The following is a 72089-nucleotide window of genomic DNA, read 5'->3' as shown; positions in this document are numbered from 1 at the left end:
TTTCTTTGACATCCTCTAAATCACCTCAAATTTTGCACACATGATCTCCTATACAAACATAAATAGTTACCCTAGATAGTTTGCCAAGGTTTTTTTTGCAGCATGTCTAATCAGTGAAGCAACACTGAAACAACATGTGTGATCATTGCAACACCTAAACTCTTAGCTCACAACATCTAAACAGAAGTAACCATACACCACAAGCAAATTTAAGGACACACCATCTATGGTCATTTTCATGAGAAAACCTTCACGCATATGAGCTATCACCTACAAGATTTCATAGAGTTCAAGGAGATGAGGTAGGGTTACCTTCTGTTTTTGAATTTTTTTAAAAATAAAAAAAATCACCAAAGCTTTATTTCAAAGTGAATAAGAAGGATCTGAACTTAGTTTTACATTTTCATATTTTAAACGTGTTTTTTAATAGTTTTATCTTAAAGCATATTTTTTAGAACAAAATGTAAAAATATGAAGATTAATTCAAAAAATATCTAAACAGAAGTAACCATACACCACAGGCAAATTTAAGAACAGGCAAATATAGATAGCATAATACATGGGTTCCCATAATGCATTGGGTACCCTAATACATTACTACCATAGATTCAGTTCATCACATCATAAACAGCCACATTCAGTTTATCAAAAGTAACGTAAAAGATAAAGATAATGTTGGAATTATGCCCTAGAGGCAATGATAAATATGGTTATTATTATAATTCCTGTATCAAGATAATAGTTTATTATCCATGCTATAATTGTATTGAATGAAGACTCATTTACATGTGTGGATACATAGACAAAACACCGTCCCTAGCATGCCTCTAGTTGGCTAGCCAGTTAGTCAATGATAGTCAGTGTCTTCTGATTATGAACAAGGTGTTGTTGCTTGATAACTGGATCACGTCATTGGGAGAATCACGTGATGGACTAGACCCAAACTAATAGACGTAGCATGTTGATCGTGTCATTTTGTTGCTACTGTTTTCTGCGTGTCAAGTATTTATTCCTATGACCATGAGATCATATAACTCACTGACACCGGAGGAATGCTTTGTGTGTATCAAATGTCGCAACGTAACTGGGTGACTATAAAGATGCTCTACAGGTATCTCCGAAGGTGTTAGTTGAGTTAGTATGGATCAAGACTGGGATTTGTCACTCCGTGTGACGGAGAGGTATCTCGGGGCCCACTCGGTAATACAATATCACACACAAGCCTTGCAAGCAATGTAACTTAGTGTAAGTTGCGGGATCTTGTATTACGGAACGAGTAAAGAGACTTGCCGGTAAACAAGATTGAAATAGGTATGCGGATACTGACGATCGAATCTCGGGCAAGTAACATACCGAAGGACAAAGGGAATGACATACAGGATTATACGAATCCTTGGCACTGAGGTTCAAACGATAAGATCTTCGTAGAATATGTAGGATCCAATATGGGCATCCAGGTCCCGCTATTGGATATTGACCGAGGAGTCTCTCGGGTCATGTCTACATAGTTCTCGAACCCGCAGGGTCTGCACACTTAAGGTTCGACGTTGTTTTATGTGTATATGAGTTATATGGTTGGTTACCGAATGTTGTTCGGAGTCCCGGATGAGATCACGGACGTCACGAGGGTTTCCAGAATGGTCCGGAAACGAAGATTGATATATAGGATGACCTCATTTGATTACCGGAAGGTTTTCGGAGTTACCGGGAATGACGAATGGGTTCCGGGAGTTCACGGGGGGGGGGGGGGGGGGGGGCAACCCACCCCGGGGAAGCCCATAGGCCTTGGGGGAGACACACCAGCCCTTAGTGGGCTGGTGGGACAGCCCACAAGTTCCCTATGCGCCAAGGAGAAGAAAATCAAGAGAGAAAGAAAAAAAAGGAGGAGGTGGGAAGGAAGGGGGACTCCCTCCCACCAAACCTAGTCCAACTCGGTTTGGGGGGGGGGGGGAGAGTCCTCCCCCTTGGACTCGGCCGACCCCCTTGGGTCTCCTTGAGCCCCAAGGCAAGGCCCCCTCCCTCCCACGTATATATACAGAGGTTTTAGGGCTGATTTGAGACGACTTTTCCACGGCAGCCCGACCACATACCTCCACGGTTTTTCCTCTAGATCGCGTTTCTGCGGAGCTCGGGCGGAGCCCTGCTGAGACAAGGTCATCACCAACCTCCGGAGCGCCGTCATGCTGCCGAAGAACTCTTCTACCTCTCCGTCTCTCTTGCTGGATCAAGAAGGCCGAGATCATCGTCGAGCTGTACGTGTGCTGAACGCGAAGGTGCCGTCCGTTCGGTACTAGATCGTGGGACTGATCGCGGGATTGTTCGCGGGGCGGATCGAGGGACGTGAGGACGTTCCACTACATCAACCACGTTCTCTAACGCTTCTGCTGTACGATCTACAAGGGTACGTAGATCTTTCATCCCCTCTCGTAGATGGACATCACCATGATAGGTCTTCGTGCGCGTAGGAAATTTTTTGTTTCCCATGCGACGTTCCCCAACAGATAAAACATGCTGCGACATTCAGTTCATCACATCATCACATCACACCAGAGTCAGTGCCTTCGTGAGGGCAGCATGCTGCCCCCTGATTATGTACTCCTCCCCACGATTCGCTACATCCTCTGCATGAGAACAAGATGATCGAAGCGGCCATCCTTTGGCTTTGGCTTGGTGGTGCAGTAGAGGCAGCGCCACTTCTTGATCTTGCGGTTGAAGAAGGAAGCAACTCTCTTGGCCTTGATCTTCTCCACCTCCTTCGCTTTGAAGGACTTGAAGTTGCCCTTGTACACATATTCTCCAGAATCATACTGCACACATGAATGAATTGCATTAATACATTATAGATTCATATACACCATGTCGAAGGAACTAAATGAACAATCTAATTTCAAGTAGGCTTACCTCATATTGTTCATCGTCACTGTACTTTGGATCGTACGGGTCAAACCCAGTAAAGGCCAGCTTCCTCTTCCCCCCATCCATCATCCTCCTGAATATACAATTACATCCATCACTAGTAAATACAGAAGCCAATTAAAAATTTAGAGATGCACACATGACACATTGATCATAGGGCTAATATACTAGGGTTATTTGCATTTTCCATTGTCATGCACACACATTGAACAACAGAGCTAATATAACTACATATTGTGGAAAAATTTATATACTAATGAATCAAATAACTTCTTAATCAATGGATTCCATTTGGTCATATGACATTCAAAACCCCAATATGCGTAGCATTCAAAAACAAATCTAATAGGGACCCAATCTAATAAGCATACATGTCTGTAGCATTAAAAAACCCAATTTGTGTAGCATTAAAAACAAATCTAATAAGCATACATATGTGTAGCATTTAAGCATAGAGATCCTTATCTCTCATACATATCTATCTAGCATTTTTGCAACGAAAAAAACCCCATCCCCCCATATAGAAAACCCCGGCCCATCCATCAAACCAACTACTCTAACCATCTGTACTACCGTATGAATCACAATCTAACCAATGCAACTAACTGTACAAGCTAATATCCTAAATATTGCAACCAACAAGCAAGTGCAAATACCTCCTGCTCCTCGCCAGGTTGCGCATCGCGGCTATTGGGATGGACTGCACCGCTCGACACCGTCACCTTCTGCTCCGGCAGCACTAAGGCGGAGACCGCCACCTCCTTCTCCACATCCGCAGCGGTTGCGAGTTTCCCCGCACCGCCATGGACGCCACCAACATCCTTCACTTCATCCGCGGTCACCGCGCCCTGCAACTCCACTACATCTCTGGCCGCTGCGCCGGCGTCGCCATGAGCTTCCGCCATCAGATAGATGGAGGCGATGAAGGTGAGATAGAGGATGCGGTGGGATACAATGAGACGACAGTTGGAGGAGAGCGAGATGATGTCAGTTGGGGGGAGTAAGACGATGCGGCACGGAGGGGATTTGGGGAAATGGTAGGGGCGATGCAGTGGGAGGTGGTTCCCCCTCTTTATACGATGGGACGTTTCAGGCATGTCCCATCGACACGTGCTACCACACGACCGCGGTGAGTTGCATGCGCCCTACGCGGCCCCACTCGTCAGAGTTAACGGTCAAAGCACTGACCCGACGACAACGTCCGTTGTAACCTGTTCCGAGGGTTTCGAGCAAGGGAGTGGGGAAAAGTGAGCAAAAGTTAAGAGTGTGGGGATGAATGAGTAGAACTAACGAACGAGGGGCACCAAAATAAAAATCCCATATCTTTTATGGTCATGCACCCAATGTGAGTGGTTTGTTCATATTGAATCTTGACTGTGATGACACACATATCCATAACATTGAGACCAAAAGATGTAGAGTTAACAATGATAGCGCCACCTTTTTGTTGCACTGTCGCTTAGGTCATATTGGTGTAAAGCGCATGAAGAAACTCCACGCTGATGGGCTTTAGGAGTCACTTGATTTTGAATCACTTGACACGTGCGAACCATGCCTCATGGGCAAGATGACTAAGACTCTGTTCTCTGGAACAATGGAGCGTGCAAGTGACTTGTTGGAGATCATACATACTGATGTGTGCGAACCAATGAGTGTGGAGGCGTGTGGCGGATATCGTTATTTTCTCACCTTCACTGATGATTTAAGTAGGTATATTTATATCTACTTGATGAAGCACAAGTCTGAAACATTTGAAAAGTTCAAACAATTTCAGAGTGAAGTTGAAAATCATCGTAGCAAGAAGATCAAGTTCCTACGATCTGATCGAGGGGGTGAATATCTGAGTTACGAGTTTGGTGCTCACTTAAGACAATGTGGAATCGTTTGATAGTTGACACCGCGTGGAACACCACAACGTAATGGTGTGTCCGAACGTCGTAATCGTACTTTGTTAGATATGGTGCGATCTATGATGTCTCTTACCGATTTGCAATTATCGTTTTGGGGCTATGCATTAGAGACAGCTGCATTCACTTTAAATAGGGCACCATGAAAATCCATTGAGACGACACCATATGAGCTATGGCATGGCAAGAATCCAAAGTTGTCGTTTCTTAAAGTTTGGGGATGCGATGCTTATGTCAATAAGCTGGAACCCAAAGCGGAAAAGTGCGTCTTCATAGGTTACCCAAAAGAAACAGCTGGGTACACCTTCTATCTCAGATCCGAGGGTAAAGTGTTTGTTGCTAAGAACGGAGCTTTTCTTGAGGAAGAGTTTCTCTCGAAAGAATTGAGTGGGAGGAAGATAGAACTTGATGAGGTTGCGGAACCTCTGCTTCAACAGGCTGGTGGCGCAGGGCAGAGGGAAATCTCTGTCGAGGCAACACCAGTTGAGGAGCAAGCTAATGATGATGATCATGAAGCTTCGGATCAAGTTACTATAGGACCTCACAGGTCGACAAGATCACATACTGCTCCTGAGTGGTACGGGAATCCTGCCTTATCTATCATGTTGTTAGACAACAATGAGCCTGCAAATTATGGAGAAGCAATGGTGGGCCCAGATTCCAACAAATGGTTAGAGGCCATGAAATCCGAGATAGGATCCATGTATGAAAACAAAGTGTGGACTTTGGAAGTATTACCTGAAGGTCGCAAGGCTATTCAGAAGAAATGGATCTTTAAGAAGAAGACGAACACGCACGGTAATGTGACCGTTTATAAAGCTCGACTTGTGGAAAAGGGTTTTTAACAAGTTCAAGTAGTTGACTACGATGAGACATTCTCACGTGTAGCGATGGTTAAATCCGTCCGAATCATGTTAGCAATAGCTGCATTTTTTGATTATGAAATCTGGCAGATGGATGTCAAAACGACGTTCCTTAATGGGTTTCTTAAGGAAGAGTTGTATATGATGCAACCCAAAGGTTTTGTCGATCCAAAGAATGCTGACAAAGTATGCAAGCTCCAACGATCCATTTATGGACTGGTGCAAGCATCTCGGAGTTGGAATAAGCGCTTTGATGAGGTGATCAAGGCGTTTGGGTTTATACAAGTTGTTGGAGAATCTTGTATATACAAGAAAGTGAGTGGGAGCTCTGTAGCATTTCTAATATTATATGTGGATGACATATTGCTAATTGGAAACAATGTGGAGTTTTTGGAGAGTGTAAAGGATTACTTGAACAAAAGTTTTTCAATGAAAGACCTAGGAGAAGGTGCTTACATATTAGGTATTAAGATCTATAGAGATAGATCAAGACGCGTGATAGGACTTTCACAAAGCACATACCTTGAGAAAGTTTTGAAGAAGTTCAAAATGGAACAATCCAAGAAAGGGTTCTTGCTTGTGTTACAAGGTATAAAGTTGAGTAAGACTCAATGTCCAGTAACTGCTGAAGATAGAGAAAAGATGAGTACCGTCCCCTATGTTTCAGCCGTAGGGTCTATCATGTATGCAATGCTGTGCACAAGACCGGACGTCAGCCTGGCCATAAGTATGGCAGGCAGGTTTCAAAGTGATTCAGGAGTGGAACACTGGGCGGCGTTCAAGAATATTCTGAAGTACCTGAAAAGGACTAAGGAAATGTTTCTCATTTATGAAGGTGACGAAGATCTCGTCGTAAAGGGTTACGTCGATGCAAGCTTTGACACTGATCCGGATGACTCTAAGTCTCAAACCGGATACGTATTTATTCTCAATGGGGGTGCGGTAAGCTGGTGCAGTTACAAGCAAAGCGTCGTAGCAGATTCTACATGTGAAGCAAAGTACATGGCTGCCTCGGAGGCGGCTAAAGAGGGTGTCTGGATGAAGCAGTTCATGACGGATCTTGGAGTTGTGCCGAGCACACTAAATCCAATAACTGTGTTCTGTGACAACACTGGTGCCATTGCTCTAGCCAAGGAACCAAGGTTTCACAAGAAGACCAGACACATCAAACGACGCTTCAACCTCATCCGCGACTATGTCGAAGGACAGGACGTAAATATTTGCAAAGTGCACACAGATCTGAATGTTGTAGATCTGCTGACTAAACCTCTTCCACGAGCGAAGCATGATCAACACCAGAACTGTATGGGTGTTAGATTCATTCCAATGTAAATCACATATCGATGTGAGACTAGATTATTGACTCTAGTGCAAGTGGGAGACTGTTTGAAATATGACCTAGAGGTAATAATAAAATAATAATTATTATATTTCCTGTTTGAAGATAATCGTTTATTATCCATGCTATAATTGTATTGAATGAAAACATAAATGCATGTGTGTATATATAGACAAAACTATCTCCCTAGTAAGCCTCTAGTTGACTATCTAGTTGATCAAGGATGGTTAAGGTTTTCTAACCATATACAAGTGTTGTCACTTGATGACTGGATCACATCATTGGGAGAATGTTGTGATGGACAAGACCCAAACTATAAACATAGCATGTGATCGTATCATTTTGTTGCTATTGTTTTCTGTGTGTCAAGTATTCATTCCTATGACCATGAGATCATGTAACTCACTGACACTAGAGGAATACCTTGTGTGTATCAAACGTCGCAACGTTACTGGGTGACTATAAAGGTGCTCTACACGTATCTCCGAAGGTGTGTGTTGAGATACCATGGATCAAGACTGGGATTTGTCACTCCGTGTGACGGAGAGGTATCTCAGGGCCCACTCGGTAATACAACATCACATATAAGCCTTGCAAGCAATGTGACCAAAGTGTTAGTCACGGGATCTTGTATTACGGAACGAGTAAAGAGAATTGCCGGTAACGAGATTGAAATAGGTATAGGGATACCGACGGTCAAATCTCAGACAAGTAACATACCGAAGTACAAAGGGAATGGTATACGGGATTATATGAATCCTTGGCACAACGGTTCAGCCGATAAGATCTTCATAGAATATGTAGGATCTGATATGTAAATCCATATCCCGCTAGTTTTTATTGACCGGGGAGTGTCTGAGGTAATGTCTGCATAGTTCTCGAACCCGCAGCGTCTGCACACTTAAGGTTCGGTGACTTTTCGGTATAGTTGAGTTATAGGTGCTGGTGACAGAAGTTTTGTTCGGAGTCCTGGATGAGATCACGGACGTTACGAGGGTTTCCGTAATGGTGCAGAAAGGAAGATTGATATATATGATTGTTTCATTTGCCTTCCGGAAAGATTTCGGGCATTACCGGCAGTGTACCGGGAGTGAGGAATGGGTTCCGGGTTTTTACAGGGAGGGGCCACCCACCCGGGAGAGAACCTAGTAGGCCCATGGGTGGCACACCAGCCCTTAGTGGGCTGGTGAGGCCAGCCCAATAGGACTATTTCCGACAAGAGGAAAAATCAAAGGAGAAAAAAGGAGGTGGGAAGGAAGGAAGGGACTCCTCCTTCCAAACCGAATTGGAGTAGGTGTCCCTCCTCCCACTTCGGCCGATGCCTTGGAGGCTCCCTTGAGCCTCAAGGCTAGCCCCTCCCCTCCTCCTATATATACTAGAGGTTTTAGGGTTTTTGAGACACAACTTTGCCACGTGCAACCCAAAACCTCTACTTCGTAGCTCTTCCTCTAGATCGGATTACTGCGGAGCTCGGGCGGAGCCCTGCAGGAATAAGATCATCACCATCATGAGCGCGCCGTCATGTTGCCCGAGAACTAATCTACTTCCCCCTCTCTCTTGCTGGATCAAGAAGGCGGAGATCATCATCGAGCTGTACGTGTGCTGAACACAGAGGTGCCCTCCGTTCGATGCTAGATCGGGACAGATCGTGGGACGACGGTGATTTGAATCACGAAGCAGTTACACTACATCAACCGTGTTTCTTAACGCTTCCCGCTTAGTGGTCTACAAGGGTATGTGGATCCGATCTCCGTCTCGTAGATGAACATCACCATGATAAGTCTTCGTCTGCGTAGGAATTTTTTTGTTTCCCATGCAACATTTCCCAACAGTTTTAGTTATGTCGACCGCAGGTATGATCAAGGTTACTCCACGATCTCCTACCTTCGAAGGAAAGGACTTCCTCTACTAGAAGACCAAGATGCAAATGCATCTTCAACCAATTGACAAAGATCTCTGGTATATTGTGGAAAATGGTATTTGATACGTCCATTTTGCATCATGCTTTCATGTTGATATTTATTGCTTTTTGGGCTGTTATTTCACTTCACGGTACAATACTTATGCCTTTTCTCTCTTATTTTGCAAGGTTTACATGAAGAGGGAGAATGCCGGCAGCTGGAATTCTGGCCTGAAAATGGAGCAAGTTTGAGATACCTATTCTACGCAACTCCAAACGCCGTAAAAATTAACGATGATTTTTTTCGGGATTTATCAAAAATACTGGGCCGAAGAAGTGCCAGAGGGGCGCCAGCAGGTGGCCACAAGCCTGCTAGGCGCGGCCACCCCCCTGGCCACGCCTAGGAGTCTTGTGGGCACCCAGCTGGCCCTCTGGCTCCCCTCTTTTGCTACAAGAAGGGTTTCGTCCGGAAAATATAAATCAGGAGGAGGCTTTTTCGAGAATTCGCCGCCGCCATGAGGCGGAACTTGAGCAGAACCAATCTAGGGCTCCGGTAGGACGATCCTGCCGGGGAAACTTTCCTCCCGAAGGGGGAAATTGTCGCCATCGTCATCACCAACACTCCTCTCATCGGAGGGGACTCACCACCATCAACATCTTCATCAGCACCATCTCATCTCCAAACCCTAGTTCATCACTTGTAACCAATCTCCGTCTCGCGACTCCGATTGGTACTTGTAAGGTTGCTAGTAGTGTTAATTACTCTTTGTAGTTGATGCTAGTTGGATTACTTGGTGGAAGAGTTTATGTTCAGATCCTTGATGCTACTCATTACCTCTCTAGTCATGAATATGATTATGCTTTGTGAGTAGTTACTTTTGTACCTGAGGACATGGGATAAGTCATGCTAATAGTAGTCATGTGAATTTGGTATTCGTTGATATTTTGATGTGATGTATGTTGTTTTTTCCTCTAGTGGTGTTATGTGAACGTCGACTACATAACACTTCACCATTATTTGGGCCTAGAGGAAGGCATTGGGAAGTAGTAAGTAGATGATGGGTTGCTAGAGTGACACAAGCTTAAACCCTAGTTTATGCGTTGCTTCGTAAGGGCCTGATTTGGATCCACTAGTTTAATGCTATGGTTAGACTTTGTCTTAATTCTTCTTTCATAGTTGCGGATGCTTGCGAGAGAGGTTAATCATAAGTGGGATTCTTGTCCAAGTAAGGGCACTACCCAAGTGTAGGTCCACCCACATATCAAACTATCAAAGTAACGAATGCGAATCATATGAACATGATGAAAACTAGCATGACAGAAATTCCTGTGTGTCCTCGGGAGCAGTTTTCCTCCTATAAGACTTTGTCCAGGCTTGTCCCTTGCTACAAAAGGGATTGGGCCACTTTGCTGCACCGTTGCTACTTTTGTTACTTGTTGCTTGCTACGAATCATCTCACCACACAATCACTTGTTACCGATAATTTCAGTGCTTGCAGATTTTACCTTGCTGAAAACCACTTGTCAGATCCTTCTGCTCCTCGTTGGGTTTGACACTCTTACTTATCGAAAGGACTACTATAGATCCCCTATACTTGTGGGTCATCAAGACTCCTTTCTGGCGCCGTTGTCGGGGAGTGAAGCGCCTTTGGTAAGTGGAACTTGGTAAGGAAACATTCATATAGTGTGCTGAAATTTATTGTCACTTTTCACTATGGATAGTAATCCTTTGAGGGGCTTGTTCGGGGTATGTTCACCTCGAACAGAAGCACAAATAGTTGCTGCTCAACCTGCTGCACCTACTGAAAATATTTGCTTTGAATTTCCTTCGGGTATGCTTGAGAAACTGCTGGCTAATCCTTTTACAGGAGATGGAACATCACATCCAGACTTGCATCTAATCTATGTAGATGAAGTTTGTGGTTTATTTAAGCTTACAGGTTTGGCCGAGGATGATGTCAAGAAGAAGGTCTTTCCTTTATCTTTGAAGGATAAGGCATTGACATGGTATAGGCTATGTGATGATACTGGATCATGGGACTACAATCGGTTGAAATTGGAATTTCATCAAAAGTTTTATCCTATGCATTTAGTACATCGTGATCGGAATTATATTTATAATTTTTGGCCTCGTGACAGAGAAAGCATCTCTCAAGCTTGGGGGAGGCTTAAATCAATGTTATATTCATGCCCCAATCATGAGCTCTCGAGAGAAATTATCATTCAGAACTTCTATGCTCGGCTTTCTCATGATGATCGCACCATGCTTGACACTTCTTGTACCGGTTCTTTTATGAAGAGAGATATTGACTTCAGATGGAATTTATTAGAGAGAATTAAACGCAACTCTGAAGATTGGGAGCTTGAATAAGGTAAGGAGTCATGTATGAATTTCAAGTTTGATTGCGTTAAATCCTTTGTTGAAACAAATACTTTTGGTGATTTTAGCGCTAAGTATGGACTTGACTCTGAGATAGTAGGTTCATTGTGTGAATCTTTTGCTGCTCATATTGATCTCCCCAAAGAGAAGTGGTTTAAATATCCTCCTCCTTTAGAAGTCAATGTAGTTAAACCCAGTCCAGTTGAGGGGAAAGTCATTGCCTATAATGATCCTATTGTTCCCAGTGGTTACATTGAGAAACCACCTTTCCGTGTTAGGATAAAGGATCATTCTAAAGCTTCAACTGTGATATGTAGAGGCTACATTAGAACACCTACACCCCATGAGCAAATTAGAGTTGAACCTAGCATTGCTATTATCAAAGATCTTCTGTCCGACGATGTTGAGGGACATAATATTCACTTCTGTGAAGATGCTGCTAGAATTGCTAAACCCCACGCTAGAGACAAACATAGGCCTGTTGTTGGCACGCCTGTTGTTTATGTTAAGATAGGAGATCATTGTTATCATGGTTTATGTGACGTGGGTGCTAGTGTTAGTGCAATACCTCAATCCTTATATGATGAAATTAAAGACGAGATTGCACCTATTGAGATAGAACCTATTGATGTCACTATTCAGCTTGCCAATAGAGATACTATCTGCCGTGTGGGAATTGTTAGGGATGTTGAAGTCTTTTGCGGTAAAACGAAGATCCTGCTGATTTCCTCGTTCTTGCTACCACCCAAGATAGCTTTTGTCCCATCATATTTGGTAGACCTTTTCTTGATACTATCAATACTCATATTGATTGTGAGAAGCAAACTATCACTGTTGGCTTTGAAGGTGTGTCACATGAGTTCAATTTCTCCAAGATTGGTAGACAACCTCATGAAAAAGAGTTGCCTAGTAAGGATGAAACTATTGCCTTAGCTTCTATTGCCGTGCCTCCTACTGATCCTTTAGAGCAATACTTGCTTGAGCATGAAAATGATATGCATATGGATGAAAGGGATGAGATAGATAGAGTTGTCTTAGAACATTATCCTATCCTTAAGAATAATCTGCCTGTTGAACTGCTTGGGGATCCACCCCTACCAAAGGGTGATCCTGTGTTCGAGCTTAAACAGTTGCCTGATACTCTTAAGTATGCTTATCTTGATGAAAAAAAGATATATCCTGTTATTATTAGTGCTAGCCTCTTAGAGCATGAAGAAAATAAGTTACTAAAAACTCTAAGAAAGCACCGTGCTGCTATTGGATATACTCTTGATGATCTTAAGGGCATTAGTCCCACTCTATGCCAGCACAAGAGTAAAATTGATCCTGATTCCAAACCAGTTGCTGATCATCAAAGGAGATTAAATCCTAAGATGAAAGAAGTAGTAAGAAAAGAAATACTAAAGCTCCTGGAAGCAGGTATTATCTATCCTGTTGCTCATAGCGATTGGGTGAGTCCGGTGCATTGCGTCCCTAAGAAGGTGAGGCATTACCGTTGTCCCTAATGATAAGGATGAATTGATCCCACAGAGGATTATTACTGGCTATAGGATGGTGATCAATTTTAGGAAATAGAATAAAGCCACTAGGAAAGATCATTACCCTTTACCTTTTATCAACCACATGCTAGAAGCACTGTCTAAACACAGACACCTCTGCTTTCTAGACGGTTATTCTGGTTTCTCTCAGATACCAGTTGCACAAGCTGATCAGGAGAAAACCACTTTCACCTGTCCTTTCGGTACCTTTGCTTATAGACGTATGCCTTTTGGCTTATGTAATGCACCTGCCACCTTTCAAAGATGTATGATGGCTATATTCTCTGACTTTTGTGAAAAGATTGTTGAGGTTTTCATGGATGACTTCTCCATTTACGGGTCTTCCTTTGATGATTGCGTTAGCAACCTTGACCGAGTCTTGCACAGATGTAAAGACACCAATCTTGTCTTGAATTGGGAGAAGTGCCACTTTATGGTTAATGAAGGCATCGTCTTAGGACATAAAATTTCTGAAAGAGGTATTTAAGTCAATAAGGCTAAGGTTGATGCAATCGAGAAAATACCATACCCAGAGATATCAAAGGTATAAGAAGTTTCCTTGGTCATGCTGGTTTCTATAGAAGGTTCATTAAAGACTTCTCTAAGATTTCTAGGCCTCTTACCAGTATCTTGCAAAAGGATATTCCTTTTGTTTTTGACGATGATTGTGAGGAAGCCTTCAAAATACTTAAGAAGGCCTTGATAACTGCACCTATTGTTCAACCTAGGGGTGGGCATAAAAACCGACGAACCGAACACCGAACCGAAACCGTAACCAAAAAAACCGAATTTTCGGTTTTGAGCAATAGTGCATAAAAATTCGGTTTTTACACTCACTAACCGAAATAAGTTCGGTAGGTTCAGTTTTGTTTTCGGTTAACCGGACTAGAAACCGAAAAGTGTGTACGTATATCTTCCAGCCAGTTTACATGGCTTAGGTGCATGCAATCTCGCTTGTGTGTCGCGTTAAAAAAAGCTCACGTATGGCTGCGCAACCACATGCGTGCAAACCTACACCAATATGCATGCAAGGCCAAGGGAAGCTCAGCCACGTGAGTGCATGAGTCTGTGGGCTTCTTTTTATATATTGTTGAGTTGACTTAGTGGGCCTCCTGCTATAATGCGGAGCGACTGGCCGGCAACACAGTCATCAGTCATGTTTAGTCCCACCTCGTTTGTTCACAGAGAAGTAGGCAACAAATCATCTATATAAGATGCCATGCGTGAGTGGTGCCAAGCACAAACGCAAAGTGCACTATTCCTATCTCGGTGCATCGGTTTATACCGAAACCGAACCGAAATTTTCGGTCAACCGAAATATCGGTTACCTATTTTGCACTCGCATTTTCGGTTTTTAGTTTAACAAACCGAATTTAATAAAAAACCGAATGGTAAAAACCGAATTTTCGGTTTCTACCGAACGCCCAGGCCTGGTTCAACCACCTGATTGGAACTTACCTTTTGAAATCATGTGTGATGCTAGTGATTATGCTGTTTGTGCTGACCTAGGGCAAAGAGTTGATAAGAAGTTGAATGTTATTCACTATGCTAGTAAAACTCTAGACAGTCCCCAAAGAAACTATGCCACTACGGAAAATGAATTTTTAGCAGTCGTGTTTGCATGTGAAAAGTTCAGGTCTTACATAGTTGATTCCAAAGTCACTATTCACACTGATCACGCTGCTATTAAGTACCTCATGGAGAAGAAGGACGCTAAACCTAGACTTATCATATCGGTTTTCTTGCTACAAGAATTTGATTTGCACGTTGTCGACAGGAAGGGTGCTGATAACCCCATAGCAGATAACTTGTCTAGGTTAGAGGACGTTCTTGATGACCCACAACCTATTGATGATAGCTTTCCTGATGAGCAATTGAATGTCATCAATGCTTCACGTAGTGCACCGTGGTATGCTGATTATGCAAACTATATAGTTGCCAAATATATACCACCTAGTTTCACATACCAGCAAAAGAAGAAATTCTTCTTTGACTCGAGACACTACTTTTGGGATGATCCTCACCTTTATAAGGAAGGAGTAGATGGTGTTATTAGACGTTGTGTACCTGAACATGAACAGAGACAGATCCTACAGAAGTGTCACTCCAAGGCCTACGGAGGACACCATGCGGGAGACAGAACTGCACACAAGGTATTGCAATCAGGTTTCTATTGGACCACTCTCTTCAAGGATGCCCGTAAGTTTGTCTTGTCTTGTGACGAATGTCAAAGAATAGGTAATATCGGCAAACATCAGGAAATGCCTATGAACTATTCACTTGTCATTGAACCATTTGATGTCTGGGGCTTTGATTATATGGGACCTTTTTCCAAAATCCAATGGGTATACTCATATCCTAGTTGCTGTTGATTATGTCACTAAGTGGGTAGAAGCTATCCCCACTAGTAGTGCTGATCACAACACTTCTATCAGGATGCTTAAAGAAGTTATCTTCCCTAGATTTGGAGGCCCTAGATATCTAATGACCGACGGTGGTTCACATTTCATTCATGGTGCTTTCCGTAAAATGCTTGCTAAGCATGATGCCAACCATAGAATTGCGTCTCCCTATCACCCTCAGTCAAGTGGTCAAGTAGAGCTAAGCAATAGAGAGATTAAACTGATTATGCAAAAGACTGTCAACAGGTCTAGAAAGAACTGGTCTAAGAAGCTCTATGATGCACTCTGGGCTTATAGAACTGCCTATAAGAATCCCATGGGCATGTCCCCGTACAAAATGGTGTACGGTAAAGCATGTCATTTACCTCTTGAGCTAGAGCATAAATCTTATTGGGCAATCAAAGAGCTCAACTTTGATTTCAAACTTGCTGGTGAGAAAAGGTTATTTGACATTAGCTCGCTTGATGAATGGAGAACTCCGGCATATGAGAATGCCAAGTTGTTCAAAGAAAAAGTTAAGAGGTGGCATGATAAAAGGATACAAAAGCGTGAGTTCAATGTAGGTGATTATGTCTTGCTATATAATTCTCGTTTAAGATTCTTTGCACGCAAGCTTCTCTCTAAATGGGAAGGTCCTTATATTGTTGAGGAAGTATATCGTTCCGGTGCTATCAAGATCAACAACACGAAAGGTAATTGTCTGAGAGTTGTAAATGGGCAGAGAATCAAGCATTATATCTCAGGTACTCCCATAAATGTTGAAAGCAATATTATCAATATCATAACTCCGTAAGAATACCTAAGGGATATTTATCAGCCTATTTCAGACTCCGAAACGAAGAGGTATGTGATTCGGTAAGAAAACAGACTCCAAAACTTTTCCAGTAGGAATTTTTCTCCGTTTTGGAATATTTGAAAAAATAGAAAAATTGGAAGTAGCCCGAAAAGCGCGCGAGGAGGCGACAAGCCTGCCAGGCGCGGGCCCACCCCCTGGCCGCGCCTGGGGTGCTTGTGGCCACCTCGTGTGCCTCCCGTACTCCATTTTCGTGCGGAGTACTCCTTTTGGTCTGAAAAAAATCATTATATATTCTCCCATAAGGTCTGACCCTTGTATCACGCAGATTCTCTCTGTTTTCATTTCGAGCGTGTTTTCTGTCGCAGATTTAGAGCAAGATGTCGTCGTAGGAATCTGTGGGGTAGAAAAATCTGCCTCAAGTTTATGGACAAGTAAGTGCTGATCTGAAAAGGATGGAGGTCATGGAGGCTAAGGAAAGGCTACCTAAAGAAACCGAGGGCAAAACTAAGGAGAAGAATCAGGCATGGGACGAAGTGCAATCTGTGCTCAACAAGGAAGAAGTTGAAGAAGTGGATTTCCTCCAACCCTACCTCCACCTACTGTCTCCATCCTTGATTGAACTCTTGAGGTTTTGTGAAACAACTCATGCTCGCAATACTTATCTCACTCGTGAAGTTGTTTTGCTGGAGAAACATATCACATATCTCCAAGGTATAAATCAAAGATTGATGGCCCTCTTGGAATCAAAGATTTCAACAACTCCACCACCATCACCTCCAAAGGAAGACAACTGAGCATGGGTATGGGCAATCCCCTTGGCTTGTGCCAAGCTTGGGGGAGTTTCCCCGGTATCGTATCACCATCACATCTTTTGCCTTTACCTTTGTTTTAGTTTGTTCCTTTTTAGTTTTCTCTTTCTCTAGTAGAATAAAAGTCTTAGTGTTTTAGTCTTGAGTTTTGCTTTGTGTCACCCCAATGTATTCGAGCTCGTGAGCCATATAATAAGGAGTGTCTTAGTTGAAGGACTTTGCCTCTTGCCATGATCAAAAGAGTGAGAAAAGAACAAAAGCATGAAAGATCATGTAATGATCTTATGGGAAGTGATGGCTTCACATATAAAAAGAATGATGATTGAAACTTGTTGAGGGTAGACAAACGTAGACCTTGGTCATTGTTGCAATTAAGAGGAAGTGATAAATAAGGAGAGGTTCACATATAAATATATCATCTTTGACACCATCTATGCTTGTGAACACTCACTAAACTATTGCATGCCTAGAAGTAGATGTTGGACAAGGAAGACAACATAATGAATTGTGTTTGCTTGGTTCTGAACAATGTTATATGATTAGAGATCCCTTAGCATGTGACGATTTCTTCCACCTCATATTAGCCAAAACTCCCGCACCAAGTAGAGATACTAGTTGTGCATCCATAAACCTTCAACCCAGTTTTGCCATGATTGTCCACCATACCTACCTATGGATTGAATAATATCCCTCAAGTAAGTTGTCATCGGTGCAAGAAAACAAAATTGCTCCCTAAATATGTATGATCTATTAGTGTGTGGGAAATAAGCTTTGTACGAACCTGTGATGAGGAAGACATAAAAGCGACATACTGCATAATAAAGTTCTTTATCACACGAGGCAATATAAAGTGACGTTCCTCCGCAATAAGAGGACACACATCCAAACCTCAAAGCGCATGACAACCTCTGCTTCCCTCTGCGAAGGGCCTATCTTGTACCTTTACCTTTTGCCCTTGAAAGAGTCATGGTGATCTTCACCAATTCCTTGTTTCGCCTTTATCTTGGCTAACGTCATATGCTAGGGAAATATCTATATTCATATGTCAACTTGGAGGTAAGCATTCATGAATTATTGTTGTTGACATTACCCTTGAGGTAAGCAGTTGGGAGGCAAAACTATAAGCCCCTATCTTTCTCTGTGTCCAACTGAAACTTTGATCTCATGAGTACCACATGAGTTGTATCAATTGTAGAGAATAAAAAGATGATTGAGTATGTGGATTTGCTTTAGAAGCTCTTATTTGACTCTTTCCGATGTTGTGATAAATTGCAATTGCTTCAACGACTACAGGCTATCGGTTGTTACTTCTCGGTAAGGTTGTCGATCCATGCTTTACTTTGTGAACGAATTGTCACTTTAGCATGAGAGATTATATGTTGGTATTGCTGTTCTGATCATGATCATGATGCATGCATGTTCGTATTTTGTTTTGTGGACACCTCTCTCCCTAAACATGTGGACATATTTATTGAGCTCGGCTTTCGCTTGAGGACAAGCGAGGTCTAAGCTTGGGGGAGTTGATACGTCCATTTTGCATCATGCTTTCATGTTGATATTTATTGCTTTTTGGGCTGTTATTTCACTTCACGGTACAATACTTATGCCTTTTCTCCCTTATTTTACAAGGTTTACATGAAGAGGGAGAATGCCGGCAGCTGGAATTCTGGCCTAAAAATGGAGCAAGTTTGAGATACCTATTCTCCGCAACTCCAAACGCCGTAAAAATAAACGAGGATTTTTTTCGGGATTTATAAAAAATATTGGGCCGTAGAAGTGCCAGAGGGGCGCCAGCAGGTGGCCACAAGCTTGCTAAGCGCGGCCACCCCCTGGCCGCACCTAGGGGGCTTGTGGGCACCCAGCTGGCCCTCTGGCTCCCCCCTTTTGCTACAAGAAGGGTTTCGTCCAGGGAAAAAAATCAGGAGGAGGCTTTTTCGAGGATTCGCCGCCGCCACGAGGCGGAACTTGAGCAGAACCAATCTAGATCTCCGACAGGACGATCCTGCCAGGGAAACTTCCCTCCCGGAGGGGGAAATCATCGCCATCGTCATCACCAACACTCCTCTCATCGGAGGGGACTCATCACCATCAACATCTTCATCAGCACCATGTCATCTCCAAACCCTAGTTCATCACTTGTAACCAATCTCCGTCTCGCGACTCCGATTGGTACTTGTAAGGTTGCTAGTAGTGTTAATTACTCTTTGTAGTTGATGCTAGTTGGATTACTTGGTGGAAGAGTTTATGTTCAGATCCTTGATGCTACTCATTACCTCTCTGGTCATGAATATGATTATGCTTTGTGAGTAGTTACTTTTGTTCCTGAGGACATGGGATAAGTCATGCTAATAGTAGTAATGTGAATTTGGTATTCGTTCGATATTTTGATGTGTTGTATGTTGTTTTTCCTCTAGTGGTGTTATGTGAACGTCGACTACATAACACTTCACCATTATTTGGGCCTAGAGGAAGACATTGGAAAGTAGTAAGTAGATGATGGGTTGCTAGAGTGACAGAATCTTAAACCCTAGTTTATGTGTTGCTTCGTAAGGGGCTGATTTGGATCCACTAGTTTAATGCTATGGTTAGACTTTGTCTTAATTCTTTTTTCGTAGTTGCGGATGCTTGCGAGAGGGGTTAATCATAAGTGGGATGCTTGTCCAAGTAAGGGCAGTACCCAAGCGCAGGTCCACCCACATATCAAACTATCAAAGTAACACAAATCATATGAACATGATGAAAACTAGCATGACAGAAATTCCCGTGTGTCCTCGGGAGCGTTTTTCCTCTTATAAGACTCTGTCCAGGCTTGTCCCTTGCTACAAAAGGGATTGGGCCACTTTGCTGCACCGTTGCTACTTTTGTTACTTGTTGCTTGCTACGAATCATCTCACCACACAATCACTTGTTACCGATAATTTCAGTGCTTGCAGATTTTACCTTGCTGAAAACCACTTGTCAGATCCTTCTGCTCCTCGTTGGGTTCGACACTCTTACTTATCGAAAGGACTATGATAGATCCCCTATACTTGTGGGTCATCAGTACTCCCTCCATCACTGCTACTATGTCTGTCGCTGATGTGAAGAAGTTCAAGCAACTTGACTCGCAAGCAAAGAATATCATCTGTGGCCACCTGAGCAAAGGACAGTATGGCAGAGTTAGTGCTTTGCGCACAACAAAGCTTATGTGGTATAGGATGTCCACAGTCAATGAGGGAGTCTCAACACAGAGTGAATCTCGTGTAGATGTTCTTCGCAATCTCTTCAATCGCTTCAAGAGGCTTGACAATGAAAGCTGTCAAGATACCTTTGATCGCCTCACAGACATCTCAAATGAACTGCAAGCACTGGGATCTAGAGACATCACTCACCATGAATTTGTGAAGAAACTGCTACGATCTCTTGATCCATCATTTGGCACACTGGTTCTGATGATCCAAGAACAAAGAGACTACAAGATGCTTGCTCCTGCCAATATACTTGAGAGACTCAATACTCATGAATTCCAACAAGAAGAAAAGAGAGATCTGTATGGACCAAGCTACTCAAGACCTCACGTGGAGAAGGCTAAGGCTATTTACTTATTTGAAGAAGAAGAATCTGATTGCAGTCTTGGTGACCCTGAAGAACTGGGACAGGAACTTGCTATGCTCGTGAGCAAATTCCAGAAGTTCACAAAACGTGGTCAGTTTGGAAAATCTTCAAAAAGAGATATGAGGAAATCAGAATCTTCGTTTGAGGACTACATTGCTGATTGTCCTCGCCGGGTGAAAGAATCAAGTAAGAAGAAATACAAGGATGAAAGTTCTGATGACTCGAAGAAAAAGAAGAAATCTTCAAAATCCTCATCTTCAAAGTCCTCATCGCACAAGAAGACCAGTTTGAGAAAGGCTCGAGCAGTCATTGGCAAGGAAATGGATTCTGAAGAAGAATCTGAGGAATGTGATGAAGAGGAAGGTTCTGAAGTGTAGTCAAAGTCTGGTGTGGCAAGTCTTGCACAAGCAACCACATCCGTCAGCAAGTCAATCTTCAACCGTGAAGAAAATGACAACGCCATCTACACTGATGAATATGCTAATGACTTCACTCCGACCTATTGCTTCTTTTCAAAAGGTTCAATGGTACCAAACCACACTTCCTCCTCTCATTCTAGTGAGTGTGAACCTAATGATTATCAAAAACCCAGTTACTATAAACTTGCCAACATTGCCACTAAGCAACAAAGTGCCATTGAAAAGCTTCAGAAACTGCTAGACAAAAGCGATGATCTGTTGAACGATGGAATGAATCGTACTCAAGTCCTCACTGAAGATGTTAAAAGTCTTCATTCTAGATTTGATAGTCTTCAAGATCGTTATAGCACACTCTTTGCTGATCATGAGAAACTTTCCTATGAATTTCTTCAAAGGAAGCTTGATCTTGAGAATGTAAGAATATCTCATGATAATCTTCAAATGGAAAATGATAAAGTGCTTGCTCAATAGATCAGTACCGCCCAGGATGAATTCATTCCACCATGTCTAAAATGCATCGAGTGTGAAACTGCCAATTCTTCACCAGAATCATTAAATGCTTCTACCGCTACAACTTTTCAACTCTTCCTGTGGTATCGAATTATTCACTTGAGGAAACCACAAATGCTGCTGACAAAAATGCAGGATTGAAGGAATTGTATGTGACAAGCATATACAAAAGTCTCAAAGGGTATTAAACCCTTTGCGATGTGCTCAAAAAGCAGATTCTGAACAGGAACCCGAGGAAAGAGGGCATTGCCTTTGAGAGGAAATTGAATGTTGATGGATCATACTGGAAACCTGAGCAGTACCCGAAAACCTCATGGGTTGCTACTAAATGCCCTCCCACTGATCCATCCACTCTAACAGGCTTTGCATGTGAAATGTCATATTCCTCTGACGAGTCAATTGACTCCAACTATAAACTGTTCAAAAATCAATCTGGTGAAGTATTTGCTCGATATGTTGGAACTAACTGGAGGAATGGACCAACCCTGAGGAAAATTTGGGTCCCCAAAAGTTGTTTCGAAAATATTCAGGTGAATGTCCTCATGACACCACCAGTGAAGAACCGGAACCCCAGATCAAATTCTTCAGGTGGACCAAAGTCTTCACGAGGATCAAATTCCTCAAATGGTCAAAATTATGCTCGTACTCCCACTAATACTTCTGATATGCACGGAAACTACAAGGGACATAAATATGAGCATTATTCCTCAAATCATTATGTTCATAAGTCCTCAAAGAATTTATTTGCCTATTCATTTGAGTACTGTAACCCCCTACAATGAAAATAAGTGCATTAGCTTCAATGCCTCCATTCTCATATGGCGCTCGCAGGATGATGAACTCTTTGCCACCCCTTTAGATATGGTGACAACCCACAAGTGTTGGGGATCGCAACAGTCTTCGCGGGTAAGATAACCCAATTTATTGATTCGACACAAGGGGAGCCAAAGAATATTTATAAGCTTTAACAGTTGAGTTGTCAATTCAACCGCACCTGAAAGATGTTGTGGAACGTCGCATGGGAAACAAAAATTTTCCTACGCGCACAAAGACCTATCATGGTGATGTCCATCTACGAGGGGGATTTTAGATTTACGTACCCTTGTAGATTGCACAACAGAAGCATTAATAAACGCGATTGATGTAGTGGAACGCCCTCACGTCCCTCGATCCGCCCCGCGAACCGTCCCACGAACCGACCCGCGATCCGTCCCACGATCCGCTCCGATCTAGTGCCGAACGGACGGCACCTCCGCGTTCAGCACACGTACAACTCGATGATGATGTCGGCCTTCTTGATCCAGCAGGAGAGACGGAGAGGTAGATGAGTTCTCCGGCAGTGTGATGGTGCTCCGGAGGTTGGTGGTGATCTAATCTCAGCAGGGCTCCGCCCGAGCTCCGCAGAAACGCGATCTAGAGGAAAAACCATGGAGGTATGTGGTCGGGCTGCCGTGGCAAAGTTGTCTCAAATCAGCCCTAATACCTCCGTATATATAGGTGGGACGGGAGGGGCCTTGCCTTGAGGCTCAAGGAGCCCGAAGGGGGTTGGCCGAAGGGGGGGGGGGAGGAGGATTCCTCCTCCAATCCTAGTCCAACTAGGATTGGAAGGTGGAGTCCTTCCCTTCCTTCCCACTTCCCCCTTTTTTTCTTTTCTCTTTGATTTCTTCTTATCCTGCGTAGGGGACCTCTTGGGCTTGCCCACCAGCCCACTAAGGGCTGGTGCGGCACCCCTAAGGCCTATGGGCTTCCCCGGGGTGGGCTGTCCCCCCCGGTGAACATCCGGAACCCATTCTCCATTCCCGGTAATTCGGAAAACCTTCCGGTAATCAAATGAGGTCATCCTATATATCAATCTTCGTCTCCGGACCATTCTGGAAACCCTCATGACGTCCGTGATCTCATCCGGGACTCCAAACAATATTCAGTAACCAACCATATAACTCAAATACGCATAAAACAACGTCGAACCTTAAGTGTGCACACCCTGCGGGTTCGAGAACTATGTAGACATGACCCGAGGGACTCCTCGGTCAATATCCAATAGCGGGACCTGGATGCCCATATTGGATCCTACATATTCTAAGAAGATCTTATCGTTTGAACCTCAGTGCCAAGGATTCATATAATCCCGTATGTCATTCCCTTTGTCCTTCGATATGTTACTTGCTCGAGATTCGATCGTCAGTATCCGAATACCTATTTCAATCTCGTTTACCGGCAAGTCTCTTTACTCGTTCCGTAATACAAGATCCCGTAACTTACACTAAGTCACATTGCTTGCAAGACTTAAGCATCGCTACGGGTGAGAATGTCTCATCGTAGTCAACTCCTTGAACTTGTGAAAAACCCTTTGCCACAAGTCGAGCTTTATAAACGGTCACATTACCGTCAGCGTCCGTCTTCTTCTTAAAGATCCATTTGTTCTGAATAGCCTTGCGGCCTTCAGGTAGTACTTCCAAAGGCCACACTTTTTTTTCATACATAGATCCTATCTCGGACTTCATGGCCTCCAGCCATTTGTTGGAATCCGGGCCCACCATTACTTCTTCATAATTCGCAGGCTCATTGTTGTCCAACAACATAATTGATAAGACGGGATTACCGTACCACTCTGGAGTAGTACGCGGTCTCGTCGACCTGCGAGGTTCGACAGGAACTTGATCTGGAGTTTCATGATCATCATCATTAACTTCCTCCTCAACCGGCATCGCAACGACAGGGGTTTCCCCTTGTCATGTGCTACCATCCAGAGGGATGAGGGGTTCGACAACCTCATCAAGTTCTATCTTCCTCCCACACAATTCTCTCGAGAGAAACTCCTTCTCGAGAAAAGCTCCGTTTTTAGCAACAAACACTTTGCCCTCGGATTTGAGATAGAAGGTGTACCCAACTGTCTCTTTTGGGTAACCTATGAAGACGCACTTTTCCGCTTTGGGTTCTAGCTTTTCAGGCTGAAGCTTTTTGACATAAGCATCACATCCCCAAAATTTAAGAAACGACAACTTTGGTCTTTTGCCATACCACAGTTCGTATGGTGTCGTCTCAACGGATTTTGTTGGTGCCCTATTTAAAGTGAATGCTGCTGTTTCTAATGCATAACCCCAAAACGATAACGACAAATCGGTAAGAGACATCATAGATCGCACCATCTCTAATAAAGTACGATTATGACGTTCGTACACACCATTACGCTGTGGTGTTCCATGCGGTGTCAACTGTGAAACAATTCCACATTGTCTTAAGTGAGCACCAAACTCGAAACTCAGATATTCACCCCCACGATCAGACCCTAGGAACTTGATCTTCTTGTTACGATGATTTTCAACTTCACTCTGAAATTGCTTGAACTTTTCAAATGTTTCAGACTTGTGTTTCATCAAGTAGACATAACCATATCTACTCAAATCGTCAGTGAAGGTGAGAAAATAATGATATTCGCCGCATGCCTCCACACTCATCGGACCACACACATCGGTATGTATGATTTCGAACAAGTCACTTGCACGCTCCATTGTTCCGGAGAATGGAGTTTTAGTCATATTTCCCATGAGGCATGGTTCGCACGTGTCAAGTGAATCAAAATCAAGTGACTCCAAAAGTCCATCGGCATGGAGTTTCTTCATGCGCTTTACACCAATATGACCTAAACGGCAGTGCCATTAAAACATGGCACTATCATTGTTAACTCTAACTCTTTTGGTCTCAGTGTTATGTATATGTGTATTATCACTATCAAGATTCAATATGAACAATCCTCTCACATTGGGTGCATGACCATAAAAGATATTACTCATAGAAATAGAACAACCATTATTCTCTGACTTAAACGAGTAACCGTCTCACAATAAACAAGATCCAGATATAATGTTCATGCTTAACGCATGCACTAAATAACAATTATTTAAGTTCATAACTAATCCTGATGGTAACTGAAGTGAAACTGTGCCAACGACGACTGCATCAACCTTGGAACCATTTCCCACGCGCATCGTTACTTCATTCTTCCCCAGCCTTCGCTTATTCCGCAGTTCCTGTTTCGAGTTGCAAATATGAGCAACAGAACCGGTATCGAATACCCAGGCACTACTACGAGAGCTGGTTAAGTACACATCAATAACATGTATATCAAATATACCTGATTTTTCTTTGGCCGCCTTCTTATCAGCCAGATACTTGGGGCAGTTGCACTTCTAGTGACCCATACCCTTGCAATAATAGCACTCCGTTTCAGGCTTAGGTCTAGCTTTCGGTTTCTTCGTCGGATTGGCAACAGGCTTGCCGCTCTTCTTCGAACTACCCTTCTTTCCTTTGCCATTTCTCTTGAAACTAGTGGTCTTATTCACCATCAACACTTGATGCTCTTTACGGAGTTATGACTCTGCGACTTTCAGCATTGCGAACAACTCGCCGGGCGACTTGTTCATCCCTTGCATGTTGTAGTTCAACACAAAGCCCTTATAGCTTGGCGGCAGTGATTGAAGAATTCTGTCAGTGATAGCCTCTTGCGGGAGTTCAATCCCCAGCTCAGCTAGACGGTTTGAGTACCCAGACATTTTGAGCACATGTTCACTGACAGACGAATTCTCCTCCATCTTGCAAGCATAGAATTTATTGGAGGTCTCATACCTCTCAATCCGGGCGTCCTTAATGTTCTCATATGCTCCATGACGCTAAAAGTGACGTTGAAGTCCCGACTCTAAGCCATACAAGACTGCACATTGAACTACTGAGTAGTCCTCCTTACGTGTTAACCAAGCGTTCTTAACATCTTGGTCAGCCATAGCGGGTGGTTCATCTCCTAGCGCAACATTAAGGACATAATCCTTCTTCCCAGCTTACAGGAGCAACTTAAGATTACGAGCCTAGTCTACAAAGTTGCTTCCATCATCTTTCAACTTAGCTTTCTCTAGGAACGTATTAAAATTCAGGGTGACTGTCGCGTGAGCCCTGATCTACAACACAAATATATTCAAAGTGGACTTAGACTATGTTCAAGAAAATTAGAGTTTAACTTAATCAAATGGCTTGCTAAACTCCCACTCAAAAAGTACATCTCTCTAGTCATTTGAGTGGTTCATGATCCAATTCCACTAGCTCAAGTCCGATCATCACGTGAGTTGAGGATAGTTTCAGTGGTAAGCATCCCTATGCTAATCATATCAACTATATGATTCATGATCGACCTTTCGGTCTCATGTGTTCCGAGGCCATGTATGCATATGCTAGGCTCGTCAAGCTTAACCCGAGTGTTCCGCGTGTGCAACTGCTTTGCACCCGTTGTATGTGAACGTTGAGTCTATCATACCCGATCATCACATGGTGTCTCAAAACGACGAACTGTAGCAACGGTGCACAGTTGGGGAGAACACAATTTCGTCTTGAAATTTTAGTGAGAGATCACCTGATAATTCTACCGTCGTTCTAAGCAAAATAAGGTGCATAAAAGGATTAACATCACATGCAATTCATAAGTGACATGATATGGCCATCATCACGTGCTTCTTGATCTCCATCACCAAAGCACCGGCACGATCTTCTTGTCACCGGCGTCACACCATGATCTCCATCAATGTGTCGCCATCGGGGTTGTCGTGCTACTCATGCTATTACTACTAAAGCTACATCCTAGCAATATAGTAAACGCATCTGCAAGCACAAACATTAGTTTAATGACAACCCTATGGCTCCTGCCGGTTGCCGTACCATCGACATGCAAGTCGATATTAACTATTACAACATGATCATCTCATACATCCAATATATCACATCACATCGTCGGCCATATCACATCACAAGCATACCCTGCAAAAACAAGTTAGACGTCCTCTATTTGTTGTTGCATGTTTTACGTGGTGACCATGGGTATTCTAGTAGGATCGCATCTTACTTACGCAAACACAACAAATCCAAGGACCTCCTCGCTCAAATCCGATATATGAATTGCTATTTAACCTCATACAAGGACCTCCTCGCTCAAGTCCGATTCAACTAAAGTTGGAGAAACCGACACTCGTCAGTCATCTTTGAGCAACGGAGTTGCTCGTAGCGATGAAACCAGTCTCTCGTAAGCGTACGAGTAATGTCGGTCCGAGCCGCTTCGATCCAACAATACCGCGGAATCAAGAAAATACTAAGGGGGGCAGAAAATCGCACATCACCGCCCACAAAAACTTTTGTGTTCTACTCGAGATGACATGTACGCATGAACCTAGCTCATGATGCCACTGTTGTGGAACGTCGCATGGGAAACAAAAATTTTCCTACGCGCACGAAGACCTATCATGGTGATGTCCATCTACGAGGGGGATTTCAGATCTAGGTACCCTTGTAGATCGCACAGCAGAAGCGTTAATAAACGCGGTTGATGTAGTGGAACGTCCTCACGTCCCTCGATCCGCCCCGCGAACCGTCCCACGAACCGTCCCACGATCCGCTCCGATCTAGTGCCGAACGGACGACACCTCCGCGTTCAACACACGTACAGCTCGACGATGATCTCGGCCTTCTTGATCCAGCAAGAGAGACGGAGAGGTAGATGAGTTCTCCGGCAGCATGACGGTGCTCCGGAGGTTGGTGGTGATCTAATCTCAGCAGTGCTCCGCCCGAGCTCCGCAGAAACACGATCTAGAGGAAAAACCGTGGAGGTATGTGGTCGGGCTGCCGTGGCAAAGTTGTCTCAAATCAGCCCTAATACCTCCGTATATATAGGTGGGAGGGGAGGGGCCTTGCCTTGTGGCTCAAGGATCCCCAAGGGGGTTGGCGAAAGTGGGGGAGGAGGATTCCTCCTCCAATCCTAGTCCAACTAGGATTGGAAGGTCGAGTCCTTCCCTTCCTTCCCACTTCCCCCTTTTTTTTTCTCTCTTTGATTTCTTATTATCCTGCGGAGGGGCCCTCTTGGGCTTGCCCACCAGCCCACTAAGGGCTGGTGCGGCACCCCTAAGGCCTATGGGCTTCCCCGGGGTGGGCTGTCCCCCCGGTGAACATCCGTAACCCATTCGTCATTCCCGGTAATTCTAAAAACCTTCCGGTAATCAAATGAGGTCATCCTATATATCAATCGTCGTCTCCGGACCATTCCGAAAACCCTCGTGATGTCCGTGATCTCATCCAGGACTCCGAACAACATTTGGTAACCAACCATATAACTCAAATACGCATAAAACTACGTCGAACCTTAAGTGTGCAGACCCTGCGGGTTCGAGAACTATGTAGACATTACCCGAGGGACTCCTCGGTCAATATCCAATAGCGGTACCTGGATGCCCATATTGGATCCTACATATTCTACGAAGATCTTATTGTTTGAACCTCAGTACCAAGGATTCATATAATCCCGTAAGTCATTCCCTTTGTCCTTCGCTATGTTACTTGCCCGAGATTCGATCGTCAGTATCCGCATACCTATTTCAATCTCGTTTACCGGAAAGTCTCTTTACTCGTTCCGTAATACAAAACCCCGTAACTTACACTAAGTCACAATGCTTGCAAGCCTTGTGTGTGATGTTGTATTACTGAGTGGGCCCCGAGATACCTCTCCGTCACACGGAGTGACAAATCCCAGTCTCGATCCATACTAACTCAACGAACACCTTCGGAGATACCTGTAGAGCATCTTTATAGTCACCCAGTGACATTGCGACGTTTGATACACACAAAGCATTCCTCTGGTGTCAATGAGTTATATGATCTCATGGTCATAGGAATAAATACTTGACACGCAGAAAACAATAGCAACAAAATGACACGATCAACATGCTACGTCTATTAATTTGGGTCTAGTCCATCACATGATTCTCCCAATGATGTGATCCAGTTATCAAGCAACAACTCCTTGTACATAGTCAGAAGACCCTGACTATCCTTGATCAACTGTCTAGCCAACTAGAGGCTTGCCAGGGACTGTGTTTTGTCTATGTATCCACACATGTATCTAATTCTTCATTCAATACAATTATATCATGGATAATAAACGATTATCTTGATACAGGAATTATAATAATAACTTATTTATCATTGCCTCTAGGGCATAATTCTAACAAAAGATACTTGCTTGGCAACGAAATACTAGTAGCAATGGTGATATGGAATTGATAGTGGCAACGGAAATAATGGTGGCAAGCAACGAAAGTAAAACAACAAAAGTAAAGTAACTTGTAACCAATAGGATTAAAACACCGTAGGCTAGGGAGATGGGTGGTTGGTCATGGATGAGAGATATCATGTATTTAACTTGGGGCAAGGCACACCGAAAAGTAACGATCATCTAGGCAAATATCAAGCATTAGGCATGTATCCCAAGGTAGTCATGCGTGCTTGCAATAAGAACTTGCACAACATCTTTTGTCCTACCATCCCGCTACCAACGGGGCCAAAAGGAACTTATGGAGATTAAGGTGTGATATGTATCCAACGTATCTATAATTTTTGATGGTTCCATGCTATTATCTTGTCAAACTTTTGATGTTTTGTATGCCTTTATATCTTTTTTGGGACTAATTTACTAACTCAGTGCCAAGTGCTAGTTCCTGTTTTTCCGTGTTTTTGACCCTTTTCAGAGGAGAATATTAAACGGAGTCCAAACGGAATAAAACCTCCGAAAAGATTTTTTTCTAGAACAGAAGATACGCAGGGGGCGTGAGAACCAATACAGAGGCCACTAGGGGAGGCCACATGCCCCTAGGCGCGGCGAGGGAGGCGCTTAGCAGGCTTGTGGGCCCCCTCTGGCTCGTCTGCCCTACCTCTTCCGCCTACAAATTCCCGAAAATCCAAAACTACACGAGAGATCCACGAAAATACTTTTCCGCCGCCGCAAGGTTCTATCTCCGCAAGATCCCATCTGGGGTATGTTCTGGTGCCCTGCCGGAGGGGGGATTTGGATATGGAGGGCTTCTTCATCAACACCATTGCCTCTCCGATGATGCGTGAGTAGTTCACCATAGAGCTTCGGGTCCATAGCTAGTAGCTAGATGGCTTCTTCTCTCTCTTGCATCTTCAATACAAAGTTCTCCATGATCTTCATGGAGATCTATCTGATGTAATCTTCTTTTGCGGTGTGTTTGTCGAGATCCGATGAATTGTGGATTTATGATCAGATTATCTATGAATCTTATTTGAGTTTCTTCTGATCTCTTATATGCATGATTTCATATCCTTGTAATTCTCTTCGAGTTGTGGGTTTTGTTTGGCCAACTTGATCTATGATTCTTGCAATGGGAGAAGTGCTTGGTTTTGGGTTCATACCGTGCAGTGACCTCACCCAGTGACAGAAGGGGTAGCGAGGCATGTACCGTGTTGTTGCCATCAAGGGTAAAAAGATGGGGTTTATATCTATTGCATGAATTTATTCCTCTACATCATGTCATCTTGCTTAAGGCATTACTCTGTTCGTCATGAACTCAATACACTAGATGCATGCTGGATAGCAGTAGATGTGTGGAGTAATAGTAGTAGATGCAGAAAGTATCGGTCTACTTGTCTTGGACGTGATGAATATATGTATGATCATTGCCTTATATATCGTCATGACTTTGCGCGGTTCTATCAATTGCTCGACAGTAATTTGTTCACCCACCGTAATATTTGCTATTTTGAGAGAAGTCTCTAGTGAACACTATGGCCTCCGGTTCTACTTCACATCATATTTTCAGCCTTACACTTTTATTTCGTTGCACTTTCCGCCTTCAGATCTCACTTTGCAATCAATCTTGAAGGGATTGACAACCCCTTTATAGCGTTGGGTGCAAGCTCGTTTGTGTTTGCGTAGGTACTCTGAACACTTGGCTGGATTCTCCTAAATGATTGATACCTTGGTTCTCAAACTAAGGGAAATACTTACTGCTACTGTGCTGCATCACCCTTTCCTCTTCAAGGGAAAAACCAACGCAAGCTAAAGAGGTAGCAAGAAGGATTTCTCGCGCCGTTGCCGGGGAGGATTAAGTCAAGAATAGTCTCCCGTCAACGTGTCAATTTCTGGCACCGGGGATTATTCTAAGTGAAGCTTATCCAAGTAAGTGTCGCAAACTCATCTCTTGAATTTACTTTTTTGCCTCTCGTTTTCCTCTCCCCCTCTTCTGAAAAACAAAAAAATTACAATTTTTTTTGCCTTTTTCGTTCGCCCTTTATCTTCGCTTGCTTTCTGCCTGCTTGAGTGAGATAGTCTACCTGTCCTCATGGCTAGACCTACCGCTTCAAACGATACTCCCGAGAGCGAAGTCCTCAATTTTAAACAAAATGAGGAAGAAAACTTAAAGGACGCTTGGTATAGGATTTGCAATGCTCAGAGTAGATCTACTCGTAAGCAATCTACTACCGTCCTACTTCGCAGCTTTTATGTGGGTATTTCCCCTTGGAATAGGTATGTTCTTGACACCATCGTAGGTGGAAATTTCTTGGGTAGCCATACAGTTGATTCTTACGGTGCTTTGATAAATTTGGTAGGCTCACCCCCACTCATGGTTAATGGAAGCACCTTAACTTTCGAACATGTGATGCGTAGGCTGGATATCATTGAAAATAAAGTTGCTATGATTGAACTCATTGAGAATTTGGATAAAAAGATCCACAATCAAATCACTTAGTACGGATCCAAGGTGGGAATGACTTTGAAAAATCTAAAGGAGAGGGAACTCACAGTTAACAAAAAACTAGGTCATGATTCCGCTAGGATTGGCAAACTAGAGGATGTTATAACCAACTTGGGTTCCGCTTTTGCCGCTGTGCAGAACACTCCAATTTTTGCCCACAATAAGGCCACCAAGTCTATTTTTGTTCCTAAAAATAGCGGTGAACCATCTAGTAAGAGAGATGAAGACCTTAAGATGATGAGGGCTACTTATGGTTTGAGTACCAAAGACGACGATACGTGATTCTATCACCTTATGCCTAGCTAAGGGCGTTAAACAATAGCGCTTGTTGGGAGGCAACCCAATGATTTTATCTTTGCTTTTGGCTTTCTGTTTTGTTGCATCCACACCATCATATTCTGTTTTGCTTGTGTCTTTTGTGTTTCTTTTTGTGTTTGAGCCAAGTAAAACCTTTATGACAAGTTTGGTGATGGTTGTTTGATCCTGCTGGAAAAAGACACAAACTTTTCGCTCACGAAATTATTTTTCATTTTTATCCAGAAAGCGATTTTGAGTTGATTCGTTTTTATGCTGGTTGATATGCCTTTTCCCCAAACTTTCTTGTTTTTTCATAATTTTTGAGATACCAGAAGTATACGAAGTATACAGATTGCTACAGACTGGTCTGTTTTTGACAGATTCTGTTTTTGTTGTGTTGGTTGCTTGTTTTGATGAAACTTTGGATAGTATCGGGGGGTACTAGCCATGGAAAAGTGAGAATACAGTGATCTAACACCAATATAAATAGAAATCAAGATTTCTACAGTACCTAAAGAGGTGGTAGTTTGTTTTCTTGTGCTAATGATATCACGAGTTTCTGTTTAAGTTTTGTGTTGTGAAGTTTTCAAGTTTTGGGTGATGTTCTCATGGACAAAGGGATAAAGAGTGGAAAGAGCTCAAGCTTGGGGATGCCCAAGGAACCCCAAGCCAAATTCAAGGACACCAAAAAGCCTAAGGTTGGGGATGCCCCGGAAAGGCATCCCCTCTTTCGTCTTCAATCCATCGGTAACATTACTTGGAGCTATATTTTTATTCACCACATGATATGTGTTTTGCTTGGAGCGTCTTGTATCGTAGGAGTCTTTTATTTTTGTTGTGTCACAATCATCCTTGCTGCACACCTTTTGAGAGAGACATGCACTCATCGTGATTTTTCTAGAATACTCTTTGATCTTCGCTTATATCTTATGAGTTAGGCTATTTATCTCACATGCGCTTCACTTAGATCTTTTAGAGCACGGCGGTGTCATATTTTGGAGAAATAAGAACTATCGATCTTCACTTATATCTTTTTGGGAGTGATCTCTCTGAGCAACTTGGTAGTTGGCGTGTGCTATGAAAGTAGTCCCAAAGGTGATAGAAATCCAAAGAGGATACAATAAAACTTCCATCTTCATGTGCATTGATTACAAAGAGAAGTTTGATTCCTCTCAAACAGTTTTGAGACATGGATTTGGTAATATTAAGAGTTATGTTAGTAGGGTGTTGTGAATCTAGAAATACTTGTGTTGAAGTTAGTGATTCCCGTAACATGCACGTATGGTGAACCGCTATGTTAGGAAGTCGGAGCATAATTGATCTATTGATTGTCATCCTTTGTGTTGCGGTCGGGATCGCGCGATGGTTAACACCTACCAACCCTTCCCCTAGTAGTATGCGTTTAGCACTTTGTTTCGATTACTAATAAAAACTTGCGCAATAAGTATGTGAGTTCTTCATGACTAATGTGAGTCCATGGTATAGATGCACTTTCACCTTTCACCATTGCTAGCCTCTCTAGTGCCGCGCAACTTTTGTCGGTGCACAAACCCACCATATGCCTTCCTCAAACAGCCACCATACCTACCTACTATGGCATTTTCATAGCCATTCCGAGATATATTGCCATGCAACTCCCACCGTTCCGTCTCATGACATGTGCCGTCACTTTCATATTGCCTTTGCATGATCGTAAGATAGCTAGCGATATGTTTTCAACGTCATACGCCAAGATAGATCGTTGCACATCCCGGTACACTGCCAGAGGCATTTCCTATAGAGTCATCATCGTTCTAAGCATCGAGCTGTGAGTAAATTAAAGTGTGATGGTCATAATTATTAGAGCATTGTCCCATGTGAGGAAATAAAAAAGAGGCCAAAGTTGCCCACAAAAAAAGAGATATGGAAAGAGGCCAAAGATCCCAAACAAATAAAAAAAGATAGAAATAGAGAGAAGGGACAATGCTACTATATTTTCCACACTTGTGCTTCATAATAGCACCATGTTATCCATGATTGAGAGTCTCTTGTTTTGTCACCACCATATGCTAGTGGGAATCTTCATTATATAACTTGGCTTGTATATTCCAATGATGGGCTTCCTCAAAATTTCCCTAGGTCTTCATGAGCAAGCAAATTGGATGCACACCCACTAGTTCTCCTTTTGAGCTTTCACATACTTATAGCTCTAAGTGCATCCATTGCATGGTAATCCCTACTCTTTCACATTGATATCTATTATTGGGCATATCCATAGCCCTTTGATACGCCGAGTCGATGTGACCATCTCCTCCTTTTTTGTGTCGCAACCTCCACCGCTCTATTCCACCTATAGTGCTATATCCATGGCTCACGCTCATGTATTGCGTGAGAGTTGAAAAAGGTTTGAGAAAGTAAGAGTGCGGAAACAATTACTTGGCCAATATCGGGGTTGTGTATGATTGAAATTAGTTGTGTGGGGATGATGGAGCATAGCCAGAATATATTATTTTGTAGGGATAACTTTCTTTGGCCTTGTTATTTCGAAAGTTCATGATTACCTTGCTATTTTGCTTGAAGTATTTTTGTTTACATGTCATTTGCAAACTATTGTTTTGAATCTTACGGATCTGAACATTCATGTCACGTGAAAGAAGTTACAAAGGACAAATATGCTAGGCAGCATTCCACATCAAAAATTCAGTCTTTATCACTTCCCTATTCGAGGACGAGGAGGAGTTAAGCTTGGGGATGCTTGACACGTCTCCAACGTATCTATAAATTTTGATGGTTACATGCTATTATCTTGTCAAACCTTGGATGTTTTGTATGCCTTTTATATCTTTTTTGGGAATAACTTATTAACTCAGTGCCAAGTGCGAGTTCCTGTTTTTTCCGTGTTTTTGACCCCTTTCAGGGGAGAATATTAAATGGAGTCCAAACGGAATAAAACCTCCGAAAAGATTTTTTTCCGGAACAGAAGATACGCACGGGGCGTGATAACCAAGGCAGAGGCCACCAGGGGAGGCCACAAGCCCCCTAGGCGCGACCAGGGGGGCCCGCGCCTAGCAGGCTTGTGGCCCCCCTATAGCTCGTCTGCCCTACCTCTTCCGCCTATAAATTCCCGAAAAATCCAAAACTACGCGAGAGATCCACGAAAATACTTTTCCGCCGCCGCAAGCTTCTCTCTCCGCAAGATCCCATCTGGGGCACGTTCTGGTGCCTTGTCGGAGGGGGGATTCGGATACAGAGAGCTTCTTCATCAACACCATTGCCTCTCCGATGATGCGTGAGTAGTTCACCATAGACCTTCGGGTCCATAGCTAGTAGCTAGATGACTTCTTCTCTCTCTTGGATCTTCAATACAAAGTTCTCCATGATCTTCATGGAGATCTATCCGATGTAGTCTTCTTTTGTGGTGTGTTTGTCGAGATCCGATGAATTGTGGTGATTTATGATCAGATTATCTATGAATCTTATTTGAGTTTCTTTTGAGCTCTTATATGCATGATTTCATATCCTTGTAATTCTCTTCGAGTTGTGGGTTTTGTTTGGCCAACTTGATCTATGATTCTTGCAATGGGAGAAGTGCTTGGTTTTGGGTTCGTACCGTGCGGTGACCTCACCCAGTGACAGAAGGGGTAGCGAGGATGACATGATGCCTATATGTATGATCATTGCCTTAGATATCGTCATTACTTTGCGCGGTTCTATCAATTACTCGACAGTAATTTGTTCACCCACCGTAATATTTGCTATTTTGAGAGAAGCCTCTAGTGAACACCATGGCCCCCGGGTCTACTTCACATCATATTTTCAGCCGTACACTTTTATTTCGTTGCACTTTCCGCCTTCAGATCTCACTTTGCAATCAATCTTGAAGGGATTGACAACCCCTTTATAGCGTTGGGTGCAAGCTCGTTTGTGTTTGCGTAGGTACTCTGGACACTTGGCTTGATTCTCCTACTGGATTGATATCTTGGTTCTCAAACTGAGGGAAATACTTACTGCTACTACGCTGCATCACCCTTTCCTCTTCAAGAGAAAAACCAACGCAAGCTCAATAGGTAGCAAGGTGCTCCTATCAAAAGAGCACAAGAACAAAGCATTAATAATCAATGGATACATGGAATCCTCAAATTATAGTCTTTCCCCTTTGGTGTCCCAAGCTGTCACCATTGGGATCGCCGGTTCCGGACTATAATAGGTGCATACTACTCATAGATAGGACCAAGAACAAAAAATATATTCATGAAAACATAAGGTATTCAGATCTGAAATCATGGCACTCGGGCCCTAAGTGACAAGCATTAAGAGTAACAAGTAGTAACAAAGATGATAAACACCATAGTAGATGATAGGCAACATGCCCCCAACAATCGGACGAACTATTACATGATCTAACTCATCCAATCCCTACCATCCCCTTCACCTATAGCAGGCGATTACTCACACATGAAAGGGGAAGTCATGGAAGGGTGATGGAGTGGCGATGACGATGACGATGGCGACGATTTCCCCTCTCCGGAGGCCAAGGCAGCCTCCAGATTAGCTCTCCCGGAGAAGAACCGAGGGTGGCGACGGCTCCGTGTTGGGAACTGGCAGAACGACTTTTGTTCTGGAATTTCTTCGTCTCGGGTAAAAATATGAGCTAAGTAGGGCAGGAGAGGAGGTGGGCCCCACCCAAGCGGCCTCCCTGCGCGGCCAGGGGGCAGGCCGCGCCACCAGGTCACGTGGAGGCTTGGTGGCTGTCACGCCCAAGATGCGACCCTATCCTCAATTTGGCACGAGGGCCTCGTCGGGGATAGAAGCGCATCTCGTTGTGTCGCAAGAATGGATATCGTTGCAAGTACATGTACTGAAGAGAAGAGTTATATAAAGAGTTGGCTTACACTAGCCACAAGCTACATCAAAATCACATCAGTACATTACATAACCATCAAGAGTAAGAGCAGGGTCCGACTACGGACGAAAACAAATGACAAAAGAAGAACGACGTCCATCCTTGCTATCCCAGGCTGCCGGCCTGGAACCCATCCTAGATCGATGAAGAAGAAGAAGAAGAAGCAACTCCAAATGAACAATCAACACGCTCGCGTCAAGTACCCGTTACCTGTACCTGCAACTGGTGTTGTAGTAATCTGTGAGCCACAGGGGACTCAGCAATCTCATTTCCAAAGGTATCAAGACTAGCAAAGCTTAATGGGTGAGGTATGGTTAAGTGGTGAGGTTGCAGCAGCGGCTAAGCATATATTTGGTGGCTAACTTACGAGTACCAGAAATAAGAGGGGGAAGATCTACGCATAGCGGACGTGAACTGCAGATGATCAACTGAATGATCCTGAACACCTACCTACGTCAGACATAACCCCACCGTGTCCTCGATCGGAGAAAGAACTCACGAAAGAGACAATCACGGTTACGCACACAGTTGGCAAGTTTTAGTTAAGTTAACTTCAAGTTATCTAGACCCAGTGTTAAACAAAGTATCCACGTTGCCACATTACCGCGGGCACGGCTTTCCGAAAAGATTTAACCCTGCAGGGGTGCTCCAACTAGTCCATCACAAATTACCACAAGCCGCATAGAAATTCTCAATCACGAAGCTCGCGATCTCGTCGGATTCCCTAGTGGAAAACCTCAACTCTGAGATTACCCAAAGCATCACCGGAATCCCGATGCACAAGATACCTCGTCAAAGGTAAAACTAATCCAGCAAGGCCGCCCGACGTGTCGACGATCCCGATAGGAGTCGCGTACCTCGTTCTCAGGACACGGCGGATGAGCTAGACGTCGGGATCGCTAAACCTCCGGGTGACCAGAGGGGCGCCGGACATCGCTCAGGTGGGGCCAACACTCCTGAGGAGCACTCGCCCGGGGGTTGATTCAATTTCCTCGGGTTAATTACTCCCTATGCAGTTCATTAGTGATTAGGCAAATGTAGTACCAAAGTTGGGCCCTGCCAGACCAGCTTTAATCTAAAACGAATTATCAAGGGGGTCCCCATAACAACCTCGATCGTGTTAGGAGCGCTCATTTATGGAACATAACACCGGTAGCCGAAAACTAAGGGGGCAAAGGTGGAACAAAACACCAGGCTAGGAAGGCCGAGTCTTCCACCTTTTACCAAGTATATAGGTGCATTAAATTAAATAGCATTTATATATGGTGATATAACAAGGAACCCATGTTTTCACATGGAAGCAACTGCACCTGCAACTAGCAACGCTAACAACAGGGTTAAGCAAGCAGTAACATAGCCAATCAATGGTTTGCTAGGTCGAACAGGTTGAGGGTAATCATGGCATTGTTGAGAGGCTGATATTTAACATGTGGTAGGCAACGAGACATAAACGGTAGCAACGAAATAAGTAGCATGGCAATGATAGTAATGGTATCTGGGGAAATGATCATCTTGCCTGAGATCCCGCTTGGAAGAAGAATGACTCCGCGAAGCAGACGAACCGACGTAGTCGAACGGCCCTCACATCCGACACGCTTGCGGAACTCTATCGAGTCGGAGGAAACCGGAAACAAACATCAACACAAGTATTCACCACCACAAAGCAAGACATGATGCAAACCCTAATATGATGCATGAACGGGTCATCGATGCACGGGATGGCACGGGAAAACACCTCACACATACACTACACATTAAATGAAGCTCGATATGCAACAGGTTGCATATCGACGAAACTCCACGTTTAAATATTTAATTAACTCCCGTTAATTATCACGGCAATATTAAATGTTGTTAACATGGCAAGGGGTGAAGCGGTGATTCTACATGTCATCCTAGTCGGTTAACACGTGGAATAAAGAACGGAGCTACAATCAAGAGACATGCACAATAGGAAACACTAACTAAAATGATGCATGTATGCTCAATCCCTAACTATGCACTTACACCAACCTACGAGGTCAACAAGTGCCACCTCATCACAAAGTGCGACTTCTGCAAAACTGCTCACAACTGGAATCCAGTGCCACCATTGGATTCATTGGGTTCTTCTACCCCAAATTCATATATTACACTGCTATATATGCATGCAGAAAACACCAGAAACAGCAAAGGAAAAACTACACAAGATCAAACTCCGCTAATAACAAGAACAGGGGTTGTTCTTGATATGCCAGATTTGACATATTCCTCTTATGGAATGTTCCAGATTTGGAAATACATCACAAAACAAAGCAACAACAACAAAAAAAACATATAAACATCAGGGGGTCCCACTGGTCATACTCACCAGGGCGCCTAATGGGTGTATGCAAGTGGGCCATACCCCCACAATACACACACCCCAACTACTGCACCACACACCTAAAAAAATAAAATGGGGTGCAATGGGATTCGAACCCTGAACCTAGGGTACCATAAGCACAACTCCACACCACTATGCTACTGCAGCACAGCTGACCATAGATGAGGACTTAGCATAGCTAAACTAACTCTACTGCTAGTGCAACAGGAAAAAAAAACAAAGTAAACAAAAGGAGGCGCCGACGGGATTTGATCCCTAGACCTCAGGTTTACTACCAAGCGCGCTGACCAGTAGGATACAAGCGAATCTGTGATGCAAAAAGGGGTTTCCGCGAGATGAACCATATCTGAGCCGAACCTGACGAAACTGAAATGTGAAACAGAGATATCTCTGTTGCCATGTCGGGGATGCACGGGTACAGTTCGTCAGGGACGAACGACTGGCGGCATGGGTGATGAGGAGGCGGCTCCGACGGGGCTCTTTGCCAGCGGGCTGGGTATAACCGGTTGAGGGGGGTCCCGTTCCGGGTGCTGGAGGCGTCCGACGAAGCTCCGGCAGCCACGGGCTTGGGCACCATGACATGGAGATGCTGCAAAAACAGGGAAAAACAGAGAGGAGTTTCAGAGCAAAGGAAAAGGAGGAAGGAGGAGAGAATGGAACGGCGGGGCACTGGCCTGGGCTCGGTCAACGACACATTTCCCGGCGAGCTGGTGCCCAACTGCTGGTCCCGAAGCTGCAGGGGTGCGGGCTATGGGGACGGTCGGAGGCGAGGCACGCGGTAGATGGGGCTGCCTGGTCGTGGTGAAGAACGAGGCAGGAGGAGGTTGAGGTGCTCCTAGATGGCAACGACAGGAGGGGCTCGAACTAGAACCATGCCGGATCTCGCCGGCGGCGCGACGAAGGACTCCCGGGCCGACGCGGGCGAAGCTTCCCTCGGCTACCATGCTGCCTGCGGGAAGAACAGAGGGAAGGGGAGGTTAGGGAGAGAGGGAGAAGAAGGGAAGGAAGGAAGAGAAGGAGGAGGCCGACGGCATGCCTGCTGCTGACTCAGTCACCGGCGGCGGTCGGGTCCTCGGGTGGAGGCGGTTGCCTCGATCCAGATTGGATCGAGCGCTGCGGGAGGCAAGGCCGAGGCGCTAGGAGGTCCATGGGTCGTTGGATTAGGGATCCGGCGGCTCAGATCAGCGTTGGGGAGATGGTGGCTGCGGTTGGTCAAGCACAGACTGCCAGGAGGATTGGACCAGGGATGATTCCGAGGTAGGCGAGGCTAGCGGCGGCAGGTTGGGACAAGCCTCCTAGTTTTTAGGGTTAGGCTAGATTTAGGTCTAGGTGGTCTATAAATAGGAAAAAAATGGGTTAGGTTCGGACCCTCCGATCATAATCAGACGATCGCGGTTAAATAGGTTAGCAGAGTCCAATAAACAAACCGATGACGATTTGCAGTAAAACGGGGTTGATCCGGATCCAACAGTCACGACTGCCAGGTTCGGGTCCCGGGAGGTTTTCGGGCTAGGTCGCGCGCAGGTCGGTGTACTGTGCAGAGAGGCTAGGCGGAGATGAGATGGAAAACAGGCAGCACGGCAACGAGTTATAACACACCGAAAGACGTTCGACGGTAGACCGAATACGGTGCCGCTACGGTCGACCGTTTGGGTACTAGACGGGCTCCGACCGCGATGAAATTTGACAGGCGGCCTACCTATATTAAAATAAGACCGCACGTAAAATCTCAACCTGATCAGAGAAAGTTTTACGCACATTTTTTAAAACAGGGTTTGACGATGTTGCGGGCGCGTGCGAGTGCGGTCGGACTCAGAACGGACAATGACGTGAACCGGCAACCAACAACGGATGCAAGTTTTGAAAACGGGCGGCAACGGAGATGCCGATGCAATGCAGATGATGCGCATGATGCAACTACATGACGATGCAACGAATAAAAACTAAACACACGACGAAAACGGAATAAAGGGGGGAATCTTCTGGAACGTCGGTCTCGGGCTGTCACAACTCTCCCACACTACAAGAAGATCTCGTCCCGAGATCCAAGAATGAAAGGGGGAGAGGAAGAGAAAAGTAAGAGGTAAAACTTAGTCGCTTCTTTCACAAACGAGTGAAACCAACGATCCTTGAAGGTTGCACAGAGATGAGGAATGATATGAGAAAGAAGCCAGAATTCACGGAAAATTTCGGCAGCACTTCGGTAGGAAAATGGGACAATTTTTTTTTCGAAAAGGAGAGAGAATTAGACAATATACATAACAAACAACTAAATAGAGCAAGGGAACACCATGATCTTGATAGAACAACAAGATAGACCCAAAAGAGCAATATCACAAAGCCTCCGGAACAATAGAATAGGAACTAGCTCATACGGAAGAAGAGAATGAAGAGAGAATGACAACTACTAACTCCAATGAACTTGGCAAGCATCCTTGCAAGAAGAATTGAACGGAGTTGTTGGAAAAACAACAATGAAAAGAACAAGACAATAGTGGGCTTATGTAAAGCTTTTCAAACTAATGAAGTGACAACCCGCCACTAACAGAAACAAGGATTGATTGGGAAAAACAAGATATGAACAATTTCTTACACCAAAAGGATACATTGAGAACTTGGATTAATGACAAGCACCATGATAGCAACAATCCATAGGAAAGGCTTTAGGTGAAATCCAAACCAAGATAGCTCAATGAAGAAATCATGGTTGCAGATATCTCATGATCAAGGAATTGGTGGGTTTAATTATCTCATTCTTGAAAGGAAATCTCTTCGAGGCTCCTACACTAACAAGAAGGCTATAATACCACCTCAAAGGATAAAGGAAGAACAATTGCACATATGAATGCAAGAGAAAGGATACTAGAGGTACTCCAACAAGAATCTTGAAGAACACATGAGAATGAATTGAAACCTTGATGAACCACCATGAAGGACCTCCGTATACAAAAGAATGATGCAAAGATATCAAGGTAGAAATGAATAAGATTAAAGGCCTTGCAATGATATAGATGAAGCTTTACAAACAGATACTGATAGACTTGGAACTTCGGAAAAGAAAGATAAGCACTTGAGAAAACAATTGATATCAAGAGCCACTCCGGAAGAAAAATTGAAATCTCTTGGAAGAAGGAAGAACAATAAGAATTATGTTATGCTCATCCTTCATCAAGTATAATTGATGACAAGCAATGGATCTAGCATACAACTTATTCCTCTAAAAATGAATCTAGAAGAGGCAGAGAGATAAGCACCACTTGAAGCCAAAAATGAAAGAAGCACGGGTAAGAATTCCAATTGAATGGGAATACCAAGAAAACATGGATAAACATGAGAATGAAGAGATCTTGATCCACCTGAGAGAGAAATTTAAACAAGACACCAGAATAATTGAGAGACGAACGAAGAGACAACAATTGAGAAGATTTGAGGATGAAAGCTGAAAGCTGAGGACGAAAAAGTCTTCTGAAATGATGGCCTTCGGAGGAACGAGAAATAAAAACAACTCAGAAATGCACCGGATAGCAACAAAGGGATACTCATGATTGGAACAAATAAGATGACGACACCAAGATGAAATGAAGAATATCCAAGAGAATGAACCAAGATTCGAGAGAAACACTCCTTCGGTCTTGAAAGAAGAGAATGATGAGAAGAACACCACCAAGAACACTGAGACATTCCCGGAATAATGACGAATGAAAGGTTGAGCCAACATGAGAATTAAATTCCAATAGATCTTGGAGAAGGGATATGACTGATGAAATTCATACTTACGTCATAGTTGAAAAGAATTAATGATCTCCGGGAGATTATAAGAGCTATAACAGATCCTGGGAAACCTGTGGGTTATGGGCCCACTCAAAGAAATCCACCGTTAGAGAAGGTTGCTGGAAAGATTGATATTGCACCGGTATGAAGAGGACTAGATAAGGTTAGCACCTCGAAATAATTGAAAATATTGGAAACAAGAACTACTGAGATAACTTCAACACTCCGGATAGAACAGAGAGAAACGACAACAAGAAGATAGGCTGATAAAAATTTCCAACATAGGAAAGAATTACAAGGATGAAAGGATATGATGAACACAGATAGCTGAATTAAATTCACCAGTAACGAAGACAAGAATGAACAAAGATGAACATGAAGCTCCTGAGAATCTTCACAACGAATCACCGGATAAGAGAGAAAAAAGCACATAGCGGAAGCACAATGAAAATAAACTCTTGGATGGAAATTGAATCACTTAGAAAAGGGCGGGAGGGTGGGGAAAAACAAAGACAACTTGGGCTAGATGAGATGAACTCCGGAATAAACGAGAGAAAGATCTTGCAAATTGGAGAGGGTTGAATCCACTTGGAGAGAAACACATCGGTTGAAAAGACTTGATACGATGACTCCGGTTGAAAGGAATTGATAAGACAACTGATTAAGCAAAAGGATTTGCATTCTCACATAAAAATATGAGAACACCTCTTAAAAAGATCTGAAATCACCACTTGACATCGAAGCAACTGAATTACCATATTTCAATAAAACAAAGGGTGCGGCTTAGGAAACAAGCCAGAACAAACTCATGAGAAAGATTTCCGTTCGATATTTTCGTGGACAGGATCGCACGGGCACAATTTATAGCAGTCACCAAGTGCAAGGCAGTGCACCCGACATACGAAGCGTCCCCGAGTCGTAACAAGCTACAAGGACTCTTTAAGACACAACATGTACCGCTGTAAGTCGACCGTGAACAAACGAATCCACTAGATGTCGAACCCCAACCTGACATCATGCATTTGTTGGAAGATTGTCCTATAAGCAACTACTTGAATTCCCACCTATGAATTCCCGAAATATCTGGTCATGCAATCTGGTACACGGATACAAGGAGTAACATCACACAACTCCTATACTAAACCGTCACTTGTATCACATCCGTCAACACACGACCAGAATCTTGGATCTTCATCTACAACAGACCCTCGTGATCACAACGATACAAAGTATGGCAGTACCCCCGAACAATCTACACCAGTACTGGGGACATCGGGGTTATCTCGCAACTACTAGTATTGAAGCAATTACGAACATCCTTCGTTCTGAGACATTAAGAAATCTGAATGATAACGATGTGCTCGAGAATCCCCTAGAGCTCAACTCCCCGGAAGAAGATCAAGTCAGACAGGAGGCACCAAGACAGAACTCCGTCACATCGGCATCATATAGATCCCAAGAATATCCGCGTGATCCTAAATTTTTTTTTGAGTGTGAAGAGTATTAGAGTAAATTATTACGTCAAGATTCCTCATCAGAGCATAGAAGAGGAGAAAAAAGAATCCTACTCTCCGATATATAACTAGACTCAAAGTAGTTTTTCACTAGACTCGACTCGGCCAAGTTCGATCAATCAAGGGGGCTCCTAGGTCGGTCCTTGCTCTGATACCAACTTGTCACGCCCAAGATGCGACCCTATCCTCAATTTGGCACGAGGGCCTCGTCAGGGATAGAAGCGCATCTCGTTGTGTCGCAAGAATGGATATCGTTACAAGTACATGTACTGAAGAGAAGAGTTATATAAAGAGTTGGCTTACACTAGCCACAAGCTACATCAGAATCACATCAGTACATTACATAACCATCAAGAGTAAGAGCAGGGTCCGACTACGGACGAAAACAAATGACAAAAGAAGAACGACGTCCATCCTTGCTATCCCAGGCTGCCAGCCTAGAACCCATCCAAGATCGATGAAGAAGAAGAAGAAGAAGCAACTCCAAATGAACAATCAACGCGCTCGCGTCAAGTACCCGTTACCTGTACCTGCAACTGGTGTTGTAGTAATCTGTGAGCCACAGGGGACTCAGCAATCTCATTTCCAAAGGTATCAAGACTAGCAAAGCTTAATGGGTGAGGTATGGTTAAGTGGTGAGGTTGCAGCAGCGGCTAAGCATATATTTGGTGGCTAACTTACGAGTACCAGAAATAAGAGGGGGAAGATCTACGCATAGCGGACGTGAACTGCAGATGATCAACTGAATGATCCTGAACACCTACCTACGTCAGACATAACCCCACCGTGTCCTCGATCGGAGAAAGAACTCACGAAAGAGACAGTCACGGTTACGCACACAGTTGGCAAGTTTTAGTTAAGTTAACTTCAAGTTATCTAGACCCAGTGTTAAACAAAGTATCCACGTTGCCACATAACCGCGGGCACGGCTTTCCGAAAAGATTTAACCCTGCAGGGGTGCTCCAACTAGTCCATCACAAATTACCACAAGCCGCATAGAAATCCTCAATCACGAAGCTCGCGATCTCGTCGGATTCCCTAGTGGAAAACCTCAACTCTGAGATTACCCAAAGCATCACCGGAATCCCGATGCACAAGATACCTCGTCAAAGGTAAAACTAATCCTACAAGGCCGCCCGACGTGTCGACGATCCCGATAGGAGTCGCGTACCTCGTTCTCAGGACACGACGGATGAGCTAGACGTCGGGATCGCTAAACCTCCGGGTGACCAGAGGGGCGCCGGACATCGCTCAGGTGGGGCCAACACTCCTAAGGAGCACTGGCCCGGGGGTTGATTAAATTTCCTCGGGTTAATTACTCCCTATGCAGTTAATTAGTGATTAGGAAAATGTAGTACCAAAGTTGGGCCCTGCCAGACCAGCTTTAATCTAAAATGAATTATCAAGGGGGTCCCCATAACAACCCCGATCGTGTTAGGAGCGCTCATTTATGGAACATAACACCGGTAGCCGAAAACTAAGGGGGCAAAGGTGGAACAAAACACCAGGCTAGAAAGGCCGAGCCTTCCACCTTTTACCAAGTATATAGGTGCATTAAATTAAATAGCATTTATATATGGTGATATAACAAGGAAACCATGTTTTCACATGGAAGCAACTGCACCTGCAACTAGCAACGCTAACAACAGGGTTAAGCAAGCAGTAACATAGCCAATCAATGGTTTGCTAGGTCGAACAGGTTGAGGGTAATCATGGCATTGTTGAGAGGCTGATATTTAACAGGTGGTAGGCAACAAGGCATAAACGGTAGCAACGAAATAAGTAGCATGGCAATGATAGTAATGGTATCTGGGGAAATGATCATCTTGCCTGAGATCCCGCTTGGAAGAAGAATGACTCCGCGAAGCAGACGAACCGACGTAGTCGAACGGCCCTCACATCCGACACGCTTGCGGAACTCTATCGAGTCGGAGGAAACCGGAAACAAACATCAACACTAGTATTCACCACCACAAAGCAAGACATGATGCAAACCCTAATATGATGCATGAACGGGTCATCAATGCACGGGATGGCACGGGAAAACACCTCACACATACACTACACATTAAATGAAGCTCGATATGCAACGGGTTGCATATCGACGAAACTCCACGTTTAAATATTTAATTAACTCCCGTTAATTATCACGGCAATATTAAATGTTGTTAACATGGCAAGGGGTGAAGCGGTGATTCTACATGTCATCCTAGTCGGTTAACACGTGGAATAAAGAACGGAGCTACAATCAAGAGACATGCACAACAGGAAACACTAACTAAAATGATGCATGTATGCTCAATCCCTAACTATGCACTTACACCAACCTACGAGGTCAACAAGTGCCACCTCATCACAAAGTGCGACTTCTGCAAAACTGCTCACAACTGGAATCCAGTGCCACCATTGGATTCATTGGGTTCTTCTACCCCAAATTCATATATTACACTGCTATATATGCATGCAGAAAACACCAGAAACAGCAAAGGAAAAACTACACAAGATCAAACTCCGCTAATAACAAGAACATGGGTTGTTCTTGATATGCCAGATTTGACATATTCCTCTTATGGAATGTTCCAGATTTGGAAATACATCACAAAACAAAGCAACAACAACAAAAAAAACATATAAACATCAGGGGGTCCCACTGGTCATACTCACCAGGGCGCCTAATGGGTGTATGCAAGTGGGCCATACCCCCACAATACACACACCCCAACTACTGCACCACACACCTAAAAAAATAAAATGGGGTGCAATGGGATTCGAACCCTGAACCTAGGGTACCATAAGCACAACTCCACACCACTATGCTACTGCAACACAGCTGACCATAGATGAGGACTTAGCATAGCTAAACTAACTCTACTGCTAGTGCAACAGGAAAAAAAAACAAAGTAAACAAAAGGAGGCGCCGGCGGGATTTGATCCCTGGACCTCAGGTTTACTACCAAGCGCGCTGACCACTGGGATACAAGCGAATCTGTGATGCAAAAAGGGGTTTCCGCGAGATGAACCATATCTGAGCCGAACCTGACGAAACTGAAATGTGAAACAGAGATATCTCTGTTGCCATGTCGGGGATGCACGGGTACAGTTCGTCAGGGACGAACGACTGGCGGCATGGGTGATGAGGAGGCGGCTCCGACGGGGCTCTTTGCCAGCGGGCTGGGTATAACCGGTTGAGGGGGGTCCCGTTCCGGGTGCTGGAGGCGTCCGACGAAGCTCCGGCAGCCACGGGCTTGGGCACCATGACATGGAGATGCTGCAAAAACAGGGAAAAACAGAGAGGAGTTTCAGAGCAAAGGAAAAGGAGGAAGGAGGAGAGAATGGAACGGCGGGGCACTGGCCTGGGCTCGGTCAACGACACATTTCCCGGCGAGCTGGTGCCCAACTGCTGGTCCCGAAGCTGCAGGGGTGCGGGCTATGGGGACGGTCGGAGGCGAGGCACGCGGTAGATGGGGCTGCCTGATCGTGGTGAAGAACGAGGCGGGAGGAGGTTGAGGTGCTCCTAGATGGCAACGACAGGAGGGGCTCGAACTAGAACCATGCCGGATCTCGCCGGCGGCGCGACGAAGGACTCCCGGGCCGACGCGGGCGAAGCTTCCCTCGGCTACCATGCTGCCTGCGGGAAGAACAGAGGGAAGGGGAGGTTAGGGAGAGAGGGAGAAGAAGGGAAGGAAGGAAGAGAAGGAGGAGGCCGACGGCATGCCTGCTGCTGACTCAGTCACCGGCGGCGGTCGGGTCCTCGGGTGGAGGCGGTTGCCTCGATCCAGATTGGATCGAGCGCTGCGGGAGGCAAGGCCGAGGCGCTAGGAGGTCCATGGGTCGTTGGATTAGGGATCCGGCGGCTCAGATCAGCGTTGGGGAGATGGTGGCTACGGTTGGTCAAGCACAGACTGCCAGGAGGATTGGATCAGGGATGATTCCGAGGTAGGCGAGGCTAGCGGCGGCAGGTTGGAACAAGCCTCCTAGTTTTTAGGGTTAGGCTAGATTTAGGTCTAGGTGGTCTATAAATAGGAAAAAAACGGGTTAGGTTCGGACCCTCCGATCATAATCAGACGATCGCGGTTAAATAGGTTAGCAGAGTCCAATAAACAAACCGATGACGATTTGCAGTAAAACGGGGTTGATCCGGATCCAACAGTCACGACCGCCAGGTTCGGGTCCCGGGAGGTTTTCGGGCTAGGTCGCGCGCAGGTCGGTGTACTGTGCAGAGAGGCTAGGCGGAGATGAGAGGGAAAACAGGCAGCGCGGCAACGAGTTATAACACACCGAAAGACGTTCGACGGTAGACCGAATACGGTGCCACTACGGTCGACCGTTCGGGTACTAGACGGACTCCGACCGCGATGAAATTTGACAGGCGGCCTACCTATATTAAAATAAGACCGCACGTAAAATCTCAACCTGATCAGAGAAAGTTTTACGCACATTTTTTAAAACAGGGTTTGACGATGTTGCGGGCGCGTGCGAGTGCGGTCGGACTCAGAACGGACAATGACGTGAACCGGCAACCAACAACGGATGCAAGTTTTGAAAACGGGCGGCAACGGAGATGCCGATGCAATGCAGATGATGCGCATGATGCAACTACATGACGATGCAACGAATAAAAACTAAACACACGACGAAAACGGAATAAAGGGGGGAATCTTCTGGAACGTCGGTCTCGGGCTGTCACAGTGGCCCCCCTCTGGCCCATCTTCTGGTCAAGGGTTCCTCCTCGTGTGTGTATTTTCTCTATTTTTTATTGGAATTTTCCGGGACATCTAAAAATCCATTTTCCTGCGCACAAGAAAACCATACACGCAGCTGTGCTGAAAACAGCGTCAGTCCGGGTTAGTTTCATTCAAATAATGCAAGATTGATGCCAAAACAATAGAAAAAGTGTTTGGAAAAGTCGATACGTTTGAGACGTATGAACTCCGCCAATCTTAGCTTATTGCTTGTCCTCAAGCAATTCAGTTCCAAGAACTGGACGCGACAAAGAAAACTTTGACAAACTCTTTTGCTTCATTAGATGTATATAAGCATGCACTACGAACAAGTCCAACAAGTATTGAAGCAGTGCTACAAAGACAATGCACGAAGCAATCCTTCGATCATGTGAAGATTTTCAAAAAACTAAAAATGAATAATATGCAACTGAAAATCGTGATGAGATCACAATGCACATGACTTGGACATACTAGAGTGGTATCTCGCTTGCCCCCATGAGTGAAGCAAAACATAAATGCAGACGCTCCTCCGGAGTCTTAAAGGAGACTAGAAATAAATATTTCAGAATAAGTAATATCACAATCATGCAGAAGACAATGTTGTACTTGGGACAATGCACATTACACTCAGAATGACAATTATGCTCTCAATAGTTGGTGCTTTTTTATAAGAAGAGGGTGACTCAACAATAAAGTAAAGTAGATAGGCCCTTCACAGAGGGAAGCATTGATTTGCAGAGGTGCCAGAGTTTGAGCTTTTAAAACAGGGATGAATCAAAATTTTGGGTGGTATGCTTTCATTGTCAATGTAACAACTACGAGATCTCGATATCTTCCATTCTAACTACATTATAGGTGGTTCCCAAACAGAATAGTAAAGTTTTTACTCCCCCTCCACCAATCGATCACATTCCACGACGGTCCGAATCCACGGGTACCGTCCATACAAACAACAATCCTGGGGGAGTTTTGTTTCATTAAATTTTATTTGACTTTTGAGCATGGAACTGGGCATCCCGGTTACCAGCTACTTTCTCGTGAATGATAGTGAATCAACACATATCTTGAGAATAACCCACTTAGCATGGAAGATACTGATAGCCCCTAGTCACTACATGAGCGATTCGGGAATACAAAACCAAATTTTTATTTGAATATTTAGAGTATGGCACATGCAAATTTACTTAGGACGGCACATAAATACCGCATTTAGGTAGGTATGGTGGACTCATATGGCGCAACTGGTTTCAAGGATTTGGATGCACAAACAGTCAGTCCGCTTAGTACAAGCGAAGGCTAGCAAAAGATAGGGAAGCGACCAACTAGAGAGCAATAACGGTCATAATCATGCAGAGCGACAAAGCAACATTGAATCAGGCATGAAAGTGATATAACTATTCTGAAATAAAAAATCATCAATGCTTGATAGACTTCTAGTCATAAACATGTGTAAGCATGTGCCAAGTCAATCCAGAAAAATCTCCGAAGGTAAATACCACTTCAATATGCCAAACCATGAACAATGCAATGTATACAAATCATTTCAATAACACATTATGTACTCCAGCTATTTGAGACTAGTCACAAACAAAACATGAACTACTGGGAAAACACTATAAACATAGCACTATGTCGCTACAAACTGGTCTCTAGATCATAAGTACATGCATATGTACAAAATAGAAACAAATAGAGTTCATACCGGCTTTCCTTGTTGCATCCCTTTCGTCGATCTTTTTCATTATTGCATCGTCACTTGCACGGTTGAACGTAGAAAGATATAATCAAATGCAATTGCAACCATGGACGTGAGCTGAACTCTGGAAATAAAGCAAACTAAAGAGACAAAATAAATCTTTTTGGGTTTTCCAAAGGTTAAACGAAAACAAAAGAAAAGATAAATCTTTTTGTTGTTTTTGCAAAGAAAGAACAAAGAAGAACAGGCAAAAACTCCAAAAAGATTAAAAAGGAAACCACGGATGATACAATGAAAGGGGAGAAGGGTACGTACTCCCCCAAGCTTAGGCTTTTGGCCTAAGTTGGGCTTGGCTATTGCGGGCTCCAGGAGAAAAATCAGGATTTTTGGAGTGAGAGAGAGAGAAGGGAAGATAGAATACCTGGAAAGAGGACCAGGTGGGCCCAAGCGCCCTGTGGGCACGACCAGGGGCCAGGCCGCGCCACCTGGCCGCCTGGACCAGGGGTGGCCCCCCTGGTCAACCCCAGGTGCCAGTGCGTCTCTTCTTTGATGGAAATTTTTATTATAATTTTTCTGGATTTTTTCTGACAACTTCACTTTTGAAAAAAAATCGAAGTACCGAAAGCTACAGAACTTCCGGCAAGCTAGAAGCAATGGTTAAACATATGAAGCTTCAAAAACATAAAAATTTGGTACAACAAGGAGGATGAAAGATAAAGGAAATGAATACATAACAAGCTTCTCTTTTTACTCATATAAAACATGTTTGTTAACAAGGTTGATCAAGCCTTACTACCAAACAGGTGATATATCGAGCAAAAAGATTCACTTATTATAAAGCAATCATGGCACCTTTATTTTAATGGATATTGTCCCCACCATAATGGTTTTGTATTTGTGAAGCACATGTAGAGGACAATCCCACTCTCCAACCTTCACGGTCTCAATATTCTCAATAGAATTAAGGCCATGCCTTTTATCAATCTTCTTTGGAAAATATACCGTGTGCTCCTTCTCATTAACATTTAAAGTCACCTTTTCTTTATTGCAATCAATAATAGCACCTGCGGTGTTAAGAAAAGGTCTACCAAGAATAATAGACATGCTCCCATCCTCGGGCATGTCAAGCACAACAAAGTTAGTAATGATCAAGCAATTAACAACTTCAACAGGAACATCCTCACAAATAACAACATGAACGGCTGTTGACTTATCAACCATTTGAAGATAGATATCTGTAGGGATTAGTTTATCTATACAAAGCCTTTTGTAAAGAGAGAAATGCATAACACTCACTCCTGCACCAAGATCACATAAAGCAGTTCTGACATAATTATTTTTTGTGGAGCAAGGAATGGTGGGTATACCTGGATTACCAAGCTTCTCAGGAATCTTAACACTAAAAGAGTAATTAGCAAGCATAGTAGATATTGCCTCATTAGGAACTTTTATTTTATTAGTAAATATAACTTTCATATACCTCAAGTACGGAGGCAACTTAATAGCATCAGTCAAAGGAATTTGAAGAAAAAGAGGTTTCATCCATTCACAAAATTTATTTAAATGCTCTTCTTCTTTGGTTTTGAAAGACTTAGCTGGGACGGGCATTGATTTCTGTACCCATGGTTCTCTTTCCTTCCCATGTATTCTTGCAAAAAAATCTTCTCTAGTATATCTCTTGCGCTTGTCGGGTGCTTCTTCTTCTTGTACTTCAAGAGGATCATTCTTCTCATTATCTTTATCAGGTTCAGCACCATCTTCAGTCTCAACATCAGAAATAGATATACTATCACGATCAACAATAGGTTCTTCATCAATTATGGGACCATTGGAGTTGTCAGCTTCCTTGTGTTTCTTCTTCTTCTTCTTCGGGGAGCTGACAACGTCTTCTTCCTACAGTTGAGAATCTTGCTCGATCCTCTTTGGATGCCCCTCCAGATAGAGGGGGTCCTGGGTGTATGTACCACCTCGGGTCTTTATACCATATGCGTGTGTATCAACTTGTTTGGCATTGTTAGCAAGCAAATCCTTTTGCACATTAGAAATTTGTTCAAGCTGAGTTTGAACCATATGAAAATGCTTAACAAGGCCTTTAACATCATTAACAGTTCTTCTTAAAACATCAAGCAAACTTTTGATAGCGAGGGAATTATCATGAAATTGGCTTTGAATCCTCTCATTAAAGTGAGTTTGCTTGACAATGAAATTATCAAGCTCATCTAATCATTGATCAGGGGGCTTACCATGAGGGATGTCACTTGGATTGAATTCTAAAAGAGAGTGTATCTCTACCATAGGTGGGTGAGTGGTAGGCTCACATAATTTCTCAATAGGAGGTAGATTCTTCACATCTTCAGCTTTAATACCTCTCCCTTTAATAGACTTTTTGTCTTCTTGCATAACTTTGGGGCTCAAGAAAAGCATACCCCTCTTCTTTGGTGGTGGAGGTGGTTCAGGAACGGACCAATCATCATGATTCTTAGCTATCTTGCCCATTAGTTCTTCAACATCGTCCGGTGTTCTTTCCCTGAAAACACAACCAGCGCAACTATCCAGATAGGTTCTAGATTCATCGGTTAGACCAGCATAGAATATATCAAGCAATTCATTCTTACGGATTCCATGTACCGTTCTAGCCTTGAGTAAAGTGCAATACCTCCCCCAAGCTTTAGGGAGGTGCTCATCCTGCAACTGTTTAAAGTTATATATTCTTTGTAAAATAGCATGTTGCTTATGAGCAGGAAAATATTTAGCAACAAAAGATTGAGCTAAATCTTGAGGACTCTTAATGGAACCACATGGTAGTGCATCATACCAGGCTTTAGCATCTCCCTTCAAAGAGAAAGGAAGTAGCTTAGTAACATAATGATTTCCCTTCTTGTCCTCTGTAGTGAATAAGCCACCCAACTCAGTGAGTTTGGTAAGGTGTGCAATAGCATCGTCATTTTCTCTGCCATAAAAGGGGCCAGCTTCAACTGTGGGTATAAGTGAAAGATCGATAGAGAAATCAAAATCAGCATCCTCAATGCAAATAGGAGATGAAGCAAATTTAGGATCAGGAGAAAATTTGTTCTTCATAGAATGCTTTTCAAGCAGCTTCTTAACAACAGCAGGGTCAGAGTCAGCACACTCTGTAAGCTCCCTGCATAAATCATCATCAAGTTCAATATAATCATCATCAAGAATTCTTTCCTTCAGAACACTCAAGTCTGGGTAGCCAAAGGATCTACCAATGGGGTAGCGTGTAACACGAATTTCAATTCCACACTGCTTCACAGCCTTAGCAATCTGAGACTCAATAAAATAACCAAGTAAACCAGTCTCATGAATAGTAGTAGAAGCATCATCAAAAGTATCAGACATAGTGACGGACTCGGTAGAAGCAGCATGTGGTGGTGGTGAAGCAAACTTACTCATAACGGAAGGTGATTCAAGCGTAGCGCTAGTGCTAAGAACAATACCTTTTCTTGTAGTGGATGGTAAAATTGGAACCTTGGGGTCTCCTTTCTTACCCATAGCGGATAAATCGCAGCAAGCAAAATAACTCCAAGTAGACTTGTAAATACATCTATGCTCCCTGGCAACGGTGCCAGAAAATAGTCTTAATAACCCACAAGTGTAGGGGATCGCAACAGTCTTCGCGGATAAGATAACCCAATTTATTGATTCGACACAAGGGGAGCCAAAGAATATTTATAAGCTTTAACACTTGAGTTGTCAATTCAACCACACCTGAAAGATTCTTGCTTGGCAATGAAATATTAGTAGCAACGGTGATACGGAAGTGATAGTGGCAACGGAAATAATGGTGGCAAGCAACGAAAGTAAAACAGCAAAAGTAAAGCAACTTGTAACCAACAGGATTAAAACACTATAGGCTAGGGAGATGGGTGGTTGGTCATGGATGAGAGATACATGTACTTAACTTGGAGCAAGGCACACAAAAAAGTAATGATCATCTAGGCAAATATCAAACATTAGGCATGTATCCCAAGGTAGTCATGCGTGCTTGCAATAAGAACTTGCACAACATCTTTTGTCCTACCATCCCGCTACCAACGGGGCCAAAAGGAACTTATGGAGATTAAGGTGCTCCCATCAAAGAGCACCGGAACAAAGAATTAACAATTAATGGATACATGGAATCCTCAAATTATAGTCTATCCCCTTTGGTGCCCTAAGATGTCACCATTGGGATCGCCGGTTCCGAACTATAATAGGTGCATACTACTCATAGATATGATCAACAACACAAATATATTCATGAAAACATAAGGTATTCAGATTTGAAATCATGGCACTCGGGCCCTAAGTGACAAGCATTAAGAGTAACAAGTAGTAGCAAAGATGATAAACACCATAGTAGATGATAGGCAACATGCCCCCAACAATCTGACGAACTATTACATGATCTAACTCATCCAATCCCTACCACCCCCTTCACCTACAACAGGGAATTACTCACACATGAAAGGGGAAGTCATGGAAGGGTGATGGAGTGGCGATGATGATGACGATGGCGACGATTTCCCCTCTCCGGAGGCCAAGGTAGCCTCCAGATTAGCTCTCCCGGAGAAGAACCGAGGGTGGTGGCGGCTCCACGTCGAGAACTGGTAAAACGACTTATGTCCTGGAATTTCTCTGTCTCGGGTAAAAATAGGAGCCAAGGTAGGGCACCAGAGGAGGTGGGTCCCACCCAGGAGGCCTCCCTGCGTGACCAGGGGGGCAGGCCGCGCCACCAGGTCGCCTGGAGGCCTGGTGGCCCCCCTCTGACCCATCTTCTGATCAAGGGTTCCTCCTGGTGCGTGCATTTTCTCTTTTTATTGGAATTTTTTGGGACACCTAAAAATCCATTTTCCTGCACACAAGAAAACCATACACGCAGCTCTGCTAAAAACAACGTCAGTCCGGGTTAGTTTTTTTCAAATCATGCAAAAATGAGGCCAAAAAAATAACAAAAGTGTTTGGAAAAGTCGATACGTTTGAGACGTGTCATGTGGGTGGTGAAGAAAATGAACTAATCGCTTCTGCAGGTCAGGTCTCCAGATGAAAGTCATGATCTGAAGAAGTTGCTGGAGACTCGAGGAAATTGCTTGATTGGACGCAAGCGAAAACATAATGAAATGAACTAACATTTCACATGTCCTCAAATTTACTGTTTGTGATGAAATTGATATCATATTCGTCAAGTCTGAAGCATATGAGATGGTAAGCTGTACTAACTCATCTGCAGGATGACAAACTCAAGAATACAGGGTGGGTTCTTGACAGTGGTTGCACAAATGACATGACTGGTGATAAAAGCTTATTGATGAATATACCACTGACTCCATCACCAGTGAAGCAAATCACTTATGCTGATAAAGGTAAAAGCAAGGTATTGGGACTTGGTAAAGTGTCTATCTCACAGGACCGACACATGGACAAAGTCATGCGTGTCAAATCCCTTGGATTTAACCTCATGTCTTTCTTAATGCTTTGTGATCTAGATATGATTGTCATCTTTGGAAAATATAGATGTGTAGTCATCATGGAATCTGACAAATCCAAAGTCTTCGAAGGCTTTATGAGAGGAGACTTGTATATTGTTGATTTTTCCGCAGGTCCTCAACCAGCCACATGTTTACTAGCAAAAACCTCAGAAGGATGGCTATGGCATCGACGACTTTGTCATGGAGGCATGAGGAATTTACACACAACGGCAAAGAATAAGCATGTCATTGTCATCGAATGTGTCAAATTCCTCAAGTACCATCTCTGCGGTGCTTGTGAGTCTAAAAAATAACCAGATCCAAACATCCCTCGAAGACTATCATGACGACTACTCGTCCATTTGAATTACTTCACATGGATCTGTTTGGGCCTACTCATTATGCTACTCTAACCAATGCAACATCATTATATGGCTTTGTCATCATTGATGACTATTCTCGTTATACCTGGGTACACATAATTCTGTATAAAACTGAAGTGCAGGAAGTCTTCAAACGATTTTCCTCAAGGGCCTCGACGAACTTCAACGTCAATATCGAACACATCAGGAGTGATAATGGGACATAATTCAAAAATACCGGCCTTGATGATTATCTTGATGAACTTGGTATTACTCACAAATTGTCTTCTCCTTATACTCCTCAACAGAATGGCGTCGTTGAACGCAATAACACGACTCTGGTTGAAATGGCACAGACTATGCTTGAAGAATATCAGACTCCTCGTTGTTTTTGGCCTGAAGTAATCAACACTGCTTGGCACATCATCAACAAGGTATATCTTCACAAATTCCTCAAGAAAACCTCGTATGAACTCCTCACTGACAATAAACCCAATGTAAGTTATTTCAAAGTCTTCGATGCAAGATGCTGGATTATAGATCCTCACCATAGCTCAAAGTTTGCACCTAAAGCACATGAGGGTTTTATGCTTGGTTACGGAAAGGACTCGCACACCTACAGGGTCTTCAACACCTATCACAACAAGGTTGTTGAAACTATAGATGTGCGGTTCGATGAAATTAATGGCTCGCAAAGAGAGCAACTGCCTCCTGTGCTAGAAACAAAGAAAGTTATCAAGCACAAGGCTACTCAAGATATCATTCCTACTGAGGAACAACCCCTTGTTGAAGAAGTCGTCCCCAACACTGATGAAATACAAGCAGGTGCACTTGAAGAAAATGCTATATATCAAATACCTCAGCCCAACCAAAGTCTTCAACCAGCTCATCCAAGGATTGCAAATGAAGTGGAACTTGACAAAATCCTTGATGACATCAATGCAGCACGTCCTCTTACTCGCTCAAAAGCTTCACATTTAGTTAGATTTTGTGGGCATTCCTCTTTTGTGTCCATCACAGAACCCTCAAAAGTTGCTGAAGCTTTCATGGAACCTGAGTGGATTCAAGCCGGCAAGATGAACTTCTTCAGTTCAGGCTAAATGACATGTGGGAACTCGTCAAAAGACCAGAGCCTCGCAAGCACAATATCATCGGCACCAAGTGGGTCTACCGAAACAAGCAAGATGAGGATGGTCAGGTGGTGAGGAACAAGGCACGGCTTGTAGCCCAAGGCTACACACAGGTTGAAGGAATTGACTCCGATGAAACTTTTGCACCTGTTGCTAGACTTGAAGCTATTCAAATATGACTTGCTTATGCTAACCATCACAATATTACTATATATCAAATGGATGTGAAAAGTGCATTCCTCAATGGTAAGCTTGAGGAAGAAGTATATGTTGCTCAGCCCCCAGGTTTTGAAGACCCAAAGCATCCCGACAAAGTCTTCAGACTCAAAAAGCACTCTATGGCCTCAAGCAAGCCCCTCGGGCGTGGTATGATACATTGAAGGAATTCCTCATGAAGAAAGGCTTCAAACCCGGTTTAGTTGATCCTACTCTTTTCACAACATCCTATGACAATGAACTATTCGTGTGCCAAACATATGTCAATGACATTATTTTTGGTTGTACTGACAAACGTTACAGTGATGGATTTGCCTACATGATGGGTGAAGAATATCAAATGTCCATGATGGGGGAGCTGAAATTCTTCTTAGGTCTGCAAATTCGTCAACAATGCAATGACATCTTCATATATCAAGAGAAATACCTCAAGCATGTTCTAAGGAAATTCAGCATGCATGAATGCAAAGGCATCAAGATTCTATGCCTACCAACGGTCACCTCTGCACTAACGAGAACGGTATAGATTTCGATCAATAGGTATATCGTTCTATGATTGGCTCTTTATTGTACCTATGTGAATCTAGGCCAGATATTATGCTTAGCGTTTGCATCTGTGCACGTTTCCAAGCAAAACCGAATGAATCACACAATAAGGCCGTGAAACATAATCTTCGATATATAGCTCACACACAAACACTAGGATTATGGTACCCCAAGGGCTCAAATATTCACTTTGTTGGATATTATGATTCTGGTTATGCTGGTGACCGTGTGGATCGCAAGCCAACGTCAGGCACATGTCATTTCCTCGAACGATCCTTAGTCTGCTAGTCCTCAAAGAAGCAGAACTGTGTATCACTATCCACTTCTGAAGCTGAATACATTGCTGCTGGATCTTGTTGTGCTCAACTGCTATGGATGAACCAAACCCTCACAGATTATTGTTGGAAATATGCCCTAGAGGGAAACATAAATTGGTTATTATTATATTTCCTTGTTCATGATAATCATTTATTATCCATGCTATAATTGTATTGATTGGGAACTCAAATACATGTGAGGATACATAGACAAAACACTGTCCCTAGTAAGCCTCTAGTTGACTAGCTCATTGAGCAAAGATTGTTAAGGTTTCCTAGCCATAGACAAGTGTTGTCACTTGATAACGGTAGCAGATCATTAGGAGAATGATGTGATGGACAAGACCCAAACTATAAACGTAGCATATCATCGTGTCCATTTATTGCTACTGTTTTCTGCATGTCAATGTATATGTTCCTATGACCATGAGATCACGCAACTCACGGACACCGGAGGAATACCTTGTGTGTATCAAATGTCGCAACGTAACTGGGTGACTATAAAGGTGCTCTACAGGTATCTTCGAAGGTGTCTGTTGGGTTGGCGTGAATCGAGACTGGGATTTGTCACTCCGTATGACGGAGAGGTATCTCGGGGCCCACTCGGTAATACAACATCACAATAAGCCTTGCAAGCAATGTGACTAAGGAGTTAGCCACGAGATCTTGTATTACAAAACGAGTAGAGAGACTTGCCGATAACGAGATTGAACTAGGTATAGAGATATCGACGATCGAATCTCGGGCAAGTAACATACCGAAGGACAAAGGGAACAACATACGGGATTAACTGAATCCGTGACATAGAGGTTCAACCAATAAAGATCTCCGTAGAATATGTAGGATCCAATATTGGTATCCAGGTCCCGCTATTAGTTATTGACCATAGAAGTGTCTCGATCATGTCTACATAGTTGTCGAACCCGTAGGGTCTACACACTTAAGGTTCGGTGACATTTCGGTACAATTGAGTTATAGGTGTTGGTAACCAAAAGTTGTTCGGAGTCCCGGATGAGGTCCTGGATGTCTCAAGGAGCTCCGGAATGGTCTTGAGGTAAAGATTGATATATAGGAAGTCCTGTTTTGGTCACCGGAAAAGTATCGGGCTCATCGGTAGTGTACAAGATCTCGTGGCTAACTCCTTATGGGCTGTGGGAGGATACAAAGCAGCCCCTAGTGGTCTGACATAAGCTCCCACTAAGGACCATGAGGCTTGAGAGGCAAAAAACCCAAAGGTGGAAAAGGTGGAAAGGGTTTCCAAGTGGAAAGGAGGAATCCTACTCCTAGTAGGATTGGAGTAGGACTCCTCCACCTCCAATTTCGGCCAAACCTTGAGGGTTTGAGGCTGCCTCCTCCCCTCCCTCCCTCCTATATATACTAGAGGTATTGGGGTTTTTTGAGACACAGAAAAACAGCCACGTGCTGCCCTCTTTCTCTACATCTATTTCTCCTCTAGTCTAGTTTCAGGGGTGCTTAGGCGAAGCCGTGCCGGAATAGCTCCACCACCACCACCACCATACCGCCGTGTTGGAGAACTCATCTACCTATTCGCCCCTCTTGCTGGATCAAGAAGGCGGAGATTGTCATCGAGCTGTACGTGTGCTGACCGCGGAGGTGCCGTCCGTTCGGCACTAGATCGGGATGGATCATGATGGGATCGTGGGACGGGCTGCGATTTGGATCGCTAAGATGTTCCACTACATGAACCGCCTTATATACGCTTCCGCTTAGCGATCTACATGGGTATGTAGATGCACTCTCCCCTCTCGTAGATGATCATCACCATGGATAGGTATTGCGTGTGCGTAGGATTTTTTTTGTTTCCCATGCGACGTTCCCCAACAGTCGCATCATGAGCTAGGTTCATCCGTAGATGATATCTCGAGTAGAACACAAAGGATTTTGTGGGCATTGATGTTCAATTTCCTGCCCTCCTTAGTCTTTTCTTAATTCAGATGTACTGTTGGATTGAAGTGGCCCAGACCAATTTTACTCTTACGCTTACGAGAGACAGGTTTCATCGACTGACATGCAACTTGTTGCGTAAAGATGACTGACGGGTGTCTGTTTCTTCAACTTTAGTTGAATTGGATTTGACCGAGGCGGTCCTTGGAGAAGGTTAAATAGCAATTTGCATATCACCATTGTGGCTTTGCGTAAGTAAGAAGCGATCATACTAGATACCCATAGCTGCCACGTAAAAATTGCAACAACAAATTAGAGGACGTTTAACTTGTTTTTGTAGGGTTTGCATGTGATGTGATATGGCCAAAGAGATGATATGATATATTGGATCTATGACATGATCATGTTGTAATAGTTAAATATCGACTTGCACGTTGATGCTACGGCAACCGGCAGGAGCCATAGGGTTGTATTTCAACTAACGTTTGTGCTTGCAGATGCTTTTACTATATCGCTAGGTAGTAGCTTTAGTAGTAATAGCATAGATAGCACGACAACCTCGATGGTAACACGATGATGGACATCATGATGATAGAGATCATGGTGCGGCGCTGGTGACGATGGAGATTATACCGGTGCTTTGGTGATGGAGATCAAGAAGCACAAGTTCATGGACATATCATGTCACTTATGATTTGCATGTGATGTTAATCCTTTTATGCACCTTATTTTGCTTTGGACGACGGTAGCATTATAAGGTGATCCCTCTCTAAAATTTCAAGATGAAATTGTGTTCTCCCCGACTATGCACTGTTGCGACAGTTCTTCGTTTCGAGACACCATGTGATGTTCGGGTGTGATAGACTCAACGTTCACATATAACGGATGCAAAACAGTTGCACACGCAGAACACTCGGGTTAAACTTGACCAGCCTAGCATGTACATACATGGCCTCGAAGCACAAGAGACCGAAATATCGAGCATGAATCATATAGTTGATATGATCAACATGGAGATGTTCACCACTGAAACTATACTCAACTCACATGATGATCGAACTAGAGTTAGTGGATTTGGATCATGCGCCACCCGAATGACTAGAGGGATGTCTATTTGAGTGGGAGTTTTTTAGTAATATGATTAGCTAAACTCAATTATCAAGAACATAGTCCTAATGTCTTTGCAAATTATGTTGTAGCTTGCGCTGTAGCTCTACTGTTTTGATATGTTCCTAGAGAAAATTTAGTTGAAAGATGATTGTAGCAATTATGCGGACTGGGTCCGTAAACTGAGATTGTTCTCATTGCTGCATAAAAGGCTTATGTCCTTAATGAACCACTCAGTGTGCTAAACCCAGAGCGTCGTGTGTAGATGTTGCGAACATCTGACATACACATTTTTGATGACTACATGATAGTTCAGTGCGTAATGCTTAAACGGCTTAGAAGTAAGGCGCCGAAGACGTTATGAACGTCATGAGACATATGAGATGTTCCAATAGATGAAATTAGGATTTCAGGCTCGTGCCCGTGTTGAGAGGTATGATACCTTCGACATGATTCTTTGCGTACAAAGTAAGGGAGAAAATCTCAATCGTTGAGCATGTGCTCAGATTGTCTGGGTGCTACAATTGCTTGAATCGAGTGGGAGTTGACCTTGCAGATAAGATAGTGATTGGCATAGTTCTCCAAAGTTACTGCCACCAAGATACAGAGCTTCGTGATGAACTATAACATGCCAGGGATATATTTGATGATCCTTGAGCTATTTGCGATGTTTGACATCGCGAAGGTAGAAATCAAGTAGGAGCATCAAGTGTTGATGTTTAGTAGAACCACTAGTTTCGAGCATGGTAAGGGTTAAAAGGGATGCTTTATGAAATGGAAAACCAGTTGCCACTCTAGTAAAGAAACCCAAGGTTAAACCCAAACCCGAGACTAAGTGCATCTATTATGAGGGGAACAATCACTGAAGCGGAACTACCCTAGTTACTTGGTAGATGAGAAGGCTGGCAAAGTCGACAAAAGTATATTGGATATACATGATTTTGATGTGTACTTTACTAGTACTCCTAGTAGCACCGGGGTATTAGATATCGGTTCAGGTTGCTAAGTGTTAGTAACACAAAATAAAAGCTATAGAATAAACAAATACTAGCTAAAGGCGAGGTGACGATGTGTTGGAAGTGTTTCCAAGGTTGATGTGATCAACATCGCACGCTCCCTCTACCATCAGGATTAGTGTTGAACCTAAATAAATGTTATTTGGTGTTTCCGTTGAGCATGAACATGATTGGATTGTGTTTATTGCAATACGATTATTCATTTAAGTTAGAGAATAAAAGTTATTCTGTTTACATGAATAATACCTTCAATGGTCATGCACCAATATGAATGGTTCATTGAATCTCGATCGTAGTGATACACATGTTCATAATATTGATGCCAAAAGATGCAAAGTAGTAATGATAATACCACTTAATTGTGGCACTGACACTTGAGACATATTGGTGTAAAACGCATGAAGAAGCTCCATGCCGATGGATCTTTGGACTCACTCGTTTTTGAATCGTTTGAGACATACGAACCATCCCTATTGGTGTAAACGCATGAAGAAACTCCATGCAGATGGATCGTTTGGACTCACTTGATTTTGAATCACTTGAGACATGCAAATCATGCCACATGGGCAAGATGACTGAAGGCCTTGTTTTCCATTGAGATGGAACAAGAAAGTAACTTTTTGGAAGTAATGCATTTTGATGTATGCAGTCCAATGAGTGTTGAGGCACGCAATGGACATCATTATGTTCTTACTTCACGGATGATTTGAGTAGATACTGGTATATTTACTTGATGAAACACAAGTTTGAATTACTGAAAGGTTCAAGCAATTACAGAGTGAAGTTGAAGATCGTTGTGATAAGAGCATAATATGTCTACGATGTGATCGTGGAGGTAAATATCTGAGTTGTGAATTTGATATACATTTAAGACAATGTGAAAATTGTTTCACACCTAATGCCACCTGGAACACCATAGTGTGATGATGTGTCCGAACATCGTAGCTGCACCCTATTAGATATGATGCATATTATGATGTATCTTATCGAATTACCACTAACGTTTTGGGGTTATGCATTGGAGACAACAACTCACTTTAATAGGGCACCACATAGTTCCGTTGAGATGACACCGTATGAACTATGGTTTGGAGAAACCTAAGCTGTCGTTTCTTAAAAGTTTGGGGCTACGATGCTTATGTCCAAAGGCTTCGGCCTGATAAGATCGAACCCAAAGCGGATAAATGCATCTTCATAAGATACCCAAAATAGTTGGGTATACCTCCTATCTCAAATCCAGAAGCAAAGTGTTTGTTTCAGAAAACGGGTCCTTTCTCGAGAAAGAGTTTCTCTCAGAAGAATTGAGTGGAAGGATGGAGGAACTTGATGAGGTTATTGAACCAACACTTCAACCAGAGAGTAGAAGGGCGCAGGAAGCTGTTCCCCTGGCACCTACACCAGTTGAAGTGGAAGCCAATGCTGGTGATCATGAAGCTTCGGATCAAGTTACTACCAAACCTCATAGGTTGACAAGGATACACGCTACTATAGAATGGTGCGGTAATCCTGTCTTGGAGGTCATGTTGCTGGACAACAATGAACCTACGAGCTATGGAGAAGCGATGGTGGGCCCGGATTCTGACTAATGGCTGGAGTCCGAGAGAGGAACCAGATATGAAAACAAAGTGTGGACTTTGGAAGAACTACTTGATGGTTGTAAGACTATTAAGTACAGATGGATCTTTAAAAGAAGACACACGATGATGGTGAAAGTCACCACTTAAGAAAGCTCGACTTGTTGCAAAGAGGTTTCCGACAAGTTCAAGGAGTTGACTGCGATGAGACTTTCTCACTCATAGTGATGCTAAAAGTCTGTTGGAATTATGTTAGGAGTTGCTGCATCTTGCAGATGGATGTAAAAATATTGTTTCCTCGACGGTTTCCTTGAGGAAAGGTTGTATGTGATACAACCAGAAGGTTTTGTCGATCCTAAGGATTCTAACAAGTATGCAAGCTCTAGCGATCCTTCTAAGGACTGGAGTAAGCATCTCGGAGTTGGATATGCGCTTTGATGTGCTGATCAAAGCTTTTTGGGTTTATACAAAGTTTGTGAGAAACTTGTATTTCCAAGGAAGTGAGTGGGAGCACTATATAATTTCTTATGAGTATACGTGGTTGACATATTGTTGATCGGAAATGATGTAAATTTTTTGGAAAGCATATAGGGTTCTTTTAAAAAGTGTTTTTAGAGGAAAACCTGGATTTAATTACTTGAACATTGAGGATCAAGATCTATAGAGATAGATCAAGACGCTTGATAAAACTTCCAATGAAATGCATGCCTTGACAAGTTTTTGAAGGAGTTCAAAATAGATCGACAAAGAAGGAGTTATTGGCTCTTTGTAAGGTGTGAATTTGAGTAAGACTCAAAGCCCGACCATGGTAGAAAAAACGGAAAGGAGAAAGGTCATCCCCTATGCATTAGCCATAGGCTCTATAGTATGCTATGCTGTGTACCACACCTGATGGGTGCCTTGCCATGAATTTCTCAAGGGGTATGAAAGTGATCCAGGAATGGATTATTGGACATCGGTCAAAAGTTATCCTTAGTAACTAGTGGACTAAGGAAATTTTTCTCAATTATGGAGGTGTTAAAAGAGTTCGTCGTAAAGGGTTACGCCGATGCAAGCTTTGACACTAATCCGGAAAACTCTCAGTAGTAAACTGGATTCGTATAGTGGAGCAGTCATTTGGAATAGTTCCAAAATGGCACGTTGGTAGCAGCACCTATAGGATGACATAGAGATTTGTAAAGCACACTCAGATCTGAAAGGTTCAGACCCGTTGACTAAAACATCTCTCATGAGCAAGACATGATCAAACCCCAAAACTGTATGGGTGTTAGATTCATCAAAATCACATAGTGATGTGAACTAGATTATTGACTCTAGTGCAAGTGGGAGACTTTTGGAAATATGCCCTAGATGCAATCATAAATTGGTTATTATTATATTTCCTTGTTCATGATAATCATTTATTATCCATGCTATAATTGTATTGATTGGGAACTCAAATACATGTGTCGATACATAGACAAAACACTATCCCTAGTAAGCCTCTAGTTGACTAGCTCGTTGATCAAAGATGGTTAAGGTTTCCTAGCCATAGACAAGTGTTGTCACTTGATAACGGGATCACATCATTAGGAGAATGATGTGATGGACAAGACCCAAACTATAAATGTAGCATATGATCGTGTCCGTTTATTGCTACTGTTTTCTGCATGTCAATGTATCTGTTCCTATGACCATGAGATCATGCAACTCACGGACACCGGAGGAATACCTTGTGTGTATCAAATGTCGCAATGTAACTGGGTGACTATAAAGGTGCTCTACAGGTATCTTCGAAGGTGTCTGTTGGGTTGGCGTGAATCGAGACTGGGATTTGTCACTTCATATGACGGAGAGGTATCTCGGGGCCCACTCGGTAATACAACATCACAATAAGCCTTGCAAGCAATATGACTAAGGAGTTAGCCACGAGATCTTGTATTATGGAACGAGTAAAGAGACTTGCCGATAACGAGATTGAACTAGGTATAGAGATACCGACGATCGAATCTCGGGCAAGTAACATATCGAAGGACAAAGGGAACAACATACGGGATTAACTGAATCCTTGACATAGAGGTTCAACCTATAAAGATATTCATAGAATTTGTAGGAGCCAATATGTGCATCCAGTTCACGCTATTTGTTATTGACCGTAGAGGTATCTCGGTCATGTCTACATAGTTCTCGAACCCGCAGGGTCTGCACACTTAAGGTTTGATGACATTTCGGTATAGTTGAGTTATAGGTGTTGGTAATAGAAAGTTGTTCGGAGTGTTGGATGAGATGCCAGACATCACGAGGAGCTCCGGAATGGTCCAGAGGTAAAGACTGATATATAGGAAGTCCTGTTTTGGTCATCGGAAAAGTTTCGGGCTCATCGGTAGTGTACCGGGAGTGCCGGGAGGGTACCTGGGACCATCGGGAGGGGTGTCATGCCCTGAGGGGCCTTATGGGCTATGGGAGGATACAAATCAGCCCCTAGTGGGCTGACATAAGCTCCCACTAAGGCCCATGAGGTTTGAGAGGCAAAAACCCAAAGGTGGAAAAGGTGGAAAGGGTTTCCAAGTGGAAAGGAGGAATCCTACTCCGAGTAGGATTGGAGTAGGACTCCTCCACCTCCAATTTCGGCCAAACCTTGAGGGTTTGAGGATGCCTCCTCCGCTCCCTCCCTCCTATATATACTAGAGGTATTGAGGGTTTTTATGACACAGAAAAACAGCCACATGCTGCCCTCTTTCTCTATATTTGTTTCTCCTCTAGTCTAGTTTCAACGGTGCTTAGGCGAAGCCCTGCTGGAATAGCTCCACCACCACCACCACCATACCGCCATGCTAGAGAACTCATCTACCTGTTCGCCCATCTTTATGGATCAAGAAGGTGGAGATCGTCATCGAGCTGTACGTGTGCTGACCGCGGAGGTGCCGTCCGTTCGGCACTAGATCGGGATGGATCGTGATGGGATCGCGGGACAGGCTGCGATTTGGATCGCGAAGATGTTCCACTACATCATCTGCGTTATATACGCTTCCGCTTAGCGATCTACAAGGGTATGTAGATGAACTCTCCCCTCTCGTAGATGATCATCACCATGGATAGGTATTGCGTGTGCGTAGGATTTTTTTTTCCCATGCGACGTTCCCCAACAACTATGGCATTAACATGAAGAATGCGCCCCTCTACTGCGACAACAAGAGTGCAATAAGGATCTCCTACAACCCAGTAGAACACCCGAAGACCAAGCATATCCAGATTTGTCATCATTTTCTTTGTGATCATGTACTCAATGGCAATATCATCATCGACCATGTGAAGACTGACGACCAGCTAGCAGATATCTTCACAAAGCCCTTGGATGAGAGAATGTTTTGCGAGTTGCGGTGTGAGCTAAATATCCTAGAATCGTCAAATGTTTTGTAAACATGCACACATCCTAATACTTATGCAAAATTGATGACTTAGATGTGCAACACACAAAGTAGAATATCACTCTAAGTGTGAAGAAATTAATGAAGAATTTGGTTCTCAGGGCCCTACGACAATTGTACGTGGCGCCTGAAATTATTATTCTTGTACGGTGGGTCACGCCACTACCAAACTTTGAAATTCTTCAAGTTGGAAATTCTTCAAAGTTGAAATTATTTAATCTGAGACTTTACTCAAAATTTTCAATGTCTTCAATTTTTCAAATTCTTCAAAATTTTCTATGATGATCCTCATTGACTATATATATATATATATATATATATATATATATATATATATATATTATAATGAGCTTTCAATGTCCTCAACAACATTCACTTATTGATAAGTCTTCAATTTGGTAATTCTTCTAAGTGAATGTGATCGGACGCGACTCCCCTCTATGCTAAGATCAACCGAGTCTATTCTCAATTCTTCATATGTGTTATGTTTTACACTTGTTCAAAATCCTCATTGAGTCCTTGTCAGCTGAGGACTTTGCAACAAAATCCTAAAAAGTCAAAAAAATATTTTTTAAATGTTACCACAGTAACCGCACCCACTACTCACGATAGGATAACCATGATCTCCACCGCTTCGATCGTGGGTAGCATGTGTCATGCGGAGACGAAGGGGCAAGGGCAGTTCCGTCCGAAGTTTTTTGCTTTAGACCGTTTTCACCTGAGCTATAAATAGTCCCTTACCACCCCTCAGTCAAAAACTCTTCCTCCCTTTCGACTCCTCCGCTCAAGCTCAAAACCTAGCGCTGCCGCTAGCATCCTCGTCGCCGGCGAGGAACATCTTCACTGCCTCGACGTCCCCGTTGCCGGACTCACGTCGACTGCGGAACATCTTCCTCCTCCGTCACCGTAGCTGTCTTCAGTTGCTGAGTTAGGGCACTGAAGATGTGAGCCGAAGAACTTTCATTTTTAACACCCCAGTTCGTCGTGTTCTTCATACAGGGTAATTAAAACTCTATTTTACCATCGTGTTTAATCCATTCATTCTCTTTCAATTCGTGAAATCAGTCTTTCCTCAGAGAATCTCGCAGCTGTGCACACCCATGTCTAGAACACTTGATGAATTTCTCTAAGCCCTTAAATCCTTCACGAGATTCCTCAGTTGTGTAAATTTTTTAATCTGCACAACTCTGGAACCGAAGATTAGAATGCTTAGTCAAATTCCTCAACACACTGGTCAAATTCCTCAACTTAAGATTTTTTCCTCAAATTTGAGAACGCATATGACATCTCCAAATTCTGCACACCTATACTCTGTTCACAGATACAAAATGTCAGTTGATGAATCACTAGGTTCTCATCAACTTAACTCATCTGCAACATTTCTTGAAGAAACATTACCTGTGTCCTCAGATTCCTCAAGAATACAAATTCCTCAGCAAAAACCTAAGTTGAAGAAAATGGAGGAAGACAGAAAACAGAAGGGTGGCAAGAAGCTGGAACAGAACACTGGTTTTGAGATCCCTAAGGAGATATATGTTGAGTACTGCATGCCCGATGAAGAAATGCATGGAAAAGAGACCATGGCCAAACGCAAGATAAGGCTTCAATGGATTGAACACACATAGGCGAAGGAGTGGAAAGAATACAGATATGTCACACCAAAATATGTCAAGAAGTTTGCCCTCAAACCTCCTTGCAAAATATTGTCACAGGGAGATCAACAAGCAGCACATCCTTCAAGTGTAGCCACCATTGAGGACTATCCTGATGAAAAAGACAAGTATTTGTCTAAGCTTCAGAAAAAGGCAAAAGCTGTTGTCTCAAAGTTTAATGAGGATTCTGTTGCTACAACAACTGCTGCCACTTCTTCTCCTGCTAAGGCTTCTGCTATAGAACAACCTCAGAAGAAGGTCGTGATGAAGAAACCACGTCTCAAGGCAAAACCCTCAACCGCACTATCAAAAGAGCAAATTCCTCAGAAAATTGCTACAACAACTTCCAACTCTTCAATTGCAGCAAAGTCTCCACCTCCTCTGCAGACACAACTCACTAAGCATCAAACAGAAAATCCAAGTTCCTGTGTACCATCTGTCTCAGGCTCAGCTCCAAAATCTTTACCTGCTCCATTGAATACGAAGACGACTGCTGGTAGAGGTACAAGGCCAAGCCCAACCAAGGTTGTCAACATTCCTTCTGCATCCCAAGGAAGTGAAGAATATGATGATGAAACTCTTCAGCCATCATCAGAAACAAGCAAGAAAGGGTTGCACAAGCTACTGGCAACACCATTCCCCTCGCTCCGGATCCCAAAGTACTGCTGAACTTCATCGACCTTTGGTATGAGGATCCAAACACACCAATTGATGACTTGAAACTTCCACCTGTACTGAGTCACAAGGTCACTTCATTCATCAATGAAGAAAAATGGAAGGATCAACAAGCCAAACAAGCTCGGGTTGCGAAGGTTAAAAAGGAGAAGTACTTGAAGCAAAACATCATTAACCTGACACCCGAGAAACTTGTTTCGACCCAGTTTGAGTTGAAAACCCTCACTCACAAATACACTAGTCTTCATGCAGACCACAAAGGTGTCAAAGTGAGGTTTGTCCAAGCTGCGACTCATGCAATTGAGGAATACAACAGCAGGGTTGCTTCTCCAAAGCAACCAACAAATCCTCACCCAAGCTATACTGTGCAACTGCGTGATGAAGATGAAGAACCAGCTGCTGATGAAATTACTCAAAATATTAGAGCTGAAGAATCTGCCAGTCCTAGCACTGCTAAAGTAGTGCCTCATGAAAATGATCCTTCACCAAAGTCTTCATAGGTGAAGAAAATGACTCTTCTGTCTGCCTCATATGTGAAGAAACAAAAACTGCTAAGAAGGATGCCAAGAAGAGAAATGCTTCAACACCTACAAAGTCTTCAGAGGCAAAGCACCTAATGACTCTGCCTATACATCATCAGCTTGAGTGGATGCAACTCCCCTCAATGTTGCACCATCATATATGATTGTTCCATTTGGTGAACAAGACATCATTCCAGAACAGGATGAGGAAATGGATGATAATCGCTCTACAGCATCTACACCAATAAATGAGGAAATTCAAGTAGATCAAATTCCTCAAGTCTCAACACCTCCTCCACAAAACCCAGAAATGGCTGTTGAAGAAAAGGAGGCTGATGAAGACATTGGCAGCAACACACAAATTATCCATGATGAGTTTTGGGAAAAGGTGTCACGCCCAAGATGTGATCCTATCCTCAATTTGGCACGAGGGCCTCGTCAGGGATATAAGCGCATCTCGTTGTTTCACAAGAATGGATATCGTTACAAGTACATGTACTGAAAAGAAGAGATATATAGAATTGGCTTACACTCGCCACAAGCTACATCAGAGTCACATCAGTACAATACATAATCATCGTGAATAAGAGCAGGGTCCGACTATGGACGAAAACAAACGAGAAAAGAAGAACGACGTCCATCCTTGCTATCCCAGGCTGCCGGCCTGGAACCCATCCTAGATCGATGACGAAAAAGAAGAAGAAGAAGAAGAAGAAGCAACTCCAAATGAACAATCAACATGCTCGCGTCAAGAAACCTTTACCTGTACCTCCAACTAGTGTTGTAGTAATCTGTGAGACACAGGGGAATCAGCAATCTCATTTCCAAAGGTATCAAGACTAGCAAAGCTTATTAGGTGAGGCAAGGTTAAGTGGTGAGGCCGCAGCAGCGGCTAAGCATATATCTGGTGGCTAAACTTACGAGTACAAGAAATAAGAGGGGGAAAGATCTACGCATAGCGGACGTGAACTACGGTTGATCAAAA

This window comes from Hordeum vulgare, chromosome 5H (assembly GCF_904849725.1).
Source record: "Hordeum vulgare subsp. vulgare chromosome 5H, MorexV3_pseudomolecules_assembly, whole genome shotgun sequence".
Taxonomy (NCBI): Eukaryota; Viridiplantae; Streptophyta; class Magnoliopsida; order Poales; family Poaceae; genus Hordeum; species Hordeum vulgare.
The sequence above is the reverse complement of the archived record's forward strand: the minus strand, read 5'-3'. Positions refer to the sequence as shown.